The 72089-nt window shown below is 38.8% G+C and overlaps 1 protein-coding gene across 1 annotated transcript; it reads left to right on the top strand.

Annotated features, from left to right (window-relative positions):
• The first annotated feature begins 13346 nt into the window (after nucleotides 1-13346).
• Nucleotides 13347-48716, top strand: LOC111825544 (transient receptor potential cation channel subfamily M member 3-like). Its single transcript, XM_023752355.1, has 6 exons — nucleotides 13347-13431; nucleotides 18500-18579; nucleotides 20114-20318; nucleotides 31493-31706; nucleotides 35280-35404; nucleotides 48416-48716. The coding sequence occupies exons 3-6, from the start codon at nucleotides 20316-20318 to the stop codon at nucleotides 48593-48595; spliced, it is 522 nt and encodes a 173-aa protein (XP_023608123.1). The 5' UTR covers nucleotides 13347-13431; nucleotides 18500-18579; nucleotides 20114-20315; the 3' UTR covers nucleotides 48596-48716.
• Nucleotides 48717-72089: the final 23373 nt, after the last annotated feature.

The raw sequence follows: 72089 nt of genomic DNA, 5'->3' as shown, positions 1-72089 counted from the left end.
AGATAGTCTCTTCAATAAATGGTGTTGGGAAAATTGGACAGATATATGCAAGAAAATGAAACTAGACCACCAACTTACACCATACACAAGAATAAACTCAAAATGGATAAAGGACTTAAATGTACGACAGGAAACCATAAAAATTCTAGAAGAATACAAAGGCAACAAAATCTCAGACTTATGCCAAAACAATTTCTTCACTGATACAGCTCCTAGGGCAGTTGAAACTAAAGAGAAACTGAACAAATGGGACTACATCAAAATAAAAAGCTTCTGCACAGCAAAAGAAACCATCAACAAAACAACAAGAAAACCCACCTCTTGGGAAAACATATTTGCCAACGTCATATCTGATAAGGGCTTAATCTCCAAAATTTATAGGGAACTCATACAACTTAACAAAAAGAAGATAAACAATCCAATCAAAAAATGGGCAAAGGATCTAAATAGACACCTTTCAAAAGAGGACATTCAGAAAGCCAAGAGGCATATGAAAACATGCTCAAAGTCACTAATCATCCGAGAGATGCAAATCAAAACAACAATGAGGTACCATCTCACACCTGCCAGAATGGCCATCATCAACAAATCAACAAACGACAAGTGCTGGAGAGGATGTGGAGAAAAAGGAACACTTGTGCACTGCTGGTGGGAATGCAGACTGGTGCAGCCACTATGGAAGGCAGTATGGAGGTTCCTCAAAAAATTGGAAATGGAACTCCCATTTGACCCTGTGATCCCACTACTAGGAATATATCCCAAGAAACCAGAAACACCTATCAGAAAGGATATATGTAACCAGATGTTCGTAGCAGCACAATTCACCATAGCTAAGATCTGGAAACAGCCTAAGTGCCCATCAGTAGATGAATGGATTAGAAAACTGTGGTACATCTACACGATGGAATACTATGCTGCTGTTAAAAAGAAGGAACTCCTACCATTTGCAACATCATGGATGGAGCTGGAGAGCATTATGCTAAGTGAAACAAGCCAGTCAATGAAGGAAAAATACCACATGATCTCACTCATTCATGGATAATAAAGACCATTACAAACTTTTGAACAATAATAGATACAGAGGCAGAGCTGCCTCAAACTGATTGCCAAACTGCAGTGGGAAGGCCAGAGAGAGTTGGGGGGCAGGAGGGAGGGGAGTAAGAGATCAACCGAAGGACTTGTATGCATGCATATAAGCATAACTAATGGACATAAGACACTGGGGGGTAAGGGAGGGTAGGGGTGTGTCAAGGGTGGGGGGGAAAAAAAGGACACTTATGTAATACCCTTTGTAATACTTTAAGCGAAAAATAAAAATATTAAAAAAATAAAAAAAATAAAAAAAAATAAAAAATAAAAAAAAAAAATAAAATCAAAAAAAAAAAAAAAAAAAAAAAAAAAAAAAAGAAAAATCACTTAGTAGAACCTTTAATGGAGAACTTTAAGAAATTCAAGGTAGACTTCATATGATCATCAGTATGCAGCAGGAGACAGGGGAGTGGGAGTCATTGTGAAACTAATTTTAAGAAAATTCCTGGATAAGTTTGAAATTTGAGTGTCATTTTAAAAAAATAATATACTTGAAAAGCCAATAGAGAAAACAGAAACCAGCAAGCATCCCACACCTGTGTCCATACCAGCACTCTTCCTTCTCTCCAAAAGTGGAGAGAAGGAAAGCCAAGATTGACCTTAAATACTCCCAGCCATTCCGAACAGCTTTGCCATTTCCTGTTAATAATTATTATTTATGCAGCTCCCCACAGTGTTACATTTTTCACTGTCTGCTTTGTGACTCAGAAAAATGGCACACCTGAGGGTCCCAGGGGAATAAGGAATCTCCTGTCATCGTGCAGTGACACCATACACATGTAATCAAATCAACTAAAATCAGGCCTGGTCTTGTCAAGACACTAAATTAATTTGTTTACTCACCTGACTTGGGCTGAATACTCTGTGTGGCCAAGAATCTAACAGATAATAAGTCATCATTTTACTCATTAATGCAATCTCTTTCATATCTTGACTCAGTCTTAAGGGTAACACAGCAAATCTATACTCTGGCTAAAACTAATGTCCTAGAACTTGAACACTTGGTGACAACGTTATTTCCAGACCATACTTTATGATTATTTCAGAAAGTCATCCATATTTTAAAAATTCATTTATTCTTAGGAAAACAGACTTGAGTGCCTCAATGTACCAGGTACTGTACTAATGTATGAGAAATTAGAGGAGAGACATGGTCTCTAACCTCAAGGTATTTAAAATCTGGTCAAGGAGATGGACAGAAAATTTCAGGAAACAGTAGAAATGTTGTGACTATGGCAGGGCACCACTTGTACTAAAGTGCACATTTTCATTCGCGGCTTATATTCCATCTGAAAATATCCTAAATCTCTTTCTTACAGTGATGGGTTTTGGTGTCACTTGAGAGAGAGGCAGAAAACTCTAAAGGTAGTACTCTGAAGGAAGAAATGGCCAAAAGCACCATTGTCGTGTCCCCTTGTATTAGCCCACAGAGATGTAAATTATTCTACTAAATTTTTGTTTGCTATTTGAAAGCAACAAATTAAACCCCACTAATCCACCTCACTGGATGGTACTTACTGAACCTAAGAGGCTTCAATTATCAGCAGCTTAACAAACTTACTAAGCTGCATTAAATGAAATCCTTTGCGAAATCACATTGAAACAATGCTGAAGTCATAATCAGCCTGACTGGTATCCAGAGCCTGCTGTGGCGGAGCCCCAGAAGGCCCTGTGTAAGCAAATTCCAGGTAGCTTAAATCTCAGAAAATTCCTAATAGTTGGTTGTGTGTGTGTATGAGTGAGTGAGTGAGTGTTATTTTGGTCACATTAATTCATACAGTGCTTTTTTTAATTCAAAGAAAATTGACACTTAGTTATAAGTCAAGTGAGAATGTAATTTAAAACTGCTTAAATCCAGCCACCTATTATCACAAAAAGAAAACTTACAGGAATGTTTTATTCTACATACAACAAACCAGCACCCTCTGCTAACAAGTCCTCATAGGACACCCAAGGAATCCAGGACTCTGGTGGGCTGGCTCAGTCGGTTGGAGCATTATCTCATACACACACCAAAAGGTAGTGGGTTCGATTTTAGGGCACTTACCCAGGTTGAAGATTTCATCCCTGGTCAAGGCATGTTCAGGAGGAGACAGATTGATGTTTCTCTCTCCCCTCTCCCCCTCTTCCTCCACCTCCCCCTTTTTCTCTCTTTCTTCCTTGCCTAAAATCAATGAAAACATATCTTAAAAGAGAATTTAAAAAAGAATCCAGAGTTGTCATCATGTTATCAATCCAGACCACAGTTCCTTAGTTCCTTGTGAGGCAATAAGTATTCTTTAGGTTTGCAAAAGAGAAATTGAGGCAATGGAATGATTTCTCCACATTTGTAGCTGGGAACACAAATAGGCTACCACTTCATTCCTCTTCTCCATTCTAAGGTGTCCAGGTAAGAGAGGACTGTAAGAACAGAATTACTAACTGAGTGGTTTAGAATTCATGTAGATATTCTCCAAATTACTTACTTGTATTGATGTTGGGCACAAAAGCTCAAGTTGACAGTAGCGGTGTCATGAGGAATTCATCAATTAGATCTTAAATGTTAAATAATGAGCAATGCAGTGCAGATGAGGGTAGGATTTATGCATATGAGAACACAAAGGTAGTCATTAAATTAAGCTGAACAAAGCATTTCAGGATTTTGTTCTTAATCCTTTAGACTAATTGTTTAAACCTGCCCAGGGCACACACAACTACACTCACCTGGGAATACCTACTAAACTCCACCCATTTAGGATTCTGCTGGAACAATCTTATTTTTTAACATAGAATATACAGAATTTTCTATCTGGGTAAAACAAAAGCTAGCAAGGAGCATCATTTAAAAGCCACCTAAGAAATATAAGTTCTGATCTCTATTATTTTGAATTATGCTGACTACAGTTATTTTTCAGGTCATCTATACCAGCCTTTGTTATTTAAGACTTAAAATGTTTGAGCAAAAAGGGGAGGTTTAATGTGATCTAAATTCAGTGGAAAAACATAATTGATGGGCAATTATACTATTTAACAAATGGCTGAATTTAAATAATGACACCTACTGATATTAAGGAAAGACTTTGCATATCCTCAAAATAGCATTTGACGATCTAGAGTTTGCCTAAGATTTTTTCCTTCAACTGTGAAATATTAATTTGGAGGCTCAGGCATTCAAGAATAATAGTATGGACCTATTGTTCTTCAAATAAGCTCATAATCTATCATGCTAATAAAGAGAAGGGTGGAAATTTAATACATGTCTTATATATTTCTCTTCTTTCGTTGTCTTCCATGTTTTCTGTAATATAGAATTGGTGAAACAAAACTTGGGGTGTGTCTACCAGATTCTAACAAAAAAATAAAATAAAAACATGCGAACATGTGAGGTGGGGATGAGCATGTGACCTAGTGTAATCACTCAGTTAATTTCCTGGCAATACTTGAAGACAAGCAGTTACATTCTGCTCAGTGTTTTAAGACTTGACAGTTCCATTGGTGCAAAACATGTTAGGAAAATAGAAGAGCAAGGTGTTCGGTTAATGAGCACCTTTAAGAATGCTCCATCCACAGTTGAATGAATTATTTTCTTGATGTGCATAATTTTCATTATTTTAACAAATATCTATTGAGGGTTTATCAGGCACCAGGCACTTAGGGTTAGGGAAGAAGGTAAAAAGGTAAATAGATATGATCCCTGCCCTAACTGAGCTTAGGGTAGAGCATGGGGATACAGGATAACTGCACACTGTTAATTAGGATGGAAAGTGTTAATAGGCAGAGAAACAACAAAGTATGGAAGCTCAAGGGAGAAAATAGTTACTTTACATTGTAGAGCTGGAAACAGGAGAAACAGGGCGAGGAAGGAACATTTTAAGCTAAATCTTTAAAAGTAGTGAATATGAGAATAGGTAATTATATTGAAACCACCTCCCTAAAATTATGGAAATAGGGAAGGACAAAAGCTATGGAATTCAGGTAAATGCAACAAAAATCATTTAAGTGCCTACTCTATGCTAAGAGCACCAGCTATGTACCAGCTCAAATACATCTCCTGGCCAACACCAACCCTCCCCTCCTCTGAGCACCCATGCTCAGTCCGTCTCTACTTCTCTTATGTCACTTAAGCTATTCTACATGCCTACAATTGGCTTCCTGGCTGTGTAACATTGAACAAGAAGCCCAGCCTCTACTGCCTCACTGCCCTTACCTGCACAAGGAGCATGCTAAAAGCACTCACTTCACGGGTTTGCTATGAGGTTCAAACTAGTTCATAGATGAGCATACTTAGACCAGTGTATACCTAAGGACTATAAACCTGTTTATTGTGGTTGCTCTTCTTAAACATCATTGTAGTCTTTCATCCATCAGATTGATTTCCCATCAGACAGTGCTTTTCCAGCTTTAATGTAAAGGAATCACTTGATCTTATTAAAATGCAGGTGGAGATTCAGTAGGTCTGGGATGGGGCTTAAGAATCTGCATTTCTAATGAGTCTCCAAAGGCTGCCCATGCTGCTGCTCCATGGACTACATATTGAGCAGCGCCTTGTGGTCCACAAACTGCTGCTGGCCCACAAATTGTTTGTGAACGGTGAGAGAAGTGCAAAAATCGAGAATAAGCACTTAGTAACTTCTGTAGCGATTTACCATTGCCACAAAATCCAAGTGCATAATCATCTTCATGGCATTTACAAAACTCTTAGTTCGTAATGGATTCAGAATTTTCTAAAAACGATCCTTTACCATAAATCATTTGAGAAGCATTGCTGTAGAACACAGCAAAAACTTAAAAGCAGACACAGGGTCTTTGCAAAGTTTCCCACCTTCTCAGCAGCTAAAAGAGCTTTGCACAAGGTTAGTGTTCAAAGGATATTCTTGAATGCTGGTGTGAAATAATCTATAATAATAAAAGTGTAATATGCTAATTAGACTGGACAGCCGAACGACTTTCCAGACATCATTCCAGACATTCTTCTGGATGAAGCTGTGGTGACGGGGGCCAAGGCAGAGGCGGTTAGGGGCGATCAGGCAGGTAGGCAAGCAGTTAGGGATGATCAGGCAGGCAGGCGAGCAGTTAGGGGCAATCAAGCAAACAGGCAGAGTGGTTAGGGGCTATCAGGCAGGCAGGTGAGCGGTTAGGGGCAATCAGGCAGGCAGGCGAGCAGTTAGGAGCCAGTGGTCCCAGATTGTGAGTGGGATGTCTGACTGCCGGTTTAGGCCCGATCCTATTAGTAGTGTGTACCCACTCAAAAAGTAGTATTTAAATTAAAGATTAGCTTCTATAATGACACTTTTACTCTTCTATCTTTTTATTTGGAGCAGTTGTAAATCAGAAAGGAGGTTGGTATTGTTGGAGGTAGTGAGTTGGATCAGTTTGGTGTAGAAAAAGTTTGGAATCATGAGCTGGGATGTGAATTCTGCCAAGGTCTGTGAAACCCGTTAGGGAGTCTAGATTTTATTCTAGAAGTAATAGAAGGTCCCTGAATGATTTTGTGGTGAGAGAGATGGAACGCAGTCAGCTAATTTGTCACTTTAAAGGATTTAGAGTAAGTCCATTCTGTACGACACTACAGTGAGGGATACATGAGATGATGCTTTCGGCAGCTGTGTAACCCAATGAGTAATGAATTTTAGTTAATGAAAATGTAACAACATCAGTTTATCAATTGAAACAAATATAGCACACCAACGCAGGATTTTAAATAATAGGGGGAACTGTGGTGAGAGATGGGGGAAGGAGGTATATGAGAACTCAGTTTTTCTTTAAACTAAAATTGCTCTAAGAAATAAAGTCTATTAAAAGAGGAAAGAGGGAAGATCACATTTCTTGTTGGGTGGAGAATGAATTGGGACACCAATTAAAAAGCCAGCACAGTGCGCTTTTTAAAATATCTTTATTAGCATAGCTTCTTTCAGGAGACTTGCTATTAGAAATTCATCTGGCATCAAATATTCAAAGATTGGAACGCTTTACATTAAAGGTGAGGTGGTGCCTGGCTGGGATAGCTCAGTGGTTGAGAGCGGACCTATGAACCAGGAGGTTATGGTTCAATTTCCAGTCAGGGCACATGCTGTGGGGCGTACAGGAGGCAGCCAATCAATGATTCTCTCTCATCATTGATGTTTCTATCTCTCTCTCCCTCTCCCTTCCTCTCTGAAATCAATAAATATATATATATTTTTAAAAAGGTGAGGTGGTAAGAAAACAAAGGAGAAAAAAATCACATTACCATCCAATGGAACACAAATTGGAGTCTGAATCTTTATTTCTGCACTACCTGTTAACAGTTTTTATACCTACTTTTGAATTCATGTTCATTTCTATGTGCATCAAATTTAAATGATTACTAGGAAAAGCTAATATATGTATTAGTATCTTCTAGGACCTAAAATCTTCTGGAGAGATTTTAAATTAACATACTAAGGTAAAAATAAATAAAAAAGACATAAGTTTTAGTTATAAGCATGTAAGAAAAGACATTAACAATGTTAACGCTAGGCCTAATAACCTTGGACAACCTTAAAACTGTCACAGAACCGGAGGCTGAATTTATGTGGATGGCTATATTTTCTACCTAACAATTTAGTAATTTGACAGAGAAAAATGACTATCAGATAGAAATACATTTATGCTGCATTAACTTAATACCCAGTAATTTTTCATTTCCAGAGAGTAATAGGAATAGCTTTACAATTATATTACTGGACCTATCTGCTTATAACTTGCTTCTGATGATAAAAAATGGTATTGATTTGATCTGAGTTTCTCCAGTTAGTAGTTCTTGATTGTTAGGTTTAAAAAAAACTTACAAATCATGGACAATCTCTGAATATTCTGACCTGAATGATCCTCAGAATTTAATTTATCAATTGGTAGGGGATTAGGACAAGAGAACACCAAGTTCTAATCTCAAAACTCTCTCAATGACAAGACTAGAAATGCAGAGTTATTAATTTATCGTAATAATGTCTCAACAATACTTGAAGTCTTATTGAAACAGAATTAGAACCCTACATGTGTGCCAGATTGCTAAGCCAGGGCATTCTTAGGAATGGTTGGAGTCTGGTGAGAATTCTTTCAGGGATTATTTATTAATTCAAATATCCTTATGTACTTTGTGCTTTGTAGACACAAAACCTTGTGCTCTGCTACATTTATGTTTCTTACCAAAAGAGTAATGGTTTCATGAATTTGTAAAATTAAAATAAACCTCTTATTTTCAAAAAGCTTCTATACCTGCTTTGTACACACTAATGAAGGACTAACCGCAAAGCTGTCAGGTTCTCATTCCCAGAATCCTCTAAGAACCGGGTTGACCTTGAAGATCACCAAGATTAAGTCACTCCCCCAAGTTCACAAACCTAGTTGTCAGCAAGCCATGGCTAAGATGCATATCTTGGGACTCCTAATCAGTCATGTTCTCATCAGGCCCTGCATTAGAATATATTTCCATGTTTCTCTTCCAAGGAAATGTAGAAATATATTTTTAATTGTTTATGAAAATTCTATGAGGTTAACCTTCATATATATATTCATATTACTTCTACATAAATATCCTGCATCTATTTAAGAATAATTTTTACAGCACAACCTATTGGTAAAAGAAGAGTTTCATTGGTAATTATAAAGCATAATTTATTGAATCTTTTCCCAGTCTGGTGATAAAAATACAATCTAATTTAACTTTATATTCAAGTGTCTATAATTTAAGTTTAGAGTGAATTTTAATACACATAATTTCAATCCATAACAAATTAGCCCCCAAAGATGATTTATTAGGAATTGATATTCCTGTAGAAGCTATGTTAAAAATAGGAGAAGGAAGAAGGGAAGTGTCCCAGGCGAGGCTATAAAATTCTAGTTGTGCTATAATATACCCAAGTACTGGGCATTTGTAGTGGAAATTGGCTATAAGTGATCATAAATCTGAAATAAAAATAAATCATTATAATTTTGTGTGGCTTTTCCCCTAATGGGAGTTGGAGCAAGGTATAGAAGTGGAACAACAGTTGTGGTGATTCCTCTGTCTGGCAGTTTCCAGCCACATCTCTCAAAGAACACAGTGTCTTGTACAGAGTTTGGAAGAACCACGAGGCATTTCCTAAGTACAGAAAGGAGAACTAGCATTTCCGGCGAGTGGGATAGCATATCCACAGGTTGAGAATGGTGGAACAGCGTGGTGCATTAGGGGAACAACCAGTGATTTCGTTTACTGGAGCACACATGTTTGAAGGTTTGGAGGGAAACGGAAAGATTTAAATAGATACTTCCAGAGCCAGATCCTGAAGGGCTTCCACACTGACCTGGTCTGCTCGTGCTGGGGATGGGGTGCCACCAGTGGGTACTGAGCAGGAGATGGCCTGACTGATTGTTTCAGGAAGAACCTATCGGGTGTCAGTGTGCTCTGGAGGCAGCTGGCTCTGGCGTGTGTCTCTGGCATTGTTTTACTGTATAGGTCAAAGGCAGCTCTGAACGTTAGAGAACACATTACATTTGTTTTCGGGCATTAGAATAAAAACAAGGAGACTGGAGGACTTTTAAAAGGGATTGAGTCAGTGTTTCCCCAAGTTCAGTCACTTCTGTGAGAACATTGTAATTTTTTCTTATCTATAAATCATGTTTAATCTAATTTATTAAAATTTTTTGATGGACTCATTTCTTCACAACTCCAAAAAAAGGAAAATGCACACCCCTAAGCAATAGTATTTGTGAAATTGCAGATTTAGCCATTGCTGATATCGTATGTATTGATATAAACCCAATTATTGAAAGAAAAATGCCCATCTGGGCGCCACCCTAAATTCCACTTTAGGAAACATGAGTCTATCTGATGCCATCATTTTACAGGTAAAGAATTGATATGCAAAGCAAACGATGTGTCTAAGTCCCCAGGTTCGCCAACCATGTTCCAAACACAGTTCTAGGTGCTGGGGAAATAGCAGTAATAAAACAAAATCATTGTCACCAAGAACTTACATTCTAGTGGGGGACACAGACAACAATCAAACACATAAAGACATGGCATGATGGCAGGTAGTGTGGAGGCTATGAGGAAAACACGGGGAATTGAGGGAATAGACAATGGCCCGGTGTGCTTTTGGATGGCCTGGTCAAGGAGGCCGCTCAGTCGTCCCATAGGTTGAGAGAATAAGATGTGAGATATCTGAGGATGGCGCTCTCCAGGTAGAAGAAATCACAGGAGCAAAGACACGTAGGTGGGAACTTCCCTGACATGCTTGCGGAAGAGCCAAGACAAACTAGTGATGGTGCCATGAAAGCCTCATTCTTAGGAAGGCCGCCCGCTGCCCCACCAAGGGCCGGCCAGTACACATCGGTTCTGTCCAGCCCGGCACCTGTTTTACTGGAATGCAGCCCTGCGCGTTTGTTTACGTCTCGCTCAAGGTCGCTTCTGTGCTTCAACAGCAGAGTTGTATGTTGCAACATAGTCCATGCGGCCTGTAAAGAGCCTAAATTATTTACCATCCGGCCTCTTACAGAAAATGCTTTGGGCAATCCCATAACATCAAAATACACATTTTCCGTGTCAAAATCTACTTTCTACTTGTAGAAAATCTCATTTTATTTTTTTAAAATTAAGTTATGTACCAGTGAAAACTATTTGGTATATCCTATTCCCATATGATTTTTTTTAGTGGTGAATTGGAAGAATAAGGTAATCTCTCATTCCATAAAGATAGGAGTAAAGAATAAACACAGTTCATCTTATGCTTGTAGTTTCCTCTTGTTAGTATTCAAATTATATTCTCTCTAAAGTACATCTGAAACAGGCCTGTAATATAGCCTGTCAGGAGTTGGATTGTTGGGTGGGTACACAAGGTTTTTAAAAAGATCCATATGGACAGTGTGGTTCAGAGCTACCAGTCTCTTTGGAACTAATTACCTTCTCAAATCAAAGAGTCTTGTGATCATCCGTGACCTCATATGAGAGAACTGCTGTGCTGAATTTTCCTGGGGCTTTCTTTTTCTCTAAAACAAAGTACTTATGGTTCTGGGGACAATATTTTTGTCTTTAGTGTAAATAAGGTTCATAGAAGGTGCCTCATATTTTCTCCCTACCAAATATTTCTAGAAAGGAAAACTAAGCAACAAAGAAAAATAAAAAATAATAATTAAGACTAATAGAGAATAAAGTAAGAAAAATACATGGACAATATTTAAAAGACTCAGTATGTATATGCTTGAACTCCAAGATTTAAAGTAAGTCAGATACAGAATTAAAGTGGTGGCATAATCCATCTAATTAATTTAATTAGCCTCCACTGATGGACTTTAATTTGTCTCTGATTTTTTGGTCTCATAAATACTGCTGCAGTGAACATCTTTGCGGGATCATCTCTCTGGTGATTCCCTTATAATAAATGCTTAGGAAGTCACAGCAGCATAGAAGGAAGGTTATGCACATTACTAAGGTTGCCACTACACATTATCCTGTGGCTAACTCCTGAAGGCAGGCAAAGAGACTTTCTTAATTATGTGTTTAATGCTAAAGCTCAGTCTGATATTCCACTTGGGTCTTCTTCTTTTTTTTTAAATGTATTTTATTGATTTTTTACAGAGAGGAAGGGAGAGGGATAGAGAGTTAGAAACATCGATGAGAGAGAAACATTGATCAGCTGACTCCTGCACACTCCCCACCGGGGATGTGTCTGCAACCAAGGTACATGCCCTTGACCGGACTGGTACCTGGGACCCTTGAGTCCGCAGACTGACGCTCTATCCACTGAGCCAAACCGGTTAGGGCCACTTGGGTCTTCTTTATTGTAATGTTTTCTCAGTTGCAAGACACTAAGTAGGTTATCGTTCCTTGTCTCCGGGAAAACCCTGGTAAGTGAGAGACCAGAAGATGCGGGCGTTGGAAGGAGATTAGTCCTGGAAACAGCAGAGAGGCCAGAAGAAAGCTCAGGATCCAGTTCAAGTGTGGGATAAGCCATTCAGTTCACACTGCGACCCTCAGCGAGTGTCCACATGACATATCCTAGGCACTCTGATGGAGATTATGAAAAAGTGAAGACCAAAGTGGCACTTGCCCTTGTGGATTTACAGCTCACCGAGTTCACCATGAATACCGCCTCTCAGCTCTAACTTCTGTCTGTGGGAAGAGTTCAATCTTTTGGAGATGAAGTGCTCAAAAATTCACTTATTTAAAAAGTATTTTGGGGCCGGATGGTGTGGCTCAGCAGTTGAGCATCGACCCAGGAACCAAGAGGTCACTGGTTCGATTCCTGGTCAGGGCACGTGCCTAGGTTGCAGGCTTGATCCCCAGTAGGGGGCGTGCATGAGGCAGCTAATGAATGATGTGTCTTTCTCATCGATGTTTCTATCTCTCTATCCCTCTCCCTCTCTCTCTAAAAAAATAAAAACATATGGAAAAGTATTTTTGCCTTGTTGAAATTTGAGGGTTTTTTCTCCCCAAGTGTGTTTACTTTAAGAACTATTATGTGAAAAATTCACTCTTGGATGATATTCGAAAGAGCCCTTTTTGTGGGAGCCAGAACCTCTCAGTTGGGCCAGCTCAGCTAAACACATCACAGTGTCACTGCTTTTAGTCGCATCCTAATGTGTGCTGTAGTGGTCACAGCTCATCTTTTTTAAATAGGGAAACAGGGGCGTGTGGGGTTCTAACCACACCTCTGCAATCGTGGGAAGAGGGGCTGCAGGATCAGAGTAACCAGACACGTTTTCTTATTTATGGACATTTTAGAAGTTGTGGAAGGTCACTGGCAAACTCCAACTTTATTCTACGTGGGCTCATGATCAGGGATCAAACTATTCTTTTTGAAACGTTCAGTTCTTAGCAGTTCCTCTTTAAAGAAACGCTATCATTCCATTCTTTGGGGAGGAACGAACAATGCGGCTTGTGTGTTCAACCCACTTGGAGCCTTAACACACTGTTTCTTTAGAAGGATTTGCTTTCCAAAGTTGAACTTTTCAGAACACCTTATCACACTTTCACAAGCCTTCTCGCTGAAAATGGAAAAAGAAAAGTGGGGTGAGCCTGTCAGGACTTGTGCCAGTTAAATCCGATCTCTCCGGGGATTTGTTTTTCTCCTGGCGTCAGATTCGATGTTCAAATCAAGCAGTGTTTGAGGCTGCGAGGGAATGTCCATGGGATTCTTACTGAGGCTAATCCCACAGCAGCACATTCCAAGGGGCTAATCTGCCCAAGTTCATTGCTTACTTGAAAGGTCTCTTGGGGGAAGAGCCGGGCAAGTGACTTTTTTTTTCCAGTGGGCGGTCATAAGAGCATTATTAACGGGATGACCAGCCCCAGGCGCAGCAAAATGAAAGCAACAGGAGCTGCTGGTGGGACTGCCTTTGCCACCACCCAGAGTCAGTGCTCAGGTAAAGTGATTTCAGCTCACTTTCCTCTTGTTCAACTTCCCAATGTTGGATCTGGGGACCTAGAGGAAGACCGGAGGGATGCCCAGGGAGACCTTGAGGGAAAGCAAAAGGCAAAAATGAACATAGGGTTCAGTGCCTTTGGGTCTTTGGTATTTTGTTCTGTTTGGGACAAAGTGTACATTGGAAACCTGAGATCCTCAAAATGAGGCACATAGTGAAATTTTGCTTGCACTTTATTCCTATAAAGTTAATGGACTCTTTTATTTTTAATCTTATGATTACTGGTCTGGGTTGTTGTTCTTCTGTTAAAGTTGCCCTGCTAAAGGGTGGAATGCAATAGCAAGCTCCAAGAATTTCTGATTTAATACATGCTCTGTGTCTGCACTTGTAAACCATTCCTGCCTGGAGAAGTCCCTGATTCTGTAGCGAGTGCAGAGTGGATAATGATAAGAGTCAAAAGTAGTTTGGGGGGCGCACCTTTGTAGCAGAGACTTTGTAAAAAAAAGAGTTGAAACCTGCTTAAAAGAAATAACTTTTTTGTCTTTTGAGGGCGATATTTGTAGCTGCTTGTTTGTTTCTATCATTTTGCTGCTTTATTGATGGTACATTAGACTTTTAAAATTCATAATTAATTTATTCTTTGAGGGTAATCATTATATTTTGTTTAAAATGTGAATGTCCTCATTTGTGTTTTGAATGAGATGTCCTTTAATCATTAACCTATGGAAAACACTTTCCTTTTACACATCACACATGACTGATGATGCAGAAAGACAAGAAAGAAAATAGCCTTTCACAGACCCGGTCATGGTGACGTGACTATTCTACCTTTAGAAAAGAATGTACATAAGTGATTTCCTAAAGGAAAAGTACACGAGACTTCCGAAGTATATTTAAAAGAGATTTCAGGACACTTTGTCCATTGAGGTTTTGCATGATACATGGTCAGCTAGACCCACGGCATGTCAGAACTCTTTCATGCTTTCTAACAATGAGAGTAGCCATTCTGAGCTAACCTAGATGGATGTGAAAGCCAAGTAGAAAGCCTGCACAGAGCCATTCAAAGACTTGGAACAAATGAAAAGGGAATTGGGTTAGAGAACAAGTTAAACCTTGATTATACTTCAAATATGCCCTCTCAAAGAAAATAATTTTAAAAGTCTACTATCTGTCCACACGGGAGACCAGAATAAAAAGCACAGTAAAGCAAAACCCACAACAGAGCATAGTAAATTATGTGTGATATTTTGTAAAATTGCTAATTCATGTGCTATACATGCATTCTTTCCGTTATGTATTGTACTTCTCAAAGAAGAAACGATCCCGTTCAATTATGAGTGATGGAAAGATTCTTTTTACATTATGTTTCTTTTTTTTCCTCCTCCCAATTTTCTGTGCCTTTGTAAGGGAAGTGGTTAATCCTCTAATAAGAAGAAATAGAAACTAATCCTCAGTCCCTTTGCTAACAGTGAAGTGCCCTGCCACCTTTTAGAAGGTAATGAAGTTGCTAAACTGCACACAAGTCAAATTACTTTATAATTAAAGACTAACAAGTTGGCAATCTACGTGTAGTATCCTTACTACACAGCATCTGAGTAAAACTCCCTGGGCTTTCCAAGTTGAACTTGGGATCCATGAGAGAGAGAAATAATGAAGGTGCCCTTGAAAAATCTAATCTATGTCATGGTCTCCCAGATTCTCAAACTGGGAGTCCTACTGCGATTACATGTCTTTGTTGTAGTTATTATAAAGATTTCCCCTCTTGTTTCCTTCTCATAATCTGATGGCTTCCTAATGTCCCACCCAAATCCTTTACCTGAAGGAGAGAGGAAGAGCAGATAGCATAGTGAGTAATGAACAGTCCCTACAGAAAGGGGAAATGAGAAGAGGAAAAATACAAGTATGAACTGGCTCTAAGACATGCCTCTAGAAGCCCAACTCTCTTCAAATACCAAGGCACTTCCAGACATGCACAGATGGCACTGCCAAGATCAAGAGTATTTAATATCAATAATATCCAGCTTGGTGCCTGGCTGGTGTTGCTCAGTAGTTTGAGCATCAACCTATGAATCAGGAGATCACGGTTCGATTCCCAGTCAGGGCACATGCCAGGGCGTGCAGGAGGCAGTTGATTAATGATTCTCTCTCATCATCGATGTTTCTATCTCTCCCTTTCTCTCTGAAATCAGTGTGTGTGTGTGTGTGTGTGTGTGTGTGTGTGTGTGTGTGTGTGTGTGTTTAAAAATAACAGCCCATTTGGGAGGCAGTTTAGCAGAGTAAGAGTGTGAACCCTAGAATCAGACTGCTCAAGTTCAATTTCTGGCTTTAACATTTATTTGCTGCATCTGACTAGCTTCTTCATTGATAAATGGATATAATAGTAATCACAGTGTTCTTATGAGCCTCCATGGAGATAATACATCTATGACACAGATCCAGGCACCCAATGAGCCCTTCATAAAGCTCAGGCGTTATTACATACTGAGTTCCTACTAAGTGCCAGGTGCTTTCCCTGAATTACCTTTGATTAATACAACTCTCCAAAACAGCTATGATTATCCTCATGTTATAGACAAGGCTCAGGGAAATTAAATAGCTTTCCTACATACCTTGTTATTGGCTAGTATTCCCCAATGCAAAGTGAGATAAATCTAGGTCAATCTGCTACAGCAAAATCACAGTACTCTCATCGGAAACTTTATCTGAACCTTTAGTATCAGAACCAACCTAGGACTGCTCGACTTTTTGAAGTGAAAACACAGTTCCCAAGTAATAACGATAACTCTGTGTGTCAGGCATGTTGTTGTGCCCATTTTATAGATGAAGAAATCTGAAGAACAAAGAAATTATTTGACTTGGTCCACATAGCTGAGTCCCACTCACACCATTTTTTCTAATTGCGAACCTCATGCTCTACCCATGATGTTACCATTCTTGCTTTCTCTCAGAGAGTATTGATTAGTACCCCCTGAAATTCTCAGGTTCTCCCCCAAAAGATCCTTCTGAACCCTAGCCAAAGTGGACCACAAAGAAAAAAAGAAAAGTGCACTCTTTTCTGCTCCCCAAGGTGTAGGGAAAGTTGGTTTCAAATGTCCAGTGAGGAATATTTTTACGGTCTTTCTGCCAAGAGATGTTATCAACGAGAGTATTCAGTGTCTAGGAAAAAATCACAGCCCATGAATAGTTTAACTTACAGGCTTTTTAGAGAGATAAAGACTGGTTATCATCTACACTGTTGCAAAGATGTAGCCACTAGCTTTTCCTACATATTTGAAAAGAAAAATTCTTTGAGAATAGACACTGGGGCTTTTTCATGCCTAGCTGACAAACAGAACTGCAAATGTGGCCTTGGTGGTGGGAGGGTGCAGTGGGCCCCCTGGACCCACGGATCTCTGAGGCAAGTGGGGCGCTCCTTGTCTTGTGGATAGTGCATAAACACTCAGAAGGTATGGGACCCCATTGTGACCATGACTGAAACAGGATGCAGTTCCTACATACCCCTCAGGCATCCCCCGTGTTGCTACTTTTAAAGTGTGTGTTGTCATGCGTATTAGACAACCACTGCCTTCAGAGCCACATGTTTGTGGACACTCTATTTTGAGAGAGGAAGGAGATGCACAAATAAGGGGTGGAGGGCAAACCAGACCTTAGCACAACTTATATGGATATTTGGGGCCTTGGCAGAGTCAATATCCATCATGGCCAGCGATTAGGGGCTTGTCACAGTTAACAGTGGCCATTGAGACAGGCCAAGTAAACAGCCTGGCTGCGCTTTGGCCTTGTGTATTTTAAGAGTATGAATTTAGTCCTGGCGCTGGGTTAGGTAGAAGAGGACACCAGATAGAAATAACATTTTAAGTTGCTATAGCAACTTTTATCTTAAACACTTAGAGAAGGAATCTTTTGAGAAGCTTTCTGGATTCCATAAGAGACACTTCTATTGCAAATGCGATGAAGAAGGGGGTAAAAGGATGCAGGATGGACACTTCTCTTTGGGACAAAGATAGTACAGTTTCCTGGAACTGCCTTTATCTTTCCCAGAGCCCCATCTTAGTGGCCAGACTCCTGGGTGGACAGTCCCAACAATGCCCATCTGAGAAGCCGTATTTTCTATGCTTAAAGGCATGTAGGATGCAAGAAAATGTGCTATTGTTCTTCCTTCCAAAGGCATTACCTGTGAAATTTTGGACTGTGATGAAGACAATTATCTTCCTTATGTTTCCATTTCCATTTTCCCTCCTCTGTATTTAAGCACTGCTAATTTAGATTTTAGAAAAAATCATGGTGATGGATTAGGGCCCTTGAGTTATGTAATTCCCTCACCATTTTTCTTTCCTTCTCCAAGGAAAATCTAAGTGTCAGCCATAAAAACTTTATACTTGTTTAGATATATGGTTGACCCTTGAACAAAGCAAGGTTTAGAGGAGCCAACTTCCCGCACAGTCAAAAATTTGAGTATAACTTTTGACTCCCCAAAAACTTATCTACTAATTGCCTACTGTTAACTGAAAGCCTTACCAATAATGTAAGTAGTCGATTAATACATAAGTTGTTTGTTTTATGTATTAAATACTGTATTCTTACAATAAAGTAAGCAGAAGAAAATGTTATTAAGAAAATCATAAGGGAAAGAAAATACATTTACAGTATTTATTTTAAAAATTCACATGTAAGTGGGCCCACACAGTTCAAATATATGTTGTTCAAAGTTCAACTGTATATTTTCCCACAACTGAACACTTGTTATCTGTAGGGTTAAAAACATACTGCTGTATATTTTTCATTTTCTCTAAAAAGAGCATTGTATTTTTGTCCTTCAAAAATCATGGTTGTATATGGTTCTATCGCTGTTTTTCATTATGATCATTTCCTTTAACTAACAAAATTATAATGTTGAATAACCTAATTATCATGTTCTGGGAGTAATTGATTTCGTTGTAGTCAGTGTTTATGTGTGTAACCACAATTTCATTTCAGTTTATGAGGTACTAGTCCATCATGTTATTCTGAAATGTTGCTGCCTAAAATACTTAAAGATTATGTTCACCTTTACTCTTCTTTTTTTTAGGCTCAGAAATCCTGGATAGAAAGAGCATTTTATAAAAGAGAATGTGTTCACATCATACCCAGCACCAAAGACCCCCATAGGTAATTTTGCTGTCTTTATCATTTACCGAGAACATGGAGTAGCAATTATGGGAAAACTACAATAGTTAGAACTATTCATTACATGTAGACCAATGTGGAATTAAAGTTCAATTTTTATTGTTGCTGGACATCTTTGCAGCAATATTTTATACACATACCACATAATATGCCATCTCTGCAGTGAATTCTCTAAGAATCTATACAGAATAACAAATAGACCACCAGGGAAGGAATTAATCACTGCACGTAAGATGGAGTATATATATTTGTATGGTTACTGGTTTTCCTTTTTAAGCATTTCATCAAAATACTTCTTTGTACCAACATACATTGCTGTGATGCAAAAGAGATTTTTAAATTAATGACTTTTAGCAGATTACTAATTAGAATGCAGACCTTCAGAATCCTATCCAAGCACATTTTTAGTTTCCTACTTACTTTTTTGAAGATCAAAACAGTGGGAAGTATTTGGGATAAAGTAACATATCAATGTCTGGAAATGCCTTTTTTAAAAGGCAATATACTAAGCAGTTTAAAATATAGACTATAGCAGTGATGGCTAACCTATGACACGTGTGTCAGGGGTGACACACGAACTCATTTTTTTGGTTGATTTTTCTTTGTTAAATGGCATTTAAATATATAAAATAAATATCAAAAATATAAGTCTTTGTTTTACTATGGTTGCAAATATCAAAAAATTTCTATATGTGACACGGCACCAGAATTAAGTTAGGGTTTTTCAAAATGCTGACACGCCGAGCTCAAAAGGTTCGCCATCACTGGACTATAGAGTCATACAGACTATGTAACCTTGAGAAAATTATCTAACCTTATCTAACCTTCAAAACTACAGTATTATACTCATAAAGTGAATGCCACACTGTTCGCATTTAATAAATGGTAACTGTGTATCAGTGTTATAACAATAATCATAGCCACAGTGGCAGGAAAGTCTGAAGGACATTTTCATGGGTTAAGGAGTGAATTTTGTTTTCAGATATTTTGTGAATAATTCTTTCATTGTTCCTATAAGAACACTTAAACTGCAGATTTTTTCCCTCTCAATTGGCTTTTTGACAGTGAATGTCAAGTTGGAAAAGACAAGTTAGGTTGTGACTCACCTATGAGTGAGATTCCTCATTTAAATGTGCATATTAAAATTCTTCCTCTGAGCTGCTCAGTGTCCTTCCTGCAAGATTTGATCGACAGGAGGAATATGAAGTAAAAACATCTAAGAGCTTTTGTTCGCAGGTTCCAATCTTGAACAATATGGCAGGTGTGAGAGGGGTGGGTGGAGGAGGACAGGGGACATGGTATAGCTTACACAGCTGAAGGAAAATGAGGGGGCAGAGAAGAAAAGGGATATTTTCAGGTAAATCCTGAGTTCCTCATGTGCCTGATACCACCACAATATGGGATTCCACCTGAAAATTGACTAACTGGCTTGCTACAGACTGTAGATTTTCCAGCCTTAAGTGTGTATTCCAGTAGCGGCGAATACAATGGTTCACTTTGACCTCCTATGTTATAGGTGTTGCTGCGGGCGTCTAATCGGCCAGCATGTGGGCCTCACTCCCAGCATCTCCGTTCTTCAGAATGAGAAAAATGAGAGTCGCCTCTCCCGAAATGACATCCAGTCCGAGAAGTGGTCCATCAGCAAGCACACTCAACTCAGCCCCACGGATGCTTTCGGGACCATTGAGTTCCAAGGAGGTGGCCATTCCAATAAAGCCATGGTAATCAGAAAAACATCCATTCATTTTCCCCAATTCTCTCACAAGTCCTACAAGGCAATGGCAAAGAGCTAGAGGTTTAGTCTTTAGACCTAATCCCAATTCTGTCATTTCCTGGCTGGGTAACCTGCTCTAATTACCTTGTCCTAAGTATCTATGCTCTTTCTCTATAAAATGAGGCAAACAAACCTCCCTCTGAAGATTAGTATGAGATCAGACACATGACTATTGTTTTTATTCATAATAAGTAGCTCTCTATCCACTATTTATTATGTTACTATCTGGGTCTCATTATTAAGACATGTTTTTCTAACTCCTTTGGTTAAAAAAAAAATCTTACCTTTAGGTTTCTATTTTGTTCTATTGGTAACTAGGATTTCTCTCAATTCAAAGTAGAAATGATCGTGTCAGACTATTTTCTTCTCTCTTCTATCAGACTGAGTGCTTTTTCTCCAAGCAGCTGTGTTCAATAATGTTCTCAATGGAAGCGCTCCATATGAAAAGCATTTTTCTTTGGAAAGGAAGCTTTAGGAAATAAACACATTTTACTTCTCAGAATTGTCACTTCTAAATTTCAGCTTTCATCGTGGCCCTCTCCCTACTTGGCTGTCAGATTTTGCCAGGAGAAAAGTATACCATGTGTTTTTGGAAATTCTAGAAATACTCTATTCCAACAAGCTTGCTTCTGTTGAAAGAGAGATCGCTGAGGGTGGAGCAGTTGGAGGTGGCTGTTCTCAGGCATGCCACAGAGGCTTCTGAGTTCAGAGAGAAAATTTTGCTTAGAGAAGCTTACTGCAAAATGCAAAATAAGTCGCTTCACCAGTTACAGTCCGGAAATGGGCAACAAAGCCACCTCTCTTGTCTTTTTTCCTCTCCCCTCCCCATTCTCACATCTGCACCCCGCCCCCCTGCCAACTGCAATATTTTCTTCACCAAGAATAGCTATAAGCTATTCTCACAGTTTTTCCATGAGAAACTTAATTCTAAGCTATATATTAGATTAAAACCAATTTTGAATAATATATTGGGGAAAAAAGAGATGCTATATGCAACTTCCAATAAGGCCTGGCAAAAGAAAGAAAGGGTTAGTCTAGGCCTGTACAGAACTAGGGGAAATGGAGATGGTAACTTCCACATCCAATTAAGGGATGCATTTACCTACCCAAGATCATTAAGGGTCCTCAACTCAGCACAGTCCCCATTCACAGTCTGGATTGAACCATATACAGTGTGGGTCTTCTTGAACCAGGCATTAATTAAAAGTCATGCACTTTCCCTATGAGAAAAGTACCACAGGAGAGGAAGTGGCTTAGTAGGCAATAATCATAGAGTGGTACATCCAGTAACTTCATAGGGTCCTTGAATGATGCCAGCAGTATCATGCCACAAACTCAGAGGCACATGGTAAGTAAACTTCTGGTCATTATTTCCACTGTTAGAATGCAGTGTCTGTCAAATTGAGCATTATTTTGCTCATAAGTAAGAGTGTCCCTCCAAAGTGATCACCTGGGGAGATGCTAATGACCATGATGCCTCCAGTGACCAGGACATGTTTTGGAAACTGATTTATGTTTAACAAGTGGGAACCCACGCGATTCACCAGACACAATGCACATTTTGTCCACTTTGAATATTTGCCCTTGAAGTATTTTGATTCTCCTGTCTAGACAAAGAGGTTGAGTTGTTCCAAATGTCATATGTCTTGTTTTGTCAGTCAGGATGGTTGTTTTGCACCAATTTTATTTCTCGTCCTCTTCAACAAACAAGGTTGCAGTTCTGACAAAGGGAAAATCAGCAGCTACTGTCTGTGAAAGAGTGCCAGCCTTTAGATGGGAAGCTGTGGTAAATTATTGGCCAGGATTTAAGTGAAGCAGGTCAACTAACTTAATATGTCTTTGGCCACTTACTCCTGACAAAATATTTGAAAGTTGAGATGATTTTTAGCAAAGTGATCAAAAATTCTAGAGGGCAGATTAACGTTGCCCTTCATTAATTTTTTTAAAATAAGGTATAACGTTAACTGTTCCCTTTAAGACAACCCAAGAAGAAGTGCTTGTGTCTTCAAAATGCCCATGTGGTCTGGACACAAGGTGAGGCAGAGTCTGCTGGAGGTTGGTGGAAGATACAGTTGGAGGAAAGTGAATCATTATTGAAATTATTCTCATTGTTATTAAAATTATGAAAACCATACCTGCTCAGGAGCATTATATGCCTGTGTTACCGTAGGCAGTACAGCACGATGCCACGGAACTCTGGGCGCCAAAGACACTGGAGGGATCAGGTGCAGTGGCTCTCAGCCTGGAGGCTCTGGCGTCCCGCAGGGGCTCCTACAGATGCCCATGTAAGAGTCTCCCCCAGAGAGTCTCCTTCATTGGTCTGGGATAGAAACTGGCATCCGGTTTGTTTTTGTTGTTTAAGTTAGCCAGGTTATTCCAGCCTGGCTTAAAAATTGCTAAATAATCCCAAACCTTTCTACCTGTTTTATATGGAACCCAGTCAAGTTGAATTATCTCCCAAGAGTCACACAATTATTTAACGACAGAGATAGTTCTCAAATCCAGGCTCCTCAGGACTCCCCCGCAGTTCTGTTTCTTCTCTGCCCTGTGTGCCTGGTACACACTATAGTTGTGTTTTGGAAGGAAGCTAATTGCCATTATTTTTCTAGATTTTTATAAGGATTCTGAAAACTTTGCGCTAGAGATAGAGGATCACTATTATTGGATGAGCTTCATTAGACGCAGAAGCTGTGAACGGGAAGAGCTCTTGGTGAAATTGCATCCTAGGCTGTTAATAGAACCATGTTCCGAGCCCTTCCTAGTCCTTTGTAGTATTCCGTCCTCAATTCCCAGGCTTGACAAGCTCTAGTAAAACAAATGAATCCAGCTTCCCTCACACATTGCAGAGAAATGGTGACACAGGAAGGAGACATTCAAAGCTGGCATTGAATGAAGGATTCTCACTTCCTTCTCAGCACCAAGCCACATATTACCAAATGTCATGTCCCCAAACAAGGCACTCCTGAGCTTCTGGGGGACCTGACAGTTTATTCAGATGCATCATAAAAGTCAGAACAGAGGCACCAAAGTCAAGGAGATGCAGATACTAAAGCTCTGGTTTCAGCGTTGTCATACGAGGGTGGGTTCCAGATAACTTTTTAAAACTGCCTTCGAGAGCAATAGCAAGAGAGAGCACCATCGGACGTGGAGTCCTTCCTCAAAGACTCTTCTTTATCTGAGGCTAAGACTGTAGGTTACTTAGAAAAGGAAGCAGTGCTGCACTTGATGAGACAGAATCTTATTTGCTTACTAATCATCTCTTTTAATTAATGCTGAGCTGCCTTGTGGACAAGGTAAGTATAACCTAATTAAGAGCTTGTATTTAAACCTCTCAAGTCACCCAGATAATTCTCAGGTCTTCCCTTGCTATTTACTCTGCTTATTAGATCAGGTTGAGCTTCTTATTACAGTTTTCATATAATTGAGGTAACTGTTCTTATGCCTCATTTTCATACTTAAAGCTCTAACTATGAAAGCCTGCCAAGATGAAAGCCTCATTGTCTGAGCATTGTGGATAGAGGATGGCAGGGAGGAGGGAAGGCCAAGGGAGAGACCCTAAGTTGCGGGTGGGGGAGGCATCTACAACCTTGCACTCTTAAAATGTTTTGGGATTGAATTTGACTTTTTAAAAATTTGCTATACTTTGCATTATGCAAATTTGATCTGAGAATCATCATTGACTCACACACAGCAAATACGAAAATAAAGGAATCCCACTCTGAAAAACAAAATAGCGAATCACTAGACTATGGCTAACTAAGCAGCTTTCCATAAGCACGGTAAGGTGTTTGGGGGAGGGGAGGTGTAATTGCTCCATTGATTTCCAATTTTCATCTTGTAGTTTCCAGACCATTGAACTGACAGTGCCTTCTGAATCTGAGAATAAAACTAGGATTTGTCACTGAAACTTCTGATCCCAATCATAGACCTATAGAGAAGGAAGAACCAACTTTCCTCAAGGAACCCATCTGCCCTCTAGAAAATTCTCATCTCCTGAGAAGTCAATTAGCCCAGGTTTGGGAGCAATGGGTCCTGGACCCTGAATACACTCTGTGACTTGCAGTGATATTTCTATTTGTAGACTTCGTCATGATTTTACACATCTCAGAAAGTTATTACTGATTTTAAAGATCAATGAAAAAATAAAAGCAAAGGGTTGTGGGTTCTGTCAGAGAAAAGAGCTCAAGTTCCTGTTGTTTCATTTGTCGGTATTTTTTAAGGACATTATAGAAAACAGTTTTATTTTATTATTATTGCTGAAAGTATTACAGATGCCTCCTTTTCCCCCCATTGACTCCTTCTAGCCCACCCCTGCCCCCTGTCCAGGCCTTCACCACCCTACTATGTGTGTCAATGGGTTTGATCTCTTACCACCCCCCTCACCTTCCCTCTGAGAAAACCATTTTAAATTATTTTACGTGTCTCCAGGAATTTCAGGGCAGGAATTATGTCCAAATTTATTTTAAAAAATTTTTTAAAAAAAGAAAATTCTCATCTCCTTGCTTCTAGAAGAGTTTACACTAAGTAATTCTGGCAGAAAAAGCATAGAGAAACCCCTGTGGCCTGTTCATATTCTCAGTGAAGTTTTATAATTATTTCTAAACCTTTAGCTTTGGCTTTTCAGCATCCATGACCTGGAAGTGCCCAGTCTCTAACACTGAGGAATTACAAAAACAATATGGAATAAATTACGATGGCATTTTCACCTCCAAAATGTTGTGAGTCATCAAACTAGGAATCCAATAACAGTGACACCTCACATTTACATTCCCAATATTTTCTTTCTAGGGAGCTTTAACATATATTAAACCACCATAAGTATTCAACTCCTGCTGCAAAGCAAAAGGCTCCACAAACTTGAAAAGCTGCTATCAGCAAAATTGTCATAGTAGTCTGGTGCAACATATTCTCCTTGGCCACAGCTTTAATTAAAAGCACTCATCTGAAATGTGGCTACAAAGAATTAGAAAATGAAATGATGCTTGTCACATCTCTTAAAAGAAAGGGAAATGGGGCAAATTTCCCACTCCAGGCTCATAAGAAAGGCATTAAAAATGTTAAAATAGATATTAGCATTAGTAGTTCCATTACTCAGAGTAGGCACTACTAACAAATACCAATTGCTCATTTCCAAGAATTAAAGGTGCTTTTGCAGTGTTAGGAGGAGAATTAGTCATTTACCATTTCCTAGAATGTAGGCAGATTCATTGTTCTGCAGTTTTGGATTTTTTTTATTGTTTTGTTTTATTTTAAGTGTTCATTTTAAAAGCTGGGTAAAGTTTTGTGGGTAAAAATTTTGGGCTAAAGAGGTGACTGATTAATTATCAGAGCCAGATTGCTCCTCTGAAGCTCAGGTTCAGAATGCCAAAGGAAGATTGTGATTAATTTTTTAATTAAACAGCCCCAGCCTGTTCTAAATAGTACTGGCTGCTTCCCCACTCTTCAGCCTTTGGCCACTCTGGGTGTCATAAAGGGAAAAGAATACTGTCTGGTTTGTGACACCTCTGTGATCTCCAAGTTTAGTGCAGAGTGAGGCATAATAAAGTTGAATTTTGCTTTGATGAGTGAATGGGAACATTTCTAACAATGAAGCAATAGGAGTGACTTTAGAAATAAAAACTGCGGTGAAGTCACCTGCTAAACAAAAAGACCTTTAGCACCAGGCAGAACAACAATTCAAGAATTTTAGTTCTCGAAGCCATTTCACAAAAGAAAATCTCTAGTTTTCTTTTATAGCCTCAACTGTAAAGTCTTCATTTCTAAGGTTGTGGTTTGGAACTCAAAATATGTATTGTTGTGAAAGTTATGCCAAATGCACCTAAGAATAGACCAAACAGTACAATTTCAACTAGAGCAAACCTCTATTTTGTGCAGAGCATTCTTGAGATGCAATTCTAATTGTCATCAGCTCATTGCAAGGCTTTCTGTCAGTCAAGGACCTAATAACGGAAGGGAAAAGGGGAGGTAACCACAGCATGGGTAACTTATTTGAGCTCAGTTTATCTCTAGAAATTAAAGATTGGGGAACTATAAGAGCATGTGTTGAAGGATGGGTTAGGTAGCCCAGAGCTATAGCATTCTCCCTCTTGACAGGTATTCTATATAATAAAAGGGTAATATGCAAATCAACCCAACAGCGGAACAACCGGTTGCTATGATGTGCACTGACCACCAGGAGGCAGATGCTCAACACAGGAGCTGTCCCTTGGTGGTCAGTGTGCTCCCACAGGGGGAGCGCTGCTCAGCCACAAGCCGGGCTGACAGCAGGCCTAAGCCATCAGTGGGACATCTCCCAAGGGTTCCCGGACTGCTAAAGCATGCAGGCCGGGCTGAGGGACCACCCGCATCCCACCCCCCACCCCCCCAGTGCACAAATGTTGTGCACCGGGCCGGACCTCTAGTTTTTGTATAAACACCTGCACTAGTTACTCCAGATAACTTAAAGAGTTGAGATACAAAGCACTACTGTGAAGGGCGTACTAGTTTAAAAGCTAAAGGCAAGTCATTTGAATTCTTTTGTATACAGAAGTCATTATAAGCATCACCCAATTTGCATGTATCAGTTTTTCTGCTATAACAGGGATTTTGCACAGTTTAATCTTTACCATGTCCTGTGAGATGGTCAGGGTCATCCCTATTCACGAGAAAGAGTACTCAAATTGGCCAGATGGCTTACAGGGCGACTATCTGATGCTAGAGTGTGATGCTGCACATAATTGAAAATCAAGAAATGCAAGCACATGTCACTACATCAGAGTCCTGCCCAGGTGACTAAATTTAATATACACATGAGGAGGATTTCTTTTTTAAATATATTTTTATGATTTCAGAGATGAAGGGAGAGGGAGAGATAGAAACGTCAATGATGAGAAAGAATCATGGATTGGCTGCCTCCTGCACGCCCCACACTGGGGATCAAGCCCTCAACCCAGGTATGTGCCCTTGGCTGGAATCAAACCTGGGACCTTTTAGTCTGCAGGCTGATGCTCTATCCACTGAGCCAAACTGGCTAGGGCATGAGGAGGATTTCTTATTGGTAAGGTGAACCCTTAGCAATTAATGAGTTCACAAGTGGACGGGCAAAACTGCTTATGTTGACAACCAAAATAGCTCCTCATTTCAAACCACATTGACCATTTAGCAGGAATTGATGAATTGCTCTGGGAACAGTCATTTGTGATTTTGAAGCTGCTGATTCGGCACAGGAGTGGGCTGTTATATTACAAGCACCTGGAGAGCTTACTGAATAACCTGATTTTATGGGTATAAGAATATAATTTAAAATTTAAACCTTCAGATATCACAAAATATCATTTTATCCCTTAGTTTTGTTATTCTCTTATGCTCATTTTAAACTAAAAATCTTTAACTTCCATGACTGAAATTTTTTTAAGTGAGGTTTTATTGAGTCAAAAATGCTAGACAAAAGACTGGTCTTGGGGCATGGAGTCTAAATCACCGGGGGCATGGCCAGGTAGAAAAGACAGCATGTCCACTGTCCCACCTCCAGTATGGGGAAGGGGAAAGAAAGAGGTAGTCTGACAGAATTCACATGAGCTATGGGCAAAGGTGGGGGACAGTGAAGCAGGGCCAGCTCTGGGGTAGCAGAATCCCCATAAAGAAATGTCCACTCCTATAGATTGGCTGTGGGCAGCAGTCTGGAAAGACCACCTGTAGATGAGCAAAGGCTCCTGGAGTTAGATGGTGCCTGGCTAAAATAAACAGCAGGAAATACCCACCTGGAAATTAATCCAAAATTCCAAGGGGTTAAAACAGGAATGTGAGAAGGCTTTTGTGAGCTGGTCAGCAGCCATTAACAGGCTAACAGTTTCATCTCTTTCACTCTCCAGCCTGCTCTTTAATTTAGAACACCTCAGAATTTTTTTTTTGCTCATTACCCAAAACCATTTCATGGAGTTGCTAAACAATAATATAACAAAAAGTAACAAATTGCTTTATTTAAATATTTCTCTTTTTTCCTTATGTTGCCTCTCATGCTCAAAGGGAAGGGCACAGTAAACCACAAATAAAACCAAAGGACCAAGGACACCCAGTATTTGTTATTTATCAGGAGTGGGATGTAGTCAATCATGTGTTCCTTTGTATAAGAATTATTCCTGATAACAAAGAATTAGCTAGTTAGAGATATGCTGAGTAGCTTGATAATGACTGCATGTTTCTATTTAACGTGGCTTGTCCTGAGTAATTCTTCCAGTATTTCCTCTATTTTTCTCTTTGATTTCATATAAAATATTGAGTGTCCTTTCTTTCCTTTGGTCCAATGACAGACACAAGACACACCACTTGTAATCTTTGGTCTGGGAAAGAGTTGTAATCTCTGCTACCCCTGTGGTCCCTGGGGAGCTAGTTAGAAATGCCAAACCTCAAGCCCCATCCCCAACCTGTTGAATTGAGGTCCTCCTGGTGAGTCATGCATGTTAGTCTGAGAAGCACAGCTCAACCTAGAGTTCCCAGTGTGGCGGTAACTTTCAGAATGGATTAGTGAATGGTTAATCTACAATAATAAAAGCCTAATATGCTAATTAGACCGGATGTCCTTCCAGATGACCTTCTGGATGAAGCCAGGACTGCGAGGGAAACCCAGGTCCTGGGTGCCTGCTGGCAGCCGGAGGGAAGTCCAGGTCCGGGGTGCCAGAGGGAAGCCAGTGCTGGCAGCCGGGGGAAAGAAGGCCTACTCTTGCCCAGATTTCGTGCTTTGGGCCTCTAGTTATTAGATAACTAGCTCTGAGGTTCCTGTTATTCACCTTCCCTAGGTTTCAGTCTCCTCATCTGTAAAGCAGAAGAATTGAACTAGATGATTTCTAGTTCCCATGACTGCTAACCCAAGCTCCCTTTTATTTCTAAGATTGTAACTACTTCATAGCCAGTACTGAAAAAATCATGGTCAGGTCAAACATGGTCCCTCTCCTCAAATATCTTGCAATGAGATAAAACTGACACATGCAAGCAGCAACCAGAAATAAAATATCAGACTGGGTTTGATTGAGAGTGATATAGCATCAACATGAGTTTGCATTCTCAGGAAAAGTCAGTGAAAGTCTTTGAAAGACTAGAATGATTTATATAGATGAAAGTGGAGGGACTGGGTTTTCTAGGAGGTAAACAACATTAGCCAAATACAGAAAGAAGTAGGGAAATGTCTCTGAATAAGTAGGGTAAGGCCAAATTGTGGGAGACCAGGACAGGCAGAATGGGAGTTACATATGATATAACAATTTGAGTTGGAAAATAATATGATCAAAAAGGATTTGGGGAAAGAAGTCTGCAATTCTGATAAATTCCCAGCCAGGATATTTTCAAGTGTTACCTATTCACCATTCTCTCTTTTATTACTATCGAGAATTCTGGTATTGCCTCCAAGGGGCTCCATTTTTCTTCTGTTTTCAATTCCTTAGTCTCTAGGTGGCATCTGGTTTATTGCTCTGGATATATCATTAGCATGTCTGTTCGGTAGTTTAATTTATCCATTTATTTTTCATTTAAATTATTATATTTTAATTTTAGAAGTTCTATTTTTTATTATTTTTCAAATGTATGTGGTCATTCCTTATCATCTCTTGTTCTTTACTTACATATTCAATTTTCTCATTTATGTTTTTTAACATATAGCTATTTCATACTCTGTGTCTGATCATTTCAATATCTTTGAGGATCTTATTCTACTGTCTGTTGTTTCCTTTGGTTCTCACTCATGCTGCTTTATTCCCTTGTGTAATTTATTGTAATTATGTTACTATGAAATTATTATTTTCCCTTGGAAATTATTTGAGGTCTTGATTGATGACACATTTCCTGCACAGAGAATTTACATTTGTTTCTGCCAGTTAGCAAGAGCCATTACCCCAACAGAACTATTATACATTACTCTGTTTGAGTTTCTGAAACCATGTTGATAGTGTGAATGTGGGCTAAAACCTGTATGAGGATCTATCTTTGTTTATAAATAATCAGAGGGGAATTTCTTTTTCTTTTCTATTCAGGAAAAAAGGTAAGCAGGCAAACTTCCTGATCTCTTCTGTACACCAGACTTATTTTTTTTGTCCTTACTCTTGAGGGTGGAGGCCTTTGAAGTATCCCAGGCTATAGGGGGTCCCTGATTAGTCTCACCCACACTGCGTAAACCCATTAAAGCAGATACCCAGGTCTTCCGGGATTTAGGAGAAACTGACAGGGTTAAAGCCTGCTTTAGTGCTTCTTTATCTCCTGAGATTCCAGCTTCCACTCTGTTTAGGAATCAGGATATTCCCTCTTTTCATGCCAGCTCAGCACTGCATTACAAAAGGCTTTCAAACATATTTTCCCAGTATTTCCATTGTTTCCAGATAGAAATGGAAGGCTTTATACAATTAAACTGAGACCTAAGAGTAACTATGTATATGGTGATATGAATAACTATATACATAGATTTATCATTATATGCATTTATGGCATTTCATTTATAAGTTACTTGTCATAACTTAATTTCTGGTTGCATCTGGTAATATTATATATGCTATACATTCTAATTTTTTTCAACTATACTGCAAGAGAAGTTTGCATGCCTTTTGTCACTTTGAAAGATAAAGAAAACATTTGGTATGCAGTTATTATATATTTAAATAAATATAATCAGTTGTTACCTTATTTTAAAATTTTCATTCCATTATGTAGAACGATAGAACTTTTCAAAACCTCTCGAAATAATAGGGTCACAGAAACAGTTACACCCAGGTCCAGCTGGCATAAAGGGATCACTTATATTGAAAATATTAGAAACATTTGAACTGTTGCACAAATGTTAATGCCGGTAAATAGAAACATGATTTCCTTTGAGCAAAGAGCATATTCCAGGAAAAATTGTGCCTGTGCTTCATTTAAGAAAAATGATTTGAAAGTTTTTAGTTATTCACAATTTCAAGAAAACCTTTAAAAAATAGTGTCTCCCTTTGTCTAACGAAGGCTCATTTGGTAAAGCAGATGATGTACCCCTTTTTAAAAAATCTAAGTTCATATGAGACATTTTCGCAAGTAGGTACACATCTCATTCATCACTGCAGTCACTAAAAATAAGCAGCCCCAGCCAGCCCTGCCCTGTCTAACCCATGGCTGTTCTTCTTCCAGTATGTGCGAGTATCTTTCGATACAAAACCTGATCTCCTCTTACACCTGATGACCAAGGAATGGCAGTTGGAGCTTCCCAAGCTTCTCATCTCTGTCCATGGGGGCCTGCAGAACTTTGAACTCCAGCCAAAACTCAAGCAAGTCTTTGGGAAAGGTCTTATCAAAGCAGCCATGACAACCGGAGCGTGGATATTCACTGGCGGGGTTAACACAGGTGATTGGAAGTGGGGCAGAGAAAGGCAACACAAGCCACGAGAGCACTGTGACTAAGATAACTTTCTCCGAAGGTTAAATGTATTTATATTCCCCTGGCTTCTCCTACCCATGTGTCCATACTCACTAGTTCTCTCTTCTCATCATTCTCTCTCCCTCCTTCACCTAAATAATAACTCTACCATTATTTCTCAACCAAGTAGAATTACTTACGCATGAGAAACAGGTTGTGATATTTAATACTTGACTGTACAGAATTTTTAAATGTGCCTAATGTAATACCATAGGATATTTTTAATATCTCAAGTTGCCAAATAAGCATCCAATAATTCTTTTAAAAAAATTTTTTATATTTTTCAAATACAGTTAACATTTGATATTATATTAGTCTCAGGTGATCAGCATAGTGATGAGACATTTATATAACTTATGAAGTTATCCTCCAATAAGTCTAGTATCCCCTGACACACACATATTTATTGCAGTATTATTGACTATATGCCCTGCGCTGTACCCAATAATTCTTTAAGGAATAACTTTTGCTCTAAATTAGAAGCTCTGCCTCTGTTTTTTAATTGATTTTAAGTTTGATGGAAGTAGCTTTAATTTTGTAAAATGCCCTTTCCATCTGAAACATAAAGTATAGTAGCAAAGCCCAGAATATTATTTGCTTGTTATTTCAAATGTTATTAAATAATCTCCACATCAGTAGAAGATACACTCCACTCTGAATTCCAAACAGTTTTTTTCAACCTGCAAGAGACATTTCTACATTGTGATACAGGCAGGTTGTCAAACCAATTCTTACAAACCCACTTATACTGAAGTGCTTATCTGCAGAATTAATGTGCAACAGAGTGGAATGGATGCCTGTAAATTGTTTTGACATATTTCCCCAGCCTGAGTCTGAAGTGCCAATTGAAAGTACACAAGTAATGCCGCAGTGAGTTAATTCAAACTTGTTACAAGTCTCAAAGTCTGCAGATGTAGGCAAACTTGGAGGTCGTGGAACATTCTAACATAACCCCAGACCAACGAGTTTTAAATAAAAGCTTATCTCAGTGTTGTTTATTCTTTTGTTTATAGTTTGGATGATGTTTGGGTGAGTCCTGCACTCAGAATTCTCCTCAATACCTAGAATTTGTGAGCATTCGGCACGGAACTCGATGCGCACAATTCAGCAGTGAACTCTGAGGATTGCCTGAGCTCTTCATTGTTATGTGAAATCCTGGCTTAGTCTGTAACTGACATGATCTGAGGATGACCTGCTCAGTCAGCTCTTCACTGTTTATTTTGTAGTGATCAAATGTCCACAGAGCAATTTTCTTTCAATGACTGTTTAGGCTTCAGGGCTCCAACTTTCACTCACAGCTTGGTAGGCACCATTCACCTGGGATTATTCACTCTGTTGCTCTCCTGACATAACCTGTACCTCATATCGAGACCAACTCAAAATTTCTAAAGGTTCTGAAGACATTCTTACCAATCTTCTGTTTCTGAGTACTTGTTTTTCTTCTTTCATGAAGCACATCTAATAACAAAAGAAGAATTTACAACATAAATACTATAAACCAAAGAGTTCTTTTCTGCCTCATTCCAGGCTTGAGGTTCAATGCAATATTCTTGTGAGGTGACACATTCAGATTACATAAGAGATAATGGTGAGATTATGGCAGATGGAAGGACATTGGACTTCTTGTCCAGGACTACCCTGGAAGGAATTTTGCATGTAAATGGGGGGAATTTTTAATATGAATAGTCACTTGTTTCTTATATTTTTAAACCAGTGCTCTCACTTAGGAGATCCATAGATAAGCTAATAAGTGAAATTGATACTCTTCTCAACACTTCCAGAATAGCTCAACGTGGATTAGTGGTTATTTACACTATTTTGTTATTTGATTTTTTAAATATATTTTATTGATTTTTTACAGAGAGGAAGGGAGAGAGATAGAGAGTCAGAAACATCGATGAGAGAGAAACATCAATCAGCTGCCTCCTGCACATCTCCTACTGGGGATGTGCCCGCAACCCAGGTACACGCCCTTGACCGGAATCGAACCTGGGACCCTTCAGTCTGCAGGCCGACGCTCTATCCACTGAGCCAAACCGGTTTCGGCTTGTTATTTGATTTTTTAAAAGGAGGATCTTTCCGTTTCCTCTTACAAATATTTCAGAATCGAGTTGTTTACACATGTATGTCCCCTCTCATGACTCAATTGCCTGGTGTGTTTTGTGTGCTTAGTCTAGTGCATGGTTTCTGAGCCTTTACTCTGTGCTAGCCCCTGAAATACACAAAGATCAGTATGATACTTATCCCCGCCCTAATCTTCCCCTCAAGGAGTTTTACATTTGGAGACGCCATCTTCGTGTGTGATTATGATTCATGACAGAATATGGTAGGGGACATATTGAGCTATTCAAGATATGCAGACCAAGTCCTGTTCAAACTTAGATGAAATAAAATCCAACTCAGCTTTCATATACAGTGGTGGCGAACCTTTTGAGCTCAGCGTGTCAGCATTTTGAAAAACCCTAACTTAACTCTGGTGCCGTGTCACATATAGAAATTTTTTGATATTTGCAACCATAGTAAAACAAAGACTTATATTTTTGATATTTATTTTATGTATTTAAATGCCATTTAACAAAGAAAAATCAACCAAAAAATGAGTTCGCGTGTCACCCCTGACACGCGTGTCATAGGTTCGCCATCACAGAATAGGAGATGAAACTAGGTGTGAAGTTTTCCTTGAGCCATGGGTGGAATTTTTGTTAGTGGAAACATCTGCTCTTAAAGAATATATTTCATATCTTATATGAAAATTACCATTGAAGAGGGAAGTGAAAAGATTATTAATTGAACCTTCTTTAGATGGTTTATAGAGAGATAAGTTATAGGTCTCCAACCATCTTAGAAACTGAATTTCTCACTTTTAACTACAGTGATGGGGAAGGCCATCATGATAGGAGAGGAAAACTTTTAGAATGATAAAGATAAAAAGGTATATTTATGTATTTTTAACATGAACTTTCCACAGATTATGCCAACATTTTCTTTCCAAGTAGGGTCTGCACATTATGTGTCCATAAATTGAAAGATGAAATTAAGGTTGACAAAATCTGAGCTGTCACTATTCTATTTGACCCTAACTCTTACAACTGTGGTGTAAATTTAATATAATGTTTATATCGTGCTTTTTATAGGATACAGTCATGGAATTGGTTCTTAGTCATATTTAATACATCATTATGCTTATAATACCAGAAAAAGATTTTCTAAGTTTAAAGAATTATATTTATGTTTTTACAGAAGTTAGATGCATTTTTTCATATAAGATGGGTTAAGAAATGCATTGCTGGAGTTCATATACAAGTCTTGACAAATGTACCTGGCATTAGAGGCACAAGTTCATACTCACATAAACAATGCAGTTTGTATAGAAATGTGTCAAAATTGTATATTCAACACATTTAATCTTGGGAGAAATAATAGTAGTTCTCACAATTTATTTTAGAACAATGGAAAGTAATTGCTTTAAAAGGCAAGAATAACTTCTCTTTTTCCTCTTAGGTGTTATTCGTCATGTTGGCGATGCCTTGAAGGACCATGCATCTAAGTCTCGAGGGAAGATATGTACCATAGGTATTGCCCCCTGGGGAATTGTGGAAAACCAGGAGGATCTGATTGGAAGAGATGTAAGTCCTGGGAGTTTCCCCTGTATGTAACTTCTCATAGGGGTGATATCAAAAAAGTTAAATAAAATTGCCATTCAAAATATACACATTACAGTACTCTCTCAGCCCCTACCTCCAAAAATGAAACTTATGTTAGGAATCATTTATTGAAAGACTATTCACTTTCCAAAATCTATCTTTGAAAACTCCAGTGTCAATTCTTTTTACTAAGAAAGTTCCTAAGTAAGACCTATCAACTGCCTTCTTGGCCTGAATCAAGCAGTGGTCTTTCCTCACCTATCAAATCTTGCAAGTGCTCTTGGCAAGGATACATTAAGATTCATTAACAACATGGACCCATTGACTCACACATCAAGAGGTCTCTCCTCACCCCAGGTCTCCAGCTTCTTTATTATTTGAGTGCCCTTCACCTAGACCTGGAACACTACAAAGGGAGATTCTTAGCATAGAGCTGTGGCTTCCTTGGTTGGTCTTTCTTTCACTGGGTGAGGAGTGGGCATAATTGGATTCTGTATTTCCCATTATGGAACTACTCAGAAGCCTTGACCAAATTCAGCAGGAGGCCAACCTCTTTTTTCTATTCTAATGTCCAGAGCCACACACTGACCAATCAATCAACAATTCATCAGAGAGAACTTGGTCTTATATTTATCTGAGTCATCGTCTTATTCATGGGGTCTGTCAAAAAGTCAAAAGAAAAAAACTCAAAGAGGTTGAGAACTGGTCTTAATCTGCTTTTTCTGTTGAATTGCAATAATGTGAAGCCATCTTACTTCAATGCAATACAATATATGCAATTTTTTCAAGTTCAAACAAAATACTTTGAAGAAAAAAATCAAATACCATGAAACACAAGCAGTAAACAAATACTCTTTAAATTCATCAAGGCTTTTATTTTAAGTTATAAGAAGCGTCCATATCAATGTTACCAGTTTACATATAGACATGCTAATGAATGTCAGAATATGTAGAGTAAGGAATGAGATATTAGTTTTATCAGTGGAGTGTCCCTGTAACTGAAATTTACTGGCTGTTTTATATCATACACAAATTAAATATCTCAAGCAGCAATTCCCAAAGTGTTTTGTAGTCAGAAGTGACTGTAAAAGTAATGTTACTAATTTTTTCAGAGTGTCTGAGACTGGTCTTTGATGGAGTATACGTGGATTAGATTCCAAGTTGGCTCTTAAGTGTAGGTTAATTGTGACCTAGAACAAATATATTTCTTAAAGAACTAGACTATGCTACAATGTCCTAATACTAAAAGCACTTATTATTGCATTTTATTAACAAATGAGTTAATTATTTAAAATGTGATAACTCAGAAATCATCTTTAAATATTCACAGCTTCAGCATCTCTATCATAAACCTGTTATTATTATTTGACGTTAGGTGGGAGAGGCATTCTGGAACTTTCTCATTCAAATGACCTAGGGATAAATAGAAGCTGATTATTTCTTTATTCAAGAGAGAGTAACCAAATAATTGTCCCCGTTGCCTAAACATTTGCAGAGAATGCTGTCCTTCTTATAATATTCTGTTTGCTCCTCTTATAAATCTTCTGTGATTGCAGAAAGATAGTACTTATATTGCATTTACTTGTTTTGCTGAGCTGAATCACTCCTGATTTATTTTTCCTCCCATTCCTACATTTTTCTCTGATTTTACCTCCCCTTATGCCATTTTATTCTCCCCCCCCCCCCATATTTCTTCCTACTTGTATGCCAATAGGAATTTACCCATGCCTGTGCCAATAGGATTTAATTATATTGTCTGACTTTCCAATGAGAAATGGTCTTGATACCAGCCTAGAGGGCAGAAAAAGCCACTTGTGTGTACAGTAAATTGTGCACATTCATTGTCCCTGCTCACAGGAGTCTAATAAAGGCGAGCCATAGCTCACCAACATCCAAGTGAACCTCAGAGAGAGCATAGAGAAAAGGAAATGAAATTGGCAGGTTGTAGAAAACACAGGAAAAACGGGTGTATTTTAGTTCTTCAGTAAATCTTTGACCAAGATCCACTGAATTTCAACCACTCCAGTACAGTTTTTCACAAAAACTGGGGAATTGGAATATACATAGAATTTCTCAGGCTCTTGTTTTTCAGGCTATAAATTATTGTAATAAAATTGGTATATATCATGACATAGTTTGAGGGAATTTTTAATATGTCTTTGCTATTCTAGTATGATCATTCAACAAGAATGTAATGGTAGGTTGCCATAAAAAGTAGTATATAAATAAAATGTTGATGATCATGGTAAAAATCCCCCTAAAAACCATCAAAATAGAAATGTTTTCTGGTAAGCTTCTTAAGTAGTTATAACAATTTTCATAGCTATTTTAATTTAGTGCCTCTGCCCTTTTTCTTCTACTTTATATAATTAAACTTGCATGTAATAAACATCAAAAAGATAAACCTCATGTAGCAGGGGGAAAACACTAATGTATTGTTAAAAATCTTTGCCACTACAGAATTCTATCAAAATGCAATTATTTGAAAACATAAGATAGTGGTATTTTTTGTGAAGTCCATGTCTGTATTTCAGAATAATGTTGAAGTGGCACAAAATAAGTGTCAAGGGAAATCTAGGAAATTTACTTGAAATAAATAAAAATATAAGAATAAAAGAAAGGCTCTATTTCTTATCCTTGATATTTACTGCAGTGGATTTATTGCCCAACTGAGAAAATATAGATTATTTTATTTCTGTGTAGTTGGCTCTCAAATGAGCACTTTTAGAAGCTGGACATTCAAGTATTACTAGAGTTATGCTATTTATAGAAGCCGTTGACACAGCAGTTGCTAGTTGCTATTCATCTCAGAATATGAATATCCCTTTGGAATGCTACTATAAAGGCAAAACTAGTTCTAAACATAAAGAAGAACGATTAAATTGCCCCAAGTCTGCTTCAAGATATCTTGAAGCATTTACATTACCTCCCTTCAAGTCTTAGCTCTTAGCTAGACATTAAATTAGACTTTAAAGATACAGGCATGTATTTTTGGAGTCTCAGAGCTCCAATTAGAGCCTCAAGTATAGTAGGTGCTCAATGAATATTTATGAAGCTGAATTGGGCACGATGAAATTCAGGCTACAAGGAAAATAAACATTATGGGGAAAATACTATGATAGATCTTAACTAGTTTACAACTTTATCACACGTTATCTCTAATATATTTCCAAGCTTGATCATACTATAGTGACTATAGTGAGGGCATTTTTCAACCTGGCATATGAATAGAAAACTATTTTCTTATTTAGCAATTCAAGGTGGGAGGTGGATGGTTATGTTGGTAATGGGGGCAAAGTGTAGACTGAGAACAGGCCTTTCTCTAAACCACTGGTTCTCAACCTGTGGGTTGCGAACAATGAAAATACATCCTGCATATCAGATATTTACATTACGATTCATAACAGTAGCAAAATTACAGTTGTGAAGTAGCAACAAAAATAATTTTATGGTTGGAGGTCACCACAACATGAGGAACTGTATTAAAGGGTCGTGGCATTAGGAAGGTTGAGAACCACTGCACCCTTTAAGAAATGCATGATTCACCCAAATGAATGAGAACTAACCTTGGTTCTTTAAATTTAAATTTCTTCTATTCTGTTTAACCAAACATTTCTTTTCTCAATTAATAGGTTAATACAACAGACTTTGGTTAAGAATATTGCTATGAATATTAGATAGAAATACTTTTTTATCCTGAGATTAGACATGAAAATGTATATTGTTTAGCTATTGAGGTGAACCCCACCTCTGTGATTTCTCCATATTACTCTTACTGACCCTTTCTTCTATTACAACCCAAAAATTCTACACTTCAATCAAACTAACCTCAAGACTCACTTCCACCAAGTCATCTTTTCTGACTAACTTTATCCCAAATGTCATATTCTGATTTATCTCATAACTGTCTTCTTCCCCACCTTAATTAATAACTCCTCAAAAATAGAGACTGAGTTATTTTTGTTTGTTTCATATTAACCACTGATGTAACACTTTTATGAACACGAAACATTGACATATCATTTAAACTCCACAAGATTTGATTGCTCCATTTCTAAGTGGATTATAAAAACACCTGTTCTGTCTATCTTCATAAAATTTCTATGAGCATAATCATAATAATGGTAATTATAGTTTATTGGGCTCTTATTTGATGATGCTCTCTGTGCTGGCATAGATTATTATCCTTATGAGGTCTGTGTTATCACTTTTCATAGTAAGGCAGCTAAATAAGGATTAGAACCAAGATCCACTGTCTCTGAAGCCCATACTCTTAACTAGTAGTATGCCAAGTAAGGTATAAGAAGGTATTTAATGATATCATGTTCTTATTATTAGTTAAGGTAATTGGCAAATATCATATGCCTGTAAGTTGAATTAAAAATAGATTCAACAAGTGTGGCCAGAGTCCTTCACTTCGTCCCTAAATAATCTCAACCTTAATAGATGATTATAAAAGTGTCACCAGTGTAAAGTCAAGAAAGAAGTTCCAATGTATTTTAATTTTCATATGACTCATTTTAGACTTGTATTCCTTTAGAAAACAATCTTTCCGGAGTTTTTTCAGGGAATGGAACAATTTATGAAGCCATTATCATTTGTTTTTTCCCAAATCTAGATTAACAACACACATTTCAAATTAAAAACCTAGATATGATCACAAGAAAAAATACATTTCATTTTAACTTGAGGATGAAAATTGTGTTTGGGGAGATTTCCAACACATCATCTTATGTGCTTATCAAATTATCTTGACATTCAAGGACATCTTATAGTTTCCTTAATTATAGATTTATTCTCAGAATTTTATAATCTCTAAGAGTTTTTATATTTAATTGGAAAGTGTTCTTTTGATGTCATTTTGATATTTCAAGCCAAGAAAAATCAAGTTTAATAATACCATTGAATGATAATTCTGGGGTAGTTATCAACTCAGTATATATATATCACTTAATTTCTAAGGCAAGCCGAGTATGACTTCAAATTGTAAACTCAGAAAACTTACCACAGTAGTGGTCCTGATGCAGAGCTTATTGGATTTTTCATTACTAGGTTAGCTAAGATTTATCCAGGAGATGTGAGAGGAAAAGTTCACAGGCAAAGAGACCCACTCAAGTCTGCTACACTTACAGAGCATCCAATACTAACTGAACCTGGACCACACACAGGTTCTAGGCTAATTTACTTACATGGGGAATGCAGATTCAGTGAAGACAGTGTTGAATTTGGACATAGTCATGCTGATTCCAAAGTTCTTTTGCGGTATCCATGTGAAAATATCCAGCAGGCCAGTGAGTCTATGAGGCAGGATTTCAGGCTACACACTTCAGGTTGGAAGGTATCTGCATAAGGATGACAATTATCTGAGCCATTTTGGTGGATGAGATCACCACTAAGTATGCAGAGTGAGGAAAAGGAAGGCCTACACTTGAATCCTGATGCTCTTCCAACATTTTATGGCTGAGCAGAAGAAAGTGGCCTACAAAGGGGACCAAAAGATCTTAAAGGTAGGAGCAAAACCAGGGGGTGTTATGGAATCCAAGGGGAATATGTGTTTCAGGATGGAGTGAAGGGTAATGCCAACTAGAATTGCAAGACTATGGAAGGTAAGGATTTGGAAGTGTTCACCCAGTTGATTAAGATGAACATAATTGACATCACTGGTTCTCTCTGTATTAGAAGAATGGTGAAGATCAAGCTCCCATTTTAATGGGTTAAGGAAGGAAAAGTAGAGATGACAAGCAGAAACTACTCTTTTCCAGGTTTGATTGTGAAGAGAGGAGATATGTATGAGTAACTGAAGGAAGCCATAAAGTAAGGGTTGTGTTGTTTTTCTTTCATCAAGATAGGAGAAACTTGAGTTGGTTTATATGCTTATGGTAGAAAGAGAGCTAGAGATGTTATTAGTCATGTAATATTGGGCACATTACTTAACCTCTTTGTGGTTACTTTTACCACCAGTAAAATGGGAAAAATGATAGCAATACTAAAACTAACAACTTTTTACTATCATTAAGAGAATTAAAAGATTATCTGTATAAAAGTCCTTAGATGGGTGCTGATATTTCTTAAGCTCTAAAAAAGTGTTGATCTTATTATTAATGTTGTGATTATTTCACTGATAAATGATAAATCTCCAGGCTAAAACTTCAATATCCTACCACCAATACTTTGCATACAGAGTCTTTTTTCTTCTCTTTCAGTTACAAGGGCACAGATGGTTAATCTCCCCTTGAGCTCTGGACTTCTTCACCTCAGGGTCTCTCTAGAACTTATTTTTATCAATTATCTCCTAAAGGAGGAAGGATGGTGTTTGGGTCAGACCTGTGAGGAGAGTGGAGGATGACAGTTGCAGCCCCACTGGAGAACAGGAACCAGAACTGTTCAGAGCCCAGAGGAAAAATGCCAGGTAGCATAGAGAACCCAGAGGGGGCAAGCAGTCATGAAATGATGATGCATAGCAAATCCAGAATAGAAGGGAACGGATACATTGTGAAGGTTCAAAGAAGATAAGAATACACTACTATATCAGTTATCTATCGCTGTGTAACAAATTACCCCAAAACTTGATGGCTTAATGGCTTAAAAACAACATTTATTGTCCCACAGTTTCTGTGGGCCCCAGAAATTAGTGAGTGGCTTATCTGGATGGTTCTGGCTTGGGGTCTCTCTTAAGGTCACAGTCAAGTCGTCAGTGGGGACTGTGTCATCTGGGGCTACAGGACCCTCTTCTAAGAGGACTCTCTTGCATGGCTGTTGATTAGGAGTTGCTCACCGTGTGGACTTCTCCAAAATGCCGCTTTATTAACATGGCAGCTGCTTCCCCCAGAATAAGTGATCCAAGAGAGAGCTAAGAGGAATCCTTTAATGACCTAGATTTAGAAGTCACATACCATTGCTTCTGTTTTCTTAGAAGTGAGTCACTGAATCCAGCCTAGACTATGGGAAGATTTTCAAAGAATTGGAACATATTTTAAACTTTTCTCACTGATACGTGGTGATTTCTAAGGCACATAATCCCCTTTCTAACCCAAGGGTCATTTCCCACTGCCAGCAGGCCCTGTGTCTGAATAGTACACAGGACAGGACACGGTTCCCCACAGGACAGGACAAAGGGAAGTGAGCCTATTCAAGAGGAAAGGCTGACATGAGAATGATGCACTCACAGCCCACGAGTTGAGCACACTTTCAAAGTGCTGCAGGAATGTGTCATTGTTCTTCCCAGGGATTTTAGTGGGAGTCACAGAGATGAAGTATGTGGGCCCTGTTTGGAGATGGACCCCTGGGTTTGCTGCTTTCTTGTTTGGATTGCTGAGCTGAGAGGCAGCAGCTGGGTTTCAATATGACCCTGCTTTATACCTAGACTTACAGCTGAGCTGTCTGAATAGTATATAACAAACCAGTGTCCCCACTAGCATAGGCCTCTCTGTGATTATAAGGACACACAGTGCCTTTCTTTCTTTTCATTTTATTCTCAGTCCCCATGTTTCTTTAACTCAGACACAGAGGTTGCTTCCCACTCCTCTTCTCTCCCAGAAGCACATGCCTGATCCTAAGAGAACCTCACCACTCCTTTGTTTCTCTCTCTTCAAAGCACAAACCCCATTTTGCTGCCTGCTGGTGCCTGTCCTGACCTCTGTATACTATACTTTCTAGTGGACTCGTCTGGAAATAATCTGAGCAGCTGTCAGAAGGATTTTAATGCTCAGCTAAGCCACTGGCAAAAATGTCCAGCAGCAAAATCATAATTTCCTTTATAAATTTATAATCAGGCTGGGTCCCCTGACTTCCCCCTAAATGTCTCCTGGTCTGTAAAGGAATTTATATGGGGTTTTGAGGAAAGAATGCTAGTGGGGCAAATTTGGCCAAGACACTTCACTTCTCTGAGCCTCTATAGTTTCACCTAAAAAATAAGCATGAAATGGATTAAGCTGTGTGAAAGTGTCTAACTCAGTGCCTGGCATAGTGTGGTCAGCGAGTGCTAATTTTCTTCTTGCCTTAATTAAAATCATAGTGCTATTGGGAGGGAAGGAATGACTCTGTGAACACCACTACCCCCTACCCTGCTACTTGCCTGGGCAATGCTCATGCACACCTCACCAGGTAATAAGACCTAGAATTGCAGAAGACCTATGATTGATGACTCAAAAACCTGACTCAATTCAGTTCAATTTTGTGCAAGAAAGGAGTCACTACCCTTTCATTGTAGAAAGCACCACAAAATAGAAGAGATCCAAGAACATGAGCACACTACTTTTTTTTGTAGCCAGCACACATAGAGGGTCATTGTTCTGCACTAACTTGGGGAAAAAACACAATTGTACTCTTCAACACAGAGTGTTCAGACTCAATTTTAGAGCTAGAAAGCCTTTAGAATTTATAGTCAAGCCATCTACTTTATAGATGAGAAAGCTACCATCCAAAAAGTTTCTTTCACTAAATACATTTTTAATATTTATTTTGAGATATTACCTAGATGTGAGATTATATGTCTCCTCAAGCTGACAGACTCATACTTACCACATTCATTTTCTCAAGACACTCTTAATGAGTAAATGAATGAATTCAAAGACTTGTTAAAAGTCACAAATTAGTAACAAGAGGACCTGGAATTAGAACCCCCATATGACTTCCCATTATGTACTCCTGGGTTCGACCAGAACATTCATGAAAGTAGCTAGGAAAACTCAAGCAGGTCTTAGATCAACCCCCAGGTGATCAGCTCCCAAGTGACCGATTTAAGCCCATTTGGAGAAAATAAATGCAGCACTCTGGCACCAGCACATGAAGGACGTTTCATTTTTCCACAGTGTCTCTGGATCAGTCCCTTCCTGGCAATGACAATGACCTTACAGATGCCTTATATAAGGGATCTTCACCTCTATTACCCCCTTAAACTGCTCCTACTTCATTGCCTCTTTGTTTCAGAGTCAAGGTATATAGGCCTTGGAACCAAAATTTTACCAATCTGTACAATGGATTAATGAGTGAAGAAGTCTCTCATCTACTCTTGAGGTACAAGAAAGAAAGGCAAAATGGCATTGCATAAAGGTATTCTGGCTCATAATACCCGAAGACTACTAAGTGTCTAAATTCCATTTCTAACCAAATTTCCCTTCTGGATCTAGATACTAGTGTATTCACCGATTATAAAAGATCAATTGACATGTAGGCCTTTCAGACATTAATCAGCCTTTCTCAACCCCTATTCCTCATCTGAACTATAAAACACAAAAAATTATTCGAGTGACTCTCTTCTCAGTTCTCTCAACAGTGGTACCTAACTTGGATCATCCTTTATTCTTAGGAGAGAAGGTGATCCATTACATACAGTGGGTGCTGTAGGTCATTAGGGTTTGACTCTCTCAGGAAACACTGGCTGTGAAACACAGTAGAGTAATCTAATATATCTATAAGTCATGAACATGTCAAGATTGTTCTTATGATGCATGTGTAGATGTGCATGTACATACATACACACATATACACATATTTTGATAAAGGCCTCTTTTTATGAGCTCTTAAAAATAAAAGTTGATGTATTACCTCCAATATTTTGTCAGAGATAAAAATTCATTTGTATTTTATGTAATGCAAAGGCATTATTTTTCTCTATTTGAAAAACATAACAAAAAAGGCAGTAAATCTTTTGTAGATATGCAAATTGAAACTCAAACAAAAACAGACTGTTGGGATGTTTGAAATGAAGAACATCAAGTGGATTTTGTAGGCAAGTTGGACCAAAATGCATTCCTCTGAAGTATTCGGGAAGTTATTTCCTTCTTTGTAGTTAATCAACAACTAGTTCTAGAGCATCACCCTCGTAAATGGCCTGGGAGGACATGGCAAAGAAAAAGCACTTTGCATATTTTGCCAACTGATGGCTAATGTTTTTTGCCTTTACTTACATTGCCCCATTGAAATCTCTTGTGTAAAATGAAAGTCTGTGATTTGTCTACCATTTCCTTTTGGTCACCAGTTTGTGATTAGAAAATCACTTTCTAGTTGGTAAAATAAAGCAGAGTTTAAGAAGGAAATTACCCTTATAGATTGCCTAACAAGAGCCAGGCATGGTGCTATGTATTTTACACATAATCTCATCTAAGGTAAGTGGTTTTTTCTTTCCCTCTTAAAGATTGAAAATATGAGACTCAGATTTTTGGAGAACTGGGTTTCTAACAGATTTCCGTGGCTCATACATTCAGAATTGTTCTAGGATTCAGCATATCTTCCTCCAATGATGACTAGAAAATAAATTAGGACATTTTAATTATTTTATATTTATATCCCCTATTCAGCAGACACAATTTTTGTCAAAATATGATCACCTTTCCTTTACCCTATATATAAGATCAAAAGAAATTGGAAGCAGCAAGATGAAGAAAATAAAATGCCTGCATGATACTGTATCCCTGACCTTCTTGTCGTGACTGATTCAAATGTACTAGTATTCCCAAAGAACTGGTGTGCCATGTTCCCCAAGAAAAGAAGGTCAACACTCAGAAAACAGAAGCACCAGTGTCCTTAGAACCCTGTGGTGAAGAAAACAAATACAGAGAATATAGTCTGATGATTTAATCATGTCCTTTTATTCTCAGATTATAGTGAGTACATGAGACAGGCCCAGAATTATTTCCTGCCTGTCTTCATTTGAAAATGTCACTTTCACTGATGGTCTTTAATTAGGTTCTCGGGAATTATAAAACATGTCCTCAAGTCTCAGCTAGAACAAATGTCTGGGTTCACGGTCGTGCAGAGTTGAACTTCTAGAAAATCTACTGTCCCCTCTTCGCGTCTTCTCCTTGGCGTGGAGCCTGCTGTTAGAAAACAGAGAACAGTAACTAAAGCAGTAATGGCGAACCTATGACACGCGTGTCAGAGGTGACACATGAACTCATTTTTTTGATTGATTTTTCTTTGTTAAATGGCACTTAAATATATAAAATAAATATCAAAATATAAGTCTTTGTTTCACTATGGTTGCAAATATCAAAAAATTTCTATATGTGACACGGCACCAGAGTTCAGTTAGGGTTTTTCAAAATGCTGACACGCCGAGCTCAAAAGGTTCGCCATCACTGAACTAAAGCATTTTCTTTTGTCCAAAAGCACCAGGCAGAGGCACTTTAAGAAAAGGAAAAAGTCATTCTGCTAAGCCTCATTCAACCAAGCATTAATATTTATTAACATCCACTCTGATGTAGAATGAATGTTTTATGATCAAAAATGAATAACAACAAAATGGGAATTTCAACCACAAGTGACCTACTCTTCCACTGATGAAGAGCTCAGGATGGAGTTAGCCAGCCATTGTCTCTGTATTTAGGGGGGACTCTCATTCAGTAATGCAGACAAAGAAGTAATTGAATACTGCTCCATGTGATTACTGGAAACAATACTCACAACGTTCTGGGCTTTTATCAAAAACAGCCAACTGAAATGAAGCAATAAATTAATGTTACGTTAATGCTACATAAACAAATAGGACATACATGAAAAGAAACACAGAATATTTCAAAAGCTCAGAATTATACATTTTAACTTTAGATTAGATAAACCCTCAAACAATTCGGAAAAGGGAGACCTTTTTTTTTCTATTTTGAACAAAAGCATGTCTGTCTCAAGTTGTCCTATTCATTCATTCACTATTTATTGAGTAGATTGTGATTGATAGACACATAGAAATGTAAAGTTTCAAAATAAGCATCAAGGTTTAAAAAAAATGACTTGTGTGAGATCTTTACTATTGCAGACTTTCTTTATTTAGTTAGTTTGTAATTTCTTTTAACAAACCACTCAATCTTACTACACCTTTTTTCATGGTGAGTTATTACATATTGAGTAACATCTCACCTTCATAGGTAATGTACGCACTGCACAAAGGCACAGAAATAACGACCCCATGGTTTGTATTTCTGTCCTGTCAATTTCAGTTATTCAGTGCAGGGAAAACGTAATGGCACCATGTGACAGTGAACTTGTTGAGTCTTCATTTTCATGGTCTTGAGAGAAGTTTCTACGTAAGTACTTTAGCAGTAGGTTTTAAACACAAATTGTTTTCATTGTGTGCAGGCAGTGTGGAAAGGGGGACCGAGCATAGATTTGGAATCAGGCAGGCCTGGGTGTGAATTCTGGTTCTATGTGCAGCGAACTCTTAAAAAAATCTACTTTACCTGTTTCTTCATCTACAAAATAAATATAACAGCCTCTACCTTGTCAGATTGTTGCAAGGAACATAGATAATGTAAGTAAAGCAACTAACTCACAATAGGTTTTGCTTTCCTTTTATTTAAAAAATCTGAAAGGCCACACTAAGAATTGTTCTTTTTTAAGTAGTGTAATTCGCCATGAAGTTAAAAGAATGACAACAACAAAAATAGGACAGTGATAATCATTTTGAGCCTGATTCATATTCATCTCATGAGGCAGTTATTTTACATTCAGTGTTTATTTCCACTTAAATAAGGTATTGAATAAGAACAGTGTGGATATGAAATAACAGAATTTCAGATTATTGAATAGGCTTGACAGAAAAATTCACTCCCCCCGACCCCCAGCTTTCACCATTCTCCAGAATCATCATTGCTCTGCTATGTCTACTGGGGTATGCACATGATAGAGAAGAGAAAGAATCAAACAAAAATAACTAAATTGAAAAATTATTTTTAGTTCCTCAACAAATAAAAGATCAACTTCAAAACGAAACAATCCTTCATGTGCCAATTTTTGTGCACAACAGAAGTACAAACTCTAGTTCTGTATGCATCCAGTAAATAAATACATAATTCTTTCAGCATAATCTTGCTTGACATAGAAAATTCACCACAAATCTTGCTTCTATCCCAACCAGTATTAGGAAGAGGAAGTAGACTGTGCTTTCACTGCACCAAAGGATTGGTTTTCCTTCTCTCTCTCTTCTCTCTGCCCATTTCTCCTTTTAAAATGCTGCTTTCTTTTCTCTGACTTCTGCCTCTTCCCTTTGAAATCCTGCAGGTTGTCCGCCCATATCAGACCATGTCCAATCCCATGAGCAAGCTCACTGTTCTCAACAGCATGCATTCCCACTTCATTCTGGCTGACAACGGGACCACCGGGAAATATGGAGCGGAGGTGAAACTCAGGAGACAGCTGGAAAAGCATATTTCGCTCCAGAAGATAAACACAAGTAAGTAGCTACTTTTCCCACTCTCATGCCTCCTCAGAAGTGTGTTGGAAGTGAATAACTTTAAGTACAGCATGCAGAAATACTATGAAAACTTGAGCAAGTTTCGAGAATGGATCATTATGATTTCTACTGGGGCCAGTTGTTAGAATTAGAGGAAGTTGTCTAGAGGAGGACAATTGGGGGCCTAAGGAAGGCTCACACACTTGATTAGCGGACTCCATCTCATTTATCATGCATGAAAAGTTCAGCCCCTTCTGGGGTTTGTGGATGCAGATGAGCTTTTCTCTCCAAACGTTTCCTACATCTTTTACACAAAATATCCTTAAGGAGGAAAGGCACCCTAGGGAAATTGTTTCTATTTATTACACTATTTTTGATAGCTAGAAAAAAGTACTTGGCTTTGATCTTAGCACAGGTATGGCTGTGTGAAGGTATTCCAGGGGAACTGACATTCTCTAAACTAACATCACGTGTAACCATCTTGATGAAACTTCAATTCCGTCTCATATGTATTCATTCATGGTCTCATGATACGTATGTATTTAGATATATGTATACCACATGCTATGTATCCGATGGTTACACTAAAGTTCTCTCTTCCGTATTTCTGTGTTCTATGCTTTATCGTGTACACATTTGTTTTAACTGTGAAGGGTCCATTGTAACGACAGCACTGCTCCCCCGCTCACTCAGTGCCTGGCATTTCCATGTGATAGAGGTATGAAAAGAATCTACTGTCTCTTCTCACAAAATAAAATTCAATTTGTTTTCACAAAGTAACAAGCGAGGCTTCTCGGCAGGCTCAGACTTTGCGGTCATCCATTGTGTGTCCCATCAGGGAAACGTGAATTGAACTGATTGAACTTTCAAAGCCTGCAATTCCAAATAAGAAAAAAGTTCTCTCTGGCTGGATAAGTTCTCAAAAGTTCAGTATAATGTGATTCAACTTGTCCAAATGGCTGTTCTCTTCTCTAGCCTTTTCTCTGCATCTGGGTTATAGCAAGTGGGGTTTCCTTGCTATAACCACCTTTCTCCCAGGACTGGATGTTCAGCTTACGAGACCACAACTTCTTTTTCTTATTTTCTCCTTTCTGGTTTTACTTTTGAGGGACTGCTGCTGTTTAGCCAGTCAACTTTCATACCTTCATCTTTTTCGTAGGGAATTGTAGAACAATAAATTTTGGTGTAGACCTGAAAGGAAAATTGTATTAGTAAACTCTCTTCTATCTAAGAATCCTCAACTGCCCTTGGAAAGGGAAAACATGGTATTATCCTGAAGGAAACATCTTTTGGGGGGGAAAAAAGGAGAAAAGACTAGAAAATGCTATAAAGCACTATAACCAAGGGGTGGTAGGTTTTGTTATCCTAAAATTGAATGTTATTATAATATTCGATAGAATGGATAAATGTTATGTAACTAGTGTTATCTGTTTAAGTTTTTTATAGGCTGTAGCATTACACCCTCAGATTAAAGATGAGAGCCTACCTGGGAGTCACCTGAAAGCTGAAGAGGTGGGAGCAGGGTGGACAAGGAGCAAATTCACTCAAGTTTGGCTCAGTAATGAGACAGAATCTGTCCAGACGAGCCAATCGTGTCATTATGTCAGCCCCTGGTGGCGGCTGAGACAGTCAGTCAGTAGTGTTAGGAGGAGAGGTAGGTGTGATTGGATACATTATACACCAGCTAAGGGGTGCCCACCTGAGTTAAAACCTATCCAGTGCCTCCCAGGCTGCCCAAGGAAAGGATGTTCTATTCTAATTGGTCAGCCCCTAATTTACTCTGCTGATAATTAGACGCTATGCCGTCATACACTATCCCACTCTCCCACAGAAATACTGCCCCCCACCCATCACACTCAGGATGTCCGAATATATACTCGGCATTTCTTCATTAGGTGTCATTCCTCCTCACTGCTTATGAGTGACCTTCATGCCACAGTAACCTTTCAACAAGTCTATTTTCCTACATAATGATAAAATCTTCTGGAGAGTATTTTCCTTAAATATTAAGTGAATCCTGCTCAGGAGACCTTTAAATCCTTTTTGATCAACATGCCAGTTATCTGCAATAGCATGTTACAAGCACAGTGTCTTCCATATGTATACTACGCTGGCCTCTATGATCTCATCTCTCCCCTCCCTCCACTCCTTCCTGCTGCCAACAGTCTGTCCTGAGTATCATCATTGGTCATTGAAGGGCTTTGTTTTTAAAGGAGAATCCTTTCAGATGTGAGCAGTTGCCTGCTTTGGAACACTCTTCCATTTGCAATTTTCTTAACTTCACCTTTAACATGCAAAGCCTCAAACCATTCTGATCATGCGTTTAGTAAACAAGTATTTCTTGAACTCTTATTTTGTACCAGTCATGGTGAAGGTCTAGAATAACAGCAGTAGACAACTCGTTGAGCTTAAGTCAAGAGGGGCAAACAGAGAAATAAGTAAATAAGTAAACAAGTAAATATATGATGCCTGGTAATAAAAAGCACTATTAAGAAAAAATAAAGCAGAAATATATGTGCATGTGGACATGTGTGCACATGTGTGTGTGCATGTATGCATGTGTGTTGGGAGGATAGTGTAGATTAGGTGGTCAGGAATGGCCTTTATGAGGAGGTGATGTGTAAGCAGAGGCCTGAAATCAGGGAGCCAGCCGTGGAAAGAGCATTCTGGAGAGAATTAAAGCAGGGACAAAGGCCCCAGGTGTTCAGTGAAGAGCAAGAAGACCTGTGTAAGGAGTTGGAATTTATTCTAACAGAACTTTGATCTGTTAAGTTACAGGAGCTCCCTTATGGTTTAAAGCAGGGGTCCTCAAACTACGGCCAGCGGGCCACATGCAAATACAAATATTGTATTTGTTCCCGTTTTGTTTTTTTACTTCAAAATAAGATATGTGCAGTGTGCATAGGAATTTGTTCATAGTTGTTGTTTTTAAACTATAGTCCAGCCCTCCAAAGGTCTGAGGGACAGTGAACTGGCCCCCTGTTTAAAAAGTTTGAGGACCCCTGGTTTAAAGGAAGCAACTGCAATAATGGAGAAGAGAGATGGCAGTGGTTTGAATTAGGATGGCAGCAATAGAGGTGGCAAAAAGTGGTTATAGTCAAATATTTTTTTCTTAACTGATCTTTTTTTCATGTAACAAATTTTACATAACCTAAAATTTACCATTTCAACCATTTTAAGTGTAAGTTCAGTGGCATTAAGTACATTTCATTATTGTGCAAAAAATCATGGCTCTCTATCCCCAGAACTTTTTTGTCATCCCCAAGCTGAAACTCTGCACCCATTAAACTCTATCTCCCCATGCCCTCCTCCCCCCAGACCCTGGTAACCACTGTTCTACTTTCTGTCTCCATGAATGTGCCTATTCTAGGTACCTTGTGTAAGTGGAATCATTTTGGTCCTAGGATATATTTTGAAGGTAGAGCTCAAGAGGACTTGCTAATGAATTGAGCATTTGGGGTAAGGAATAGACACATCAAGGATGCTGCATGGTCATCCATAGAGATACCATCGTATTCTTAAAATAATGATACCAGGTTAGAGTCTAATGAGTATGTCTTTACAGAAAAGAAAAGGGAGTTGAGGATAATTCTCAGGGGAATTGGAATGAGGTCTTTAAGAAGGAGGGAAGGGGTGAGATTCAGTGCACACATGAAAATGCGGCCTTAGGTAGAACAGGGATAATTTTATCCTGTGTAGCAGAAGTGAAGACAGGGTATCTGGGTGCAGGTGTGGGCAGGATGGAGCATTTTCTGGTGGGAAGATCAGATGGGTTTTGTAGACCCACTTGATATTTGTGACCAAGAGTTTAAAGTGCCATGAATCATCAGGATTGTGTGTTTTCTCTCCACCCATGTTCAGTTTGAGTAGTAGAATAAGCATAGGGTTGGGTTGAGCACACGCTGGGATTTTGTCAGGCAAGTACAAAAGAGGGAGAGAGAAACTGTATGTACTCTATATACATATATCCAAAGAGTATTATCCTAAGTGTCTATGGATGAAAGCAATGCTGTGGCTGACAGTCATGAGAATATACAATCATTCATCTAAAAGACCAGACTGAGGTACAGAGAGGTGGTTAAGTGAGTTATCAAAAGTGACCCAAACCTTTAGTTTAGCGGTTCTCAACCTGTAGGTCGCGACCCCTTTGGCGGTCGAATGACCCTTTCACAGGGGTCGCCTAAGACCATCCTGCATATCAGATATTTACATTATGATTCATAACAGTAGCAACATTACAGTTATGAAGTAGCAACGAAAATAATTTTATGGTTGGGTCACAACATGAGGAACTGTATTTAAAGGGCCAGAAGGTTGACAACCACTGCTTTAGTTAGTATTGCCAAACATCACATATACTAAGCTTGAACTAAAATAAGCAAAAGTCCATAATAAACAATACCTCCTACTTATTTTATTGATGTTCACATAGTCACACAAGTTGAATCAACTTAGCACATTCCTAAATCCACCTATGTGGATGTGTAAATATATGTGGCCTGGTGCACAAAATTTGTGCACATTAAAAGGGAATTAATTAGAGGAAATATATTAATATTGCTATTTGCCCTTTCTCTATAATAGAAGTGTCAGAGATGAAAGAAAATTAGTAAAATGTATATGAAAATCTCCCTCCTGTCAGAGTCTGGGGCGCCCCGCCCACCTGCATGCGCCTCAAAATCGCACGAGACTCAGACCCAGCTGGCCCTACCCCCGTCAAGCCCTGCCGGGCAGGGGGCTCAGCCTCAGGTCCCCCATCAAGCCCCACTGGGCAGGGGGCACAGCCTCAGGCCCCACACCCCACCATGAGGGCAAGAGTGTGTGAGGGCATGATAACCATTTGCATATTAGTTCTAATTATATATAAATTAGAGGCCTGATGCACAAATTCAAAATAATAAAGGTTTTCTTTCATCTCAAAATAATTTTGAAGGAAATCCAGACATTCATATAATTTCATTATATTTCATTATCATAAATATTAAAGTACCAAAACATTTTTTAACTTGTATTGGCAAAATGTAGGGTAGATTTTAGAAGTATTTCCTTAACTCAGTGACAACATATTGGCAAACATTATCCAAGAACTCTTTAACAATTCTTTCAAAAAATTAAAATTTTATTATTTAATTCTAAAATGTATCCAGAAAATTTGACAATAATCTTTTCAAGTCCTAGTTCTACTCTTAGCAGGCCAAAAGCCATTTAAATATTGCCCAGCAATTCTTTAAAAGGAAGATTAGAAAACCCCCAGATATTGTGGCTTTCTTTCAAGAGTTAAGAGGGAAGAATATAACATTTGGGAAAAGAGAAGACCTTTGTTTATCACCAGTGACAATAAGCTGACAGTGGCAGGGAGACCTGGAAATTCAGATCATCATGGCTGTGACCTTAGACAAATTACCGTATTTCTCTTAGATTTTTGTTTCTGCAACTGTGAACCAGAGACAATATTCCCTCACAGTGTTGTGATTAAATGAGTCAGCGAGTGAAGGATCTGTCCTGTGGCACTTCAGAAAGATTGGGTGCCTTTCTGACTTCGGGGCACTGTGGTCCCCCTGCAGGAAGCCATGTCCCATGTATATATGGCCTGACTGCCATTGGTGCCAACCTGAGACCCAAGCCCTTTCATTCAAAGCCCATCAGAGTCTAGGGTGTTCATCAGAATATCTCTACCACACGTGGAAACTGGCTGATTGTTAAGAAGCCATGCATCCTTGAGTCCAAAGGGGGAAATGAGGCTCACAATTATATTCTGGAACATATCATCCAGCCTCTGCTCACATTACTTATTGAAGTGTGATTGATTTACATTCTCAGTCGTTGCAGCAATAACCAGAAAACTCCTTTGTTTTTTCTGTATTATTGAAAATATATTCTAAACTGTGTTATTCCTCCTGCCTGAGCAAATAGAGAATAATGAGAAAATTTAATCTTTCTTTAGAGATTCAAGCTATCCCCGTGTGTTGGAGTAATCATAACGAATGTCAGTTAGATTTGTTGAGTCTCTACTTGGAGGTGTCAGATCTTGTGCTAAATGTGAATTGGCCAAGAATATATCTTAAAAGCTTAGATTTGGTCCAATATCAGCTTTTTTTTCTTGTAATTTACCACTTTATTCAAAAAGGTGGATAAAATGGGGAAAGAAGACAGGAATCTAGTTTTCTTTGGGCTAAGTTTGATTAAAGTGTTACTCCTTTGTATGTGAATTTTATTTTAGATTTGGCTGAATGCAAATTTTTATTTGGATTACATGTCTAATTATATTGTGAACATCAACTTCGGTTGTAGGATATTTCCTTGTAAGACTAGAATTTTCTGACTTTATCATCTCCCTACTATAAAGTGGAATCTGCGTCAGACTAAATTCATAGTCCAAGGCATCATAGATACAGTAGTTACAGGTATACCTATTTTGTGACATTAATTGATAAGAGTATCTGGTAGGTTTAGATTTCCTTAACCAGTGCTTTTGCTACTGTCAGGATTTTCTTGAAAGAGAATTTGATGTTCTGCTCTTCCTTTGCCCCTTTGTAACAACTGACATTTGAGGAAGCCACCAAGAGTACTTTTCTCTAAAGCAGCAGATTAAAATGGGCTTGGCATTGCTAAATAAACAAGTAGCAGAAATGATTGCAGAATTCACAAAGCATAATTAAATTTGATATTTGAGGATATTGCTATTTAGAGTTTGCTGGAAAGCATGTTTTATTGTTCAGTCCCTAAGCCAACACACCTATTCATTTATGACTGTGTATGTACTCACACAAACTAACAAAAATAATGACAATAATATTGTCTCTCAGCAGTATAAACTATCATTCCTGAGATGTTAAGCCTTATTATGGGAACAAATATTTCCCCATTCCACTGGCTTGTATGATAGATAAGCCCCATAAACATTCTAATGAACAGAGTGAGTCAATAGTGGTAAAGTATAATCGGTTATATGAGATTTTATTTTAAAAAGCTCATGCCCTGACCAGTGTGGCTCAGTTTGTTGGTGCATCATCCCATTCACTGAAAGTTTGAAGGTTCAATTCCTGGTCAAACCTTCAAACCTAGGTTGAAGGTTTGATCCCCAGTTGGGACACATATACGAGGCAACCAATCAATCAATCTCTCTCTCTCTCTCTCTCTCTCTCTCTCTCAGTCCCTTCCTTTTTCTCTAAAAAAAATCTATAAACATATTCTTAGGTGAGGATTCAAAATAATAATAAAATAAAATACTAAGTTCATCTCTGTGAGCTGACACAACTAATTTAAAGCATTTCATTTCAGTGAAATCTCCATAATTAGAAAGAAGTACTCGTGACTGCACCATTTATACCCTAGCTCCCTTACCACCATTTTTTGGTGATAATTCTTAAACATGGCTGTAGTCATCCTCCACCAGGTTGACATTGCCTCCTCTAGGAGACATTTAAAAATATCAGGGGGATTTGGGATTGACACAATTTCAGGTGCTCCTGAATGGCACTGGAGGGGAGGCAGGAATGTTAATATTCTACCACGCGCAGGGCAGTTTCACATGAAGAATCACCTAGCCCAAATGCCAATCATATGCCTTAGGAAACACTGCTCTGACTATGTTTGTTTCCTTGAGTTTTCTCTTTGTTTGTTTTTTTGTTTGTTTTTCCCAAATATTTCTAATAGCTGACTCAGCGGGGCCACGCCTTTCCAAGGTAAAAGACTTGCAGAAGCAGCAGCAGTCGTGAGCCACTGGTGAGATTCAAAACATTTAACAACCTGTGAAGCACAGGCTGGGTGTCAGCCCTAGTATATTTCCTTCAGATCCTCATGTCACTTGCTGTTGGGTAGTTCTGCCTTATGTCTAACTTCGTATGTTCTGAATCTGCACTCTTCTGGGTGAGAACCAAAATCAGTCTATGCTAGAGCTCTCAGTGTATTCAAAACTGTCAGTGGACTTGAGTTGACCTTTCTGCATTATGGCTATAAGGAGCTCTTTTTCATTTGGAGAGAAACACCAACCTGCTTAACAGGCAGAACTGACTCATGAAGTAAATCAGAATTTCCATCTTAGCAGCACCTGTGCTTAGCACCACTGCTTTATACATTCCAGTCTCAGTAACTCTAGAAATGTGCTCAACAGTGGAGCTCCCCCTTGTTGAGGGCTTGCTGCTCAGAGAAATCCTACAGTTCACCATTATTAGCTGATTTGGGGGTATAGGCAGAGGCCCGGAAATGTGGTTACTTTATCTCCTAGAGAGCCTACTCCCTAGAATTCATTGCCCAAGGGATATTTTAATAAATCAAAATTCTAGTAGAATAAAGAGTTCAAAATTGAATACAAAGAGAACTCTAGTTGTTTTTTATCTATACAAAACTGAGAATTATTTTGGAAATAAGGGAGCAAGGCAGTAATATAAATCTTGACTGAATGAATAAATTTATGAGATAAAACACCACAAAGCAATGCTTTTTAAAAATTAATAATCTTTCATTTCTGATATGTGTCTCTCATTTCCCGGGATTGCAGTAGACACCTTTTATGTCTGAGTGTTTTCCTTTTGTTAAATTATGAAGTCAACTTACCCTGGAAATTTGACATAGATTATCTAAAGAGTATCGTTGACATCCTTAATAGATTTACCAACCTCTCTGACACCAAAACTAATATTAATGCACATAATAAGTGCTCAATAAAGAGATGCTGGGTTGGCATGAAAGAAATTTAAGTGATTTGACCCGTCATATTATTATAAGAAATGTGTGAATTTACAGTTTCAAAAAAATTTTTTTAATGTTTTAGCAAGAGGAGCATCGATGAAATAACATAGAGCAGCCAGGAGACTATTTTGAAGGATTATAATCACTTATATATAAATAAATGATATATCATAAGTATATACATATTACTTATCTTTATTCTTATGATTAAGTCAGTCTCATTTCTTTGTATTTATATCAAATACAGAAAGGCCAAGCCTGAAGTGGTCAACTGTAGCACAGAGAGGGAGGCAGATGGCAAAGGGAAGATATAAGGTATGAGCTACATGAAAGTTTCTTTGGAAAGTATTCCATCTTGGAGTAAGCTGGATATCCACACAGGGAGAGTTGTCATAAGGCCATCGGGGCCCTTGCCCGTGGTCAACATTGCAAACCTAGCATGGCACTCTTTCCACTGAGCCTTCATCCAGCTCAGAACCATTTCATTCACTAGAAAAGAGTTTCTGCTGCTGTAATAAAGACTCAACACAATGGGTGCCTAAATGAGATGGGAGTTTCTTTCTCATGCATATGTTATTCTGAACATGAGTGCAGATTTGATGTGATAACCTCACAGTGTTGAGAATTCAAATTCCTTCTTTCTTTCGCTCTGCCCATCTCTGTTTTCACGGATCCATGGGAGCTCACCATTGCCTCTACATTCTGGCCAGAAGGAATCAGGAAAAAACGAACAAGGGGAAATCATAACTCGTCCTTTAAAAGGCACAATAAGAAAGCCATACACACCACTTTGGCTTACATCCTATGTGCCAATATGTGGTCGCATGTTCATACCTAACTAAAAAGGGATTCTAAAATGTAGTCTTTATTCTGGGTAAACACACAGCCAGCTAAATATTTTCTCACTACGAAAGAAGGAAAGAATTGGTCTTGGGGTACAACTAGCAGTTTCACCACCCCTTTTCAGTATAGCATGCCAGATGATTATTAAGAAGTAGCTGGAGTTGGTACAAGATAAAATGTATCTGCCATTCATAAGTAAGACACACCTATATGCTCCAATATCACTGGGAAATCTTGTCCAAAAATAGCTCCTATAGTGTATGCTTCATATCTTGCTCTTCCACTCTTCATCTGTGAGGTTTTTTTAAGTTAACTAACTTGAACGGATCCCTTTAGCCTCAGAATACTTGCATATGCCAGGCTATGCATAATGCATGTACATTCCCTAATGAATCCTTAGCCATGTATTTTGCTGCATGTTATTTGGTAATATTTAAAATTCCAAGATATTAAAAATAAATAGAATAGATTCTATGTTTCTATGACACTGTACTATTAATATTAATGTTTCAAAAATAAATCCTGGAAAAATGTGACCTACATATGACAGTAGAATGGAGATTGGCCTGCTTCTCAAGTCCATCTTAAAACTGAGCTTTGGCCTGTTGGGGAAAAGGACGAGAGACCTATCTTAGGAAATAAGAACAGCCCATCTTCCTACTTTGTTGAGGAACATTTGATGAGACCTGATAAGCAGATGAGCTTTTGGGGAGTTTAAAGCCTTTTTATATACCAATTATCCAATTTGACATTTCTACATGTTAATAATCCCTAAATGATAATTAATAATTTGGCAAAATACAGCTGAAGGGCTCTTGAAACCTCCTGAATGCCAGAACATATACAATTGGGAGTATTCGCTGATGCTGACAGTTATTAAGATTAATTAGTAGAGCTTTTCTTCATAAATGGTGAGTGGTCACCTGTTTTAGAGACTGAGGTACATGTGACACTATTGATTAGGTTTTCTTTTTATTTTAGTTCATGTTATCCAGTGAAACTCAAAAGGCAGAGCCTTAAAAAAAATGGCAGAGTTTTAAGACAGTTGGGGTTTCCCTTCTGTCTAAGGCAGTGCTTGGCAAACTGTGCTTGGCAAACTGTGGCTCGCGAGTCACATGCGGCTCTTCGGCCCCTTGAGTGTGGCTCTTCCACAAAATACCGACTTCTGCTCATGGGCCACAAAGTTTCAATCGCACTGTACGTGCACGCCCTCACGTGGTATTTTGTGGAAGAGCCACACTCAAGGGGCCAAAGAGCCGCATGTGGCTCACAAGCCGCAGTTTGCCAACCAGGGGTCTAAGGGATCTGTTGCCTTACAGATTTAATGAAACCAAAGGCAGGGGCTTTGAAAATAAACCTCACTTTCCTCTCTGGTTACTCTCTATGTAGAGCAGTTTCATTGCTTTGTGTCTGCCTTACCTGGCGTAGTTTCCTTCATCTTTTCATAACAGCAAACTCAGAACTATTGTGATTTTTTTATTCACACGAGTTTCTATAGAAAATGGACTCAAAGTTTAGGAACCCCATTAGAAAACACTATAAGGCCCTGGTCGGTTTGGCTCAGTGGACAGAGCGTCAGCCTGCGGACTCAAGGGTCCCAGGTTCGATTCTGGTCAAGGGCATGTACCTTGGTTGTGGGCACATCCCCAGTGGGGGGTGTGCAGGAGGCAGCTGATCGATGTTTCTCTCCCATCGATGTTTCTAACTCTCTATCCCTCTCCCTTCCTCTCTGTAAAAAAAAATCAATAAAATATATATTTTTAAAAAAAGAAAAGAAAACACTATAATCAAATTCAGTAAACAAATGACAAAGCAAAGGAGATATTTGCTACCCTGAAAAGGAGCTAGTTTCCATAATAATCAAAGAGAACATACAATTCAAAGGAAAAATCCTATAAGAAAATGGGCAAGCCCTAACCGGTTTGGCTTAGTGGATAGAGCATCGGCCTGCGGACTGAAAGGTCCCAGGTTCGATTCCGGTCAAGGGCATGTACCTTGGTTGTGGGCACATCCCCACGGGGAGGTGTGCAGGAGGCAGCTGATCAATGTTTCTTTCTCATCAATGTTTCTAACTCTCTAACCCTCTCCCTTCCTCTCTGTAAAAAATCAATAAAATATATTTTTTTAAAAAAGAAAATGGGCAAAATCTATCAACAGAAAGAGCACAGGGAAGAAAATGCAAGTGCTCAGCCTCATTCAAAATTAAATAAATGAAAATTAAGAGAAATGAAATGATTTTTAATGTATCTGATTAGCAAAACACAAAGTTTTACTAGTAAAATATCTCATGTCAATAAGTGTAGTAGATGGAAATATGTACTGATGTGTGTGTAAATATGGACAACCTATTTGGAAGACAGTTTGGTAACCCTATTAAATGTTAAATGTACATATCCTTTGGGCCTATAATTTTACTTCTAGGAATTTATTCTATGCATATTCATTGCAATAATGTTTAGAGTAATGAAAATGGAATTAACCCAAAAATTCGCCAATATGTGACTCATTAAATTATATGTAGAAATACAGGGAAATACTCTGAAGTTATTGTGAGTAATGCAGCAACTCTGTTTGGGTTCATATGGAAAGATATCCAAGGGTAAATTTTTTTTCTCTAAAGTTAAAAACCAGTTGCACAACACACATTTGTGCTTACTATAACATTTATCTTTCTAAAATTATATATGTGTATACATATCTATGTGCATATATGTATATATGTATATATAGATATACATGTATACTTATAAAACATCTGAAAGGACACAGGTGAACAATTATTAGTTGCAGTTTCTAGGGAGTGAGACTTGAGGTGGGAAAGGTAAATGAGAATTGACACTTTCAATGTTGTTTCTTACATGAGCAAATATATATTTTATAAGAGAAAGAAAGAGATAGAGAGGAGAGGAGAGAGGAGGGGAAGAGAGAAGAGAAGGGAAAAAGGAGGGAAGAAAGATGGAAAGAAGGAAAGGAATGAAGAAGGCAGAGAGGAGGGGAGGAAGAAAGAAAGTCTTTGGAAGTAGTATGCCTATCCATGTAATGTAGTTTAGTACCTTCTTCTGTTGAGTGCATATACTATGTCATTCTTCACCTGTGTGTAAGGAGCCAGCACATCTTTGTTTTCTCTTGTTCACTCAGTCTGCTGGCAACCCTCCACTCCTTCTAAGACAAACAGAAAGAGTTAAGTCAGAAAATCTAGGCCAGGGGTGGGCAAACTTTTTGACTCGAGGGCCACAATGGGTTCTTAAACTGGACCGGAGGGCTGGAACAAAAGCATGGATGGAGTGTTTGTGTGAACTAATATAAATTCAAAGTAAACATCATTACATAAAAGGGTACAGTCTTTTTTTTTTTTTAGTTTTATTCATTTCAAACGGGCCGGATCCGGCCCGCGGGCCGTAGTTTGCCCACGGCTTATCTAGGCGGATGGGCTGGTTAAGGAAACATCATAAAGAATAATATTCTCAAATCCTATGTAAAGGATGTGTAAAAAATTATGAGACCAAGGCAATAGGTTTGATGCTTACATTTGATAATAGCTGAACTGAAAGCAGAATTATCTTTCCTATTAAGAGTTGGTGAATGGCAAAATAGCCTAAGTTTATCCCCAATCCTTAGCCATAAAAATACTCTAGTACTCTATAATGGGGCTACTAAAACTTTCCTACTTTCGTATCTTTACTGTGAGTACAGTCTATTAGAGTTAGATTTATTTATTTTTCCTTCCTCATGCTCCTGGGCACCCCCAGAGTTCAGCTCTCTTCTCTCTGGGCCCTACTCTATGTGATGGAACCCACCTCGCTCAACAGCTCATTCAACAGCTGTTACATGCTAAAGGTTGTCTGTCATGATCACTGGGGAAACAGTGGCTCCCACTATATTCTTTATTCCTCTATACTTTTAAGATGCTTCGTATGGAACCAAAGCACATGTCATAAGTTCTTCAGCTTTTCAAAATGTGGCAAAAATGAGAACTCCAAATGCCTTTCATTTAAAATAAATAGTGATTGCTCTCTCTCTTATATTTCTGCTTCATAGTACTTGTCTTACTCTACCAGTCTTTGCTTGTGTGCTTATAATATACAAAGCACTGTAGGGGCTGCAAGATAAATAAGACCTAGCTGTACACTTGAACTTAGAGTTTTACAAATACGTTAATAACTAGTGTTTACTAAGTGGTATTCTAAACCCTTTACAAAAACAAAATTGATTTAATTCTTATAACAATCCTATGAAGTGAGTAGCATTATTGTTACTCCCATTGATCCAAAAGTTCACTGAAGCTCAAAGAGATCAAGGAATAGTCCCAAGGTCAGACTGCTAATAAGTGGCAGACCCAAGAAGTCTGCCTGCATCCACGCCTCAACCGCTGTGCTCTCTCGCCTCTCAGTGTGCAAAGAGCTGCATTATAAAGCAGCAAGTGTTAAATGCCCTTCGGTGATACAAAGTGCAATAGGAATTCAGACAGAGAACATATCTGGAGGAGTATTCATAAGGATACAAGGCCGAGGTATTTTAAGAAAGATTTTGACAGATGTAATGCAGGCAATGATGGCAAGTGATGTAGCTGAAAACAACATCCAGAAATTTAATGAACAGCATGCAGGCTAATTAATTTTTTAATTTTCATTAAATTATTTATCCTGTCTTAAGCAAAATTTCAGCTACATGTGAACTAGGGTTAAATTTTTAGGAAATATGACCATTAGAATCATACCGAGAAGTTATGTATTTTCACTGTTACCTTTAATCAAATCTTCTTAATAAGGTGATATGAAGGTAAACTATAGAATAATATGATAGATGGGACATTATGCATACATTATACATACAGGCATATATGTATAATATAGATATAGATGATATAGTATACCTATACAGATGATATAGGTTAGATATAGGTATGGATATGGATATAGGTATAGATATAGATATAGCTATGGATAAAGATATAGATATATTACATATATTTCATCAGTTTATTGCCTTCATTTTCCAGATGGGAAAACCCACTTAGAAAAGGTCAGTGTCCTATTCATATAGTGAATTAGGTGGCACAGCTTTTATCTGAACTCAGAATTCCCATTTGTAGTCTGCAGCTCTTTGCTCAGCATGGTCACTACCTTGGTTTGGGAGGTATTTTTCTTATTTCATTTAATTTAGCACTAGAGAAACTCAAATCAGAAAAAGGTTTTCTGTGCACCTGAGCAAGGAACAAAAGCAGGATCTTAGGGCATCAGGCTCATTTGATGCAAAATCCTTAGTCCTTTATTCCCTCATTTTTCCCCCTGAGAACATTTTTCCACTATGTCCTGAAGGATAATTAAAGAAATATCAAGATATTTGGGGTCATACTCAATGGATACCTGATACCCAGACTTTCCATTTTTAACCATGCAACAAATCTAGTTGACCTTCACTAAAATGTCATTTTAACTTTTGTTCATTAGGATTTGGTATGGGGGGTACAAAGAAATAAACTGAAAACACAACAGTGCTATTCACTCTGCACAGAAAACGTAGCTAAGTCAATTTTGAGTGTGGTTCCGTGAACAAATGCTCATGCTACGTTTCTAGTAGGGTTTGTATTGATGTCTATTTGAGGCTTTGCTCATAGTACTTAGCAAGAGATCTAATTGCTGTACATAGTGGTATAGCAGCCCGGGGAGGCTTGTCCTCCCAAGCCGAATTTATGTTCTCAGGAACATGCTAATTAGTAACTTTCTGGAAAATACACAGTAGTTATTCTTAGCTTGTTATTTTGCAAATTATTGAGAATACAGAGGAACCAGCCTTATAGTTTGTGCTTCGAGGAATATTGCTTTAGGCTTTCCCCAGTGAGTACATTCTTATGAAAAGGCAGCTCTGACAGGTTATAGGCAGTGAGGATTACCAAGTTCTGTGAAAAGTGGGGTGAGACCCTACTATGCCTCTGACCAATCAGCTACCCGCTGCCTGACCACCGACTGCCAACAGCTGCCACAGGTTGAGGATGCTCTGCAAGTCTGGCTTGATCCTGGGAAGCTAGGGCCAGAAAACCTCACTTGAGGGTCTGGGGTCCTCCAAACATGTTGTTTCTGGGGAAAAATTAAAGAAGGTCAGAGCGGAGGCCTCCCTTTGAAATGAGACACTGCCTGAGTCATCTAACCCAAAGCTAGCTTTTTCAGTAAGTTAACAACTGCAGAGAGATGATTTACCATTAAATTTATCTCCCAGTAAGGGGTAGAATAGCCAAATTGGTAGGAAACCTATTATAATGAAATAGTTTTGATGACTTTTTTGAAGATAATAGATGATAGATAGATAATAGATAGATGATAGATAAAAGAAAGATGATAGAGATGTATATGATATAGATATAATCAATATATATTACTTATATCTATTTATCTATCTAACTAGTCATTTTCTTGGCCAATGAGAGAAAGAGAAGAGGAGGAAATGTGGGCATCTCTTCAGTCAATAATATTACACATATTGAGTGACAAGTTGATCTTGGTTTCAATTCCTCTTTAAAAAGAAATTAAGTACATTAGCCTCTGAAAAAAGTATTCCTTTTAGGTCAAAAGTAGCTAATCACCTGAGAAGAGGACACATATCCCCAGAAATCAGAAATATGTTTTTTTAAAGTAGGAAGGGGGAAATTCAGTTCTTGTTCAGTCTTAGAAAACACAGCATTGAAAGGTTCATTATAATTAGTATTGCAACACTAACATTTCTTGAGGAATTTACTAAATGTTAAGCATTGTTGCAGGTACTTAACATGACTTAACTCACTTGACCCTAGAACCACCACAGGAATCAGCTAGGTGGAAACAGAATAATGGAAGGATACCCCCTCAGCAAAGAGAATGTTGATTTTAAGGACCTGTTTAGGTGAAGGAGTGATGGGACAATCTATAGATGGTACAGAAGGGCTATTTGATGCTTTGCATAATTCTGAATGTGCATCTTCCATTGCCATCACATGTATAAATTCATATAAATTGGGTGATCGGTCTGCTTTAATAAAAGTGTATCCAACCATTGGGTTGTAGAAATTTCAAAGATTTTATTTTTTGACAGGATGCCTGCCGTTTTTCTCTCTTGAGTCCCGCTTGTTTTATTCATTTTGGGGTAGTTGCCAATTAGACCAAATTGGTAAGTATAATTAATGGACAACATGAATTTCCTCTTAAACCCCAACCAAGAAAAATAACCATAGAATCATTCATTTCCTTTAGAAATTCATAATAGTATTCTTTCTTATGACTGCTGTTTATCTCCTTCTTTTCTAAGACATCCAACCACATCAGAGTTAGTTACTTCTTTTTATTTATCGTCTTAAAATACCATGTAAGATAGGGAGGCAGGAATGAGCATTTACTGAGGTCCTAGTATGATCCAGGCACAATGCTTGGCATTTTTACATATACTATCTCTTTTCATACAAAAACATTCAGGCAGGAATTATCTTCTTAGACTGACGTGATTCTAAAACCCTTGCTCTTTTCACCCTACATAAGAAAGCATTATTTCACTCAAAAAGACACTCCCCTAAAATTCTGTTACCTTGGAGGACTTAGAGGTTCTTATTTTATGCAGTAACTATTTGAACACAAACTATGCCAGACACGTTTTGAGCATCCGTTTAGGTGAAATTAATCATTGGCAGAACTCTGGGCAGAGGACATTGTCCAGTGTCAAGATGGTGGAGGAACTCCCAGGAACAGCACGAGCGGGAGGTAGAACAGGGTGATGGCATGGAGGGTGGGGGTGGAGGCAAACAGAGGAGCTCCTGATCGTGTGCCCATGGCTACAGTCTTTCTTCATGTGACTCGTGGACTTCCCTTTGTCATCCTATGCCTGAGAATATATGAAGGAGGCTGGGAAGGCAAAGGGACGTTCAATTGTCATCACTGGCATCTTTTTTGATCATTGCACCATCATCCAATACATTGGGGTAACCATGACATGAAATTTTCCATCCTTGAGCCCATAACTGTTCCATGAGATAAATAACAACTCTGTACGTTAAGGGTCATAGCAGAACTTCATTCAGGAAGTCCTGAAAGTAGGAAGCAGCGGATTTATATTCTCAAAGACTGAAAGCCCTGGGTTCAAATCACATGACTTGACAAGGAAGTTAAATTTCCTCTGGGAAGGTTACATGTATATCGGGAACATAGCATTGCCTTCTGGGGTTGCTCTAACCTGTTCGGCCCAGTCATGCAGACTTTCTACTGCTGGCAGACACAAATCGCGTAAAAGGCCATCCACAATACAAATACCAAATTCATAATCAGTTAATGTGGTGACTTGCCATTTTTTGGATGTTCTCAACTGAATGTGCTCCTTGTAAAGAATTTTCCTCTAAAGAATAGGTTGTGTGAAGAAGCCAGCACAGTTTAGGCATCTATTCTCTCTTCATCTTGGCTGGACACAGTTGGCTGTGTCGCTGAAAAGTTTGTCACGCTTGTTAATGGAAAGTCACTTTGTCAATCGAAACAACAATGAAGTCAAAAGAATAATGTTGAGAGAGTGGAACAAATTTGAGTGGAACCTATTTCTTAGTGTTTGCCTGTCTTGTTTATCTGACTCATTTTCCAATTCAAGCTAGGAGCTCTCTCTTTTTGAGGAAAGAGCCTCTTCCACATTAGAAATACTTGCTCGGGAACTGAGACAGTTTCTGTAAACAAATGAGTGTAACAGGGGAAATGTCCATGATTTTTATAAGGTCTTGGATTCTTCCACAACAGGGAAGAATGCTGAGATGTCCTTTCAGATCAAAATAGATCTGAGTTGCAAATGTTTGACTGGCATATGGTCCCAAAGTCAGCAAAATTTACTTTGCTGGTTGGATCTAATAGGTTCCTTTCATAATAATATAAACCGTCTTGTTTGGACCCAATCTCTTCCTGTTTCACTATCAAAAAACCATCCATATCTTTATTATTTCTTGTTTTTCTAGCTTCTCCTTCCATAATGCATGTGGACCTATGTCCCACCCATTCTGAGCTACTTGCAGTCTCCTTTAAATGACATGACCTGTCAGATATGTTTTTGTCCTATCTTGACATAATTCCAATGTCTCCCTTACTCTACTTATTGGCAAAACTTACACTTCAAGTCTCAGTTCAGAATCTTCTCTTCTATGAAATCTCACACACACACACACACACACACACACACACACACACACACACACCATGATCTTTTAGGCTCAGTTATTCACCACATCCTCCATACTCCCACAGCACTCTCTGTAAACCTCTGTTGTAGCACTGGCTCTTTTTGGTAGAGTGGTTATCTGTCTACCTGCCTGCACTGGCCCGCATCACCTGTAGATTGGGAGCCCCTTGTGAGCAGAGGCCGGTCTCACTCATGTTTGTCATCCTGTAAACCGAGCACAGTGCCTGGCACATGCAGGGAGGTGCTCAATAAATTTTTAGAGTAAACGTCAACATTTGTTTTTCTGGCCTGATTTTTAGCTCTGGTTTCCAGCCTGACATAAAATTACATTAAATAAGCTTAGGTATTAAAAGCCATAAAGGAAGGACAAATAATAAAGCAATAACACATAGAAAGACTCAGGGAGGATAAATGGATAGGGACATGTCCAGGAAAGATCACCGCCCATGCTTCTGTCATTTGCATGAAAGCATTCACTCTGAGAAACTGCACTTGTTGCTAAATCATTTCCGCCATATGAATTTAGAGAGACTGAGAATATATTTCCTGTAGCTGCCAAGGCTATCATGGCTTCATTATTTCCATTTATGCAGAAAAAGAAATACCTATCGATTTTGCCCTCATTCTTTAAAGTGATAATTGTCCGTGGCTGCTTTTCAGTCTAGATTAGGATCAACCCATTTCGTAGAAATGCATAGCTAACTTCAGAAAGTTAGACAGACAAAGCTAATGAGAAAACTTGTGCTGACTGAGTACTTTTCTGCCATAATCAACAGTTTTACAGTGGGATATATTTAGAGAAGATAAGGTATCTCATTCTCTAAGGGTCTTATAAAAAAAGTGGGCTGAGATTTTAATTTGCTTGAAATGGATGAGGCCAGGGAATTTAATCAGAGGACCCTTCAAAACCCCTTCCTAGAACTGAAAATATTTTCCCCATCCCTTCAAAAAAATTATTTGGAGCATTTCAAGCCATTGAAACTAATGGATGTAAGAGCGAAGTATAATTCATATGGGCTTGCACAATGACTAGGAATATTGTTCCCACAATGCCACTAATAGAGTTGTCAGACATTCTAACAGAATAAAAATCTTTTAACCTTGAACCATTAGCTAAAGATCATTAACCCCTAAGAAAAGTGATAATAAAGATGTTATGCCCTATTATTGACCAAATTAGTGACAGCTGATATGTTTTTTTTTTCTTTTTTGGCATCCATTTGTGAAATGAATAAGCAGCTATTCCCCTCACTGAGCAGGCAGTCCCTGTTCTGCGAGGCCAGATTTCAAAAGCTGCGTGGAGTTCCACCTGCCACCACCCCGCAGGCTAACACCGATGTCCCAAATCTCAGGCCAAAGAGTCAACGGTTCTTGGTGGCTAATGAGCCTTGGCGTCTCTGTGTCCATGCGGGGTTCTGTGGACAGTTCCTGCTGGAATGAGGCAGGGGAGGAAAAAAACAGGTGCACCTTTGCTAAACGAGGGGTGAGGATTGAGGAGTCAGCTTTTCTAGTATCAAACAGATCTGAGCTGAACCCTCCTCATTAGCAGCATGTCTTCCATCCACAGGCAGTGAGCACTGACTTGGGTGCACATCACAACTTCCTGTGAAATCTGGGGGAGATCCCAAAGGAGGCAGCAATTAAATGTGGCGTGCCTGCCTCAGGAGTGGGAGGGGGGATCAAAAACTCACTGCCCCTAGTATATGCACTTGTAGGTTCTGCTTTCTTGGCATGCATGGAGCAGGATTTGTTTCATTCTCTTAATTTATTTGGTTTTATTATTCAAGGAATAAGAATCATTGTAGAGAGTATACATTACTGTTCGTAAATTTCAGCATTTAGGAAATGCTACATAGTAAATTCTTTCCTTAATTCAGATAAACCCAAGTCTAAGCCTCCTTTTATCTAGTTTTGGTAAATTCAATCTTAATCTTTATTAGATATATCTCTCTCTCCACCCTCCTGGTCTCTCTCCCTCTTTCCCTCCTCACCCTACCTCCCACCTTCTCTCTTCCTTCCCTCACACTCCTCTCTCTCTCCCCCTCCCTCCCCCCACCTTCAGACTCCTCCCTCTCTCTAACCCTGCCCCTCTCATGTTTACAGTATTTCTGGAAAATTGGGAAAGGGCCTCTTAACTTCCCTCAGCCAAGGTTACCGCTGATACAGTGACTGCCAAGCCTGCTTGGCCGCTGGGGCGGAGGGCCCTCGTGCTCCCTCCCCGAGTAAAGCCAGTGGGATTTTTCTACAGCTGGTGTCACCAGTGCTCAGGGTGCAGCAGCCTCAGGTCTGACACCCCAAGGTGCACTTCACAACAGTCCCCCTCAGACCAGCCTTTGCTAATCACATCTTTATGGAGCTACATTTGGGTAGAGAAGACGGAAAATAAACAAAATATATAGTGTATTCAGTAGTGATAAGTGCTAGAGAGAGAGGTATTGCAGAGAAGGCAGTGCGGGGAAGGAGTTGCAATTGAAAGGGAGTGGTGGGAAGGCCTCACTGAAAAGGGGATGTCTGAGGAAAGACTTGGAGGAAGTGAGAGAGCAAGCTATGGGGTAATTTGGGAAGAACATATCTAGACCATTTCTAGATGAGGGGACAGCAGTTAAAGGTGCTGAGGTGGAAACATGGGCAACGTGTTTGAAGAACCTCAGGAGGCCTGTGGGGCCATATGAACTGAGCAAGAAGGAGAGAAAGAAATGGCCAAATGCCGCCGACAGGTCAAATAAGAAGAGACCCAGGAACTGACCATTAGGGATGTTGTTAGTCCCTTCTCCCAGTTCCAGGGTTGGGTAATTTTCTCCCTTTCTCCCCATCAACATACTTGCCTTTCTCTTATTCCCCTTCCAGACATCAGTGGCTTAGGTTTTTAACAAAACTTATTGAGGAAGCTTCTCTTCAGGTCAGCAATGCAAGCCTCCCAGGAGAAAAGACAGCCTGGTGCGCCCATTTTGAAATGAGGAGATAGAAAGAGCACTGGAAAACAAAATATAAAGTAGTTAATAACTCCAAAAATCATCTTGCTACACAGAAAAGATATTCTTTACCTTTAGGCATAGTAGAAAGTAGAGAATGTATTAAATGGGATGAAGTGGTTAAGAGAGTCCTTTTTAAGTAGTTGGTTCTAGGGGCTGAATTGCAAGAAGAGTGCATATGTTCTGATAAGGACATATTGCATCAATCACATACAAGTAGAACAGGTGTCAACGCTTGGTTTACACAGTCAGGTTTCCAACTTGATCATAGGCATGCTTGGGCTTGGCAGACTAACAGGTGTTGCCTTATGCGAATCATTTTTATCACATTAGTTAGACCCAAAGGTTGGCAAACTATGGCTCGCGGGCCAAATCCAGTGAGCCATCTGTCTTTGTAAATAAAGCTTTATTGGCACACAGCCATGTCCATGCTCATTCATGTACCATCTATGCTGCTTCTGAGCTACAGTGACAGAGTTGAGCACAGAGATGGTTGCAATAGGACCATTTGGCCTGCAAGTCTGAAAATATTTACTATCTGGTCTTTTACAGAAAAAGTTTCCTCACTCCTGGTGTAGACTTGGGAATAGACTATTGGAAACATAACATGGGTGTTTTAGTCCTGCTCCATGGGCTTTCATCTTACTTTACCTGAGGGGGCACATCTTGGATTTCACTTCTTTGCACAGGGGGGAGTCTGTTCTCCCTGCGGCTTTATGCCAGGGCAGCGGTCCCCAAAGTGTGGTCCATGGACCAGAGCAATAACATCACTTAGGAACTTGTCAGAAATACACATTCTCAAATCCCACAGAAGCTCTAGAGATGGAGCCCAGCAGTTTGTGTTTTAACTGCTCCTCCAGGTAACTCTGATACTTGCTGAACTTGAGGGCCACTGCGCTGGAGCAGACACTGATCAGAAGAGCTGAGAACTTGAAATAGGCATTCCTTCACACCTCTTGTTGTGATAATTTGCAGTACATCTGGATCGGGCTTTTCAGGGCAGTCCTTAGAGTGCCACTTTCTTCTATAGCACGTTAGGATAGCCCACTTTTTAGAATGATGGCACTAGCATTTATTATCAGTCAAATGATTCGTGGTGGCAGCAGTAGGAAAATAGCCAAATGACTATTTCACACAAACATGACAAAGCAGGATAAGGAGTTTAAACACCCCCAGTGACTAAGGGCCCAGTGCACCCACTGCCTGCCCCTGGGGCATGACTGTCTCCTGATTCCTCATCATGCGTTTTGATGTGCTTAAGTGATAGAATGTAATGAGGCACTTATTTATGAGAGAAAAGTAGAAGAGATTTGTTTCTAGCACCATCATGGATATGTTAGAACATGTGAGAAACTTTCAATTGGTCTTTTTCCCCCCCAGGATTTATGCAGGTGCTGCTGTATTGTTCCTGCTATTTTCCTTCGCTTAATGATCTAATCCTTCCCTGGAGCTTCATCTCTCTGTGTTTCAGAGGAATATGTCTAATAATGAACAGCTGTGCTTTAGATGGAGCTGGAAACCTGATGCCAGGAATCTGGGAAGGGCATCTGTGAGTCTTGGCCTTTTTAATCAGGAGGAGATGCAACAAAGAACAGTGAACAAACTCAGGCCGTTTGCTAAATATCTGAGGACAGCATCTATTTTTAAAATCTGCCAGAAATGAGTTTGAGGCCCTGAGACATGAGAGAGAGAGTGGCCATATGTACTGGTTTGTTCAGTTCCAGTTTATACCTGTCATCCAAAGTAGCAATTAATGATGACCTGTTCACTTGCAAGTGTCCTGGCATTTGTATGATAAATCATATGGTCACCCTAGTGAGAGACA

This window comes from Myotis lucifugus, unplaced genomic scaffold, assembly GCF_000147115.1.
Source record: "Myotis lucifugus unplaced genomic scaffold, Myoluc2.0 scaffold_31, whole genome shotgun sequence".
Lineage (NCBI taxonomy): Eukaryota > Metazoa > Chordata > Mammalia > Chiroptera > Vespertilionidae > Myotis > Myotis lucifugus.
This window is presented reverse-complemented; position numbering and strand designations above follow the sequence as displayed.

Bases quoted from the DNA above. Each gene is read 5' to 3' on its own strand.
- LOC111825544 (XM_023752355.1), top strand. The intron at 31,707-35,279 runs GTGATTGGAAGT...TTTTCCTCTTAG, and splicing joins CACTGGCGGGGTTAACACAG to GTGTTATTCGTCATGTTGGC. The intron at 35,405-48,415 runs GTAAGTCCTGGG...GAAATCCTGCAG, and splicing joins AGGATCTGATTGGAAGAGAT to GTTGTCCGCCCATATCAGAC.